The sequence below is a fragment of the Thermobia domestica genome, chromosome 3, assembly GCF_964235325.1.
Source record: "Thermobia domestica chromosome 3, izTheDome1.hap1.1, whole genome shotgun sequence".
NCBI classification, from domain to species: domain Eukaryota; kingdom Metazoa; phylum Arthropoda; class Insecta; order Zygentoma; family Lepismatidae; genus Thermobia; species Thermobia domestica.
In genome coordinates, this window is record NC_137456.1 from 138,328,802 (window position 1) to 138,400,890 (window position 72,089).

The window sequence follows — 72,089 nt, forward strand, 5'->3', positions numbered from 1 at the left end:
TTTGGTGCGTTTCGCAACAATAGACCGCCTGCTGTTTAAAAGATGTCAAAAGGAAAGGAAAAAGGGAAGACGTGTTGCCAGGCAAGGGGATTTTAACAGGAAACAGCTGCTTTCAAGATGCTTTGTGCAGAGTACTGGAACTCTGCTATTATAGAACGAACATGGCAAAAAAGACCTGGAAACCCTGACTGGCTCACAGTATGATTTATTACTCTGGCGAAAGTAAAGTTACCAAATAGCCACCTTGGTTGCGTTCGATCTAGGGGGTAACGCTTCGAAAACGCATTCTCAAATAGCCACAGAGTTAAACACAACAAACGGTTTGCTATTAAGACGGTGTCTAATTTAATTTAGTTTAGTAATATGACCGATATTAAAATCACCTATTCACAGAAATTTATACAACCTTACTTAAGAAGTTTATAATGTTAATTCCAGCGGCGCAAATATGTCTTCAACATTCGGGGGGACGGGTAAGACCGTTCCTATGATCCTTTTTTAAAGGGATGTTCAAAATATTTATAAAGTTGAAAAACAATGCTGTAGAGGATCAGGAAAGCAGAGTTGTCTTCAGCATTGGAAGGCGGGCAGATTTGAGGCTTATTCAGGGGGGGACGGACATCAATTTCATCTCACTTTTCTTTATAGCAATCGGACAAAAATCATCACATTTTTCCCAAAAACACATTTCAAATCGGATTATTGGGGGGTTAGTCCCCCAGTTTCAAGGTTGGAGGGGACATGTCCCTCTTTCCCCTGGGATTTGTGCCAGTGGTTAGTTCTAGAAAGAAAAATTGTACATACTGTATAATGATAATTCTTTATAATAAACGCAAACACCACAATGCTTTACGCTTATTTTTGATAGTAAACAATGAATCTAATAGGTGTCACCGTGCGCCTTATCATTGTCTAGCTGACGCAAATAGATATCACTACTTGCGAAATTATTGTGTACGTATAACGAAGTTTTTAAATAATTCAGTAAAACATATGATATAAATTTGGAACGGTTGTTGGACAAAATTTATAGGAAATGTTAAAAAAATAAACACCTACCAGTTTTTATAATGCACGATTTTAAACTATATATACAGAGTGCAGAAAGCAGGGAGACAAAAGTCGTCGCATGAGAACAAAAGGAACGTAACTCCACTTTCGTAGGTTTACAGACGAGAGGAAAAAGACATTATTTTCTTAGAAAGATGGAAATTGAGCTAAGTTACAACAAATGATCGACAAGCAGAACAGATGACGTTCCGTTCCATTTACACCAAGTGGGCCTCTCAAAATTATGTCCAAACATGAAGAAAACGAAAAATGCATTTTTGGAGTTACGTTCCTGTGGTTCTCATGGCGACGAAGTGACAACGGTGCGTAACTTGTAACAAGCATTCTCGTAGCAATACATATACGTTATATAATGGCTTTCATTTAGGCTTTCATGAAGTCAATTACTCCTATGTTTGATAAGCATATGCATTTTACTCAATTGTAAAACAGTTTAAAAAAATAGTGTAGGTGAAAATCAATTTTTATCGCAGAATTTAACCCCTCCCTCAACCAAAATCTGAAATAACTCAATTGATACGAGTTATAATTTTTTATGATATGAAAAAATATTATGGTATACGAGTCCTCGGTGGGTAGTAGTTTGCCACAACTTTATTTTGATGTTGCTTCCCACGGTATTTTCATTTTTGATTAACCAGATCTCATTATCGTGAAGATTGACACATACCTCACGCAACAACAAGGGGTAAAAGTGAGGGGGAACGCGGATGGAAGCCGTTACCTCGCTTTGAAAAATATCTATGGCGTCCCCCAACTTCCTAAAAAATTACAATGGGGAAAGATAGAGACGAGAGACAGCGAACGTTTTGCGTCCTCATACCTTTTCAGATCCACTTTTACCCCTGGTAACAACCAAGGGTTGATAGACACCTTTAGTTTGGATTTCTTCTGAATCAATGGCATGTGTACACGCCTTCCGTACGCAATTTCACCGCACTAAAGAACCTAAAAACATTCCTAACTTCACGATAGCTTTATTCATTGACGTACTTTTGTAACGATATCTTTGTATTTCAGCGTAATTCTAAATATCTTTTATTATACTTCTGGGCAATGTGTAATTTTAAAATATGCACTAACTATACATTGTTCGGCGTAAGCTCTAAACTGCGATAAACAAAGCCACATGAAACTAAATCTCGTTGATTTGCTGTTGTCCTACCGACGCTTGTACTTCTCCGCAAAATAGTTCATGTGATTGCTCTATTACTTTTACTATGAAGCTTCATATAAAACTGCTATATTATTATAAATGACAAAAATATAATACGGATTACCTAATAATACTGCAATCGAGTGTTGCTAATGAAACAATAGAAATATGCATTAAGCATGCGCTGTAATTATGGCGCCAACTCAACTGTGGACAGGTGTTCTGCTTTTAAAGTCTGAAAGATAGCTGGCACGAATCCCGGTTCCGTGAGTGTTGTGGTGAAACACCAACAGGGCAAACCTTTACTCACTAAGCAACAATTGTTTACGAGCGAAATTCAAATACTTTTTTTTTAATCTTTCGAGTTTCTTTTCTTTCTTTTCTGCTGCTGTTGTAAGTATCTGGACAACACTAGACAGTATTGTCAAAATGCACGTGTATAATTTGCTCCTCCCCGTGGGGAGTGGGAGTGATACATCACTAGCCAATCGTATTTGTGACAAGCGGAAGGATACAAATATTTTGTTTATCGGAGTTTAGAGCTTACGCTGAACAATGTATAGTTAGAAGAAGAAAATAAAAAAATAGAATTAAAATTGATTGTAATATTTTAATTTGATGAGGTTTTGTCTGTAAGTTGTCATGCGACGAAAAATAAATAAATGATATAATAGTTCACGAAGCGGCATATAGAGTATGTATAAATAATTAAAAGTGTATTTTATTTCAATAATTGTGTGTTACCATAAAAGCTAAGAAATCTGAACGCAACATTAATTGTTTATGAGTGAATTTAGTGATATAATATAGATAAAATATGACTGAGGACCTGTATATAACAAGTTATGCTATTTTATAATTTGGTGGTCCTCGCCGCAGGATCATCATTGTTATATAATTTGGTGGTTCCACCCAGGATCATCATTGTTATATAATTTGGTGGTCCTCGCCCCAGGATCATCATTGTTATATAATTTGGTGGTTTGTCGCCAGGACCTTAGAAGATTTGGATGAAGTTCAGTAGACAATATCCTAAGCAATAAAATTTAAGTGTACAGATTGAGTTTAAGGTTACCTAGTTTTGATAAAAGAAATATCAATACGGAGTATCCATTATTAAGGAGTGGCACCAAAATTTTCAGAACTATCAAAATGAGTCGTACTGACGTTGGAAATGCAACAGAATCAAATGGTAATTGGGAGATGGACCTAGCTGACCTAATTAAACAGCAGATTGGACAACTGATGCAAGATTTTGGTGATCAAATGAATCAGCAGATTGGATAACTGAAGCAAGATTTTGGTGATCAAATGAACCAACAGATGGAACAATTAAAGCAACATTTTGATGACAGAATGGATCAACGAGCGAACCAACTGGATCAACGAATGAACCAACTTGACAGTAAAACTGATCAACAGATGGGACAATTAAAGCAAGATCTTGTTGAACAGATGACACAACTCAATAGTAAAATTGACCAGACAACTCTGCGAATTGAACAAAGTGATCTTAAAATGGAACGAATTATACATAGATTCACTTAAATGCAAAATTCCATCGAAGTGATAGAATTTATAGTTAATGATCACAGTGTACCTGAACTTTCCACAGAAACTATGGAGAATACAGATCCTAAATTGGCATCAACAAAGAAATATGACATCATTGATTTAAATGTGTGGATGAAATTTGCTGAGTGTTCGCAAAAACATACCGCGGTATTGGTTAATTTAGATTATCCCAATTTCTCTCTTCATTTGAATGTTTTTGATTGCTTTATTGATGCTGTGTGTAACGAAGATTTTGGTATGTATCAATGTGCCAAAAGTTATGATCATTTTAATCTCTTGAACACGATTCACTGCTTGTATTCACGATATATTCAACATGATATTAATCCTGAAGATGAATTAATGATAATAGAGCCGTTTAATGATATGTACACGACCTTAGTGCATATAGCAGGAAGAAAATTGATCCCAGTATTTGTGAGATTCAGAAGGAGAACGTGTGTTCCCACCAATATTTGTAGTGATGTGTCGTTTGAGTTGGAGCTGTTGAATTGTTCATTCAACGAAAAGACCAAAATGATAGTAGTGAACAGTCCGGTGGTGCTTTTGCCGAGTGCGATGCAGTACGTTGACTTCAATCAACTAGATATGGCATTTCAAACATTTGAAAATCCATCAATAGTGCAATACAGTACTACCCTGAACCAAACTAACCTTAATCGAAACCAAATTCAATACATTCATGTGAGATTAAAGTGTGATTCCAATGTACAAGATGATGTTAAATTCACGTGTACCGGTAATGTAACCGAACCTAATTACAGAAGAAACAGAAATCGTGGTAGGACACAAAAATGTAAATATTGTGGAAAGAATAGGCACAGACACGACATCTCACCATTAGTAAAACGAATGAGAACTGAACCTAATTTTACCGGTAAGATAACCGAACTTAACCTTAGTAGTAATAGTAATAGCAATCGCGTGACTGAACCTAATCCTAGTGTAGTACGATTACGTACACCTAAAAAGCATGTAGACATTAGATCTAATTTCGTTCGAATTGGATTTCGTAGAAATCTCATCGATGGCAAAATTTCTCAAAGTAAGAAACAAAGAACTGTAGAAGTAAGTAATGTGCAAGACTACTGTATTCCGATTTGTGATTTTCAATGCAACTTGAATGAACCCATTGGTCATGTAACTAAAGTTGTGGCGTCCGAGAAAACCGTACTCGATTGATTTTTGCTCTATTTTGATGGAATTATCATTAGGATTTTGTTTGTTATTCGTACCTTATTTGAATTTTATAAAGATAATTAAATGAATCAACAGATGGAACAATTTGTACATTTGTGTTCTTGATAAGAAGTTAATTATTGTGTTATGTTTTAAATATTGTCAATATTTTAATTTTAATTTATATTTGTTGAATATATCCTATATCCGATCCTTTTACGTTCAAAGAACAACCATTGAATATCATAAATATACCTTTTTCAAAACCCTCTTCATTATGCCCAAGTAAATAATCATTAACTTGTAACAAGCATTTAATGGACCCGAAAAAGAACTTAAAATTAAATAACTTGTAAATGAAATTTCGAATGTGCCTTATCGTCCTTGAAACGTATAAATAAATGAAGACAATGATAACATTTAAAATAAATATAATAATATTGTTAAAAAAATAAATATGATATATGTATATTTATATGAATTGTAATTTTCATATATAAGAGGTGCATTCGAAAACTCGAGTGATTAATATGTATTACTTAACGGTCCAGGATTCTTTTCTTTTATTTTGTAAATTCAATGAAAGAAAGTCCTATATTTTCCTAGGCGACATATGTAACGATATCTTTGTATTTTCAGAGTAATTCTAAATATCTTTTATTATATTTCTGGGCAATGTGTAAGTTTAAAATATGCACTAACTAGTTAGAAGAAGAAGATAAAAAATAGAATCAAAATTGATTCTAATATTCTAATTTGATGAGGTTTTGTCTGTAAGTTGTCATGACGACGAAAAATAAATAAACGATTATATAGTTCACGAAGCGTCATATACAGTATGTATGAATAATTAAAAGTGTATTTTATTTCAATAATTGTGTGCCACTATAAAAGCTAAGAAATCTGAACGCAACATTAATTGTTTTTGAGTGAATTTAGTGATATAGTATAGATAAAAATATGACTGAGGACCTGTATATAACAAGTTATGCTGTTATATAATTTGGTTGTCCGCGCCGCAGGATCATCATTGTTATATAATTTGGTGGTCCTCGCCATAGGATCATCACTGTTATATGCACTGAGAAAATATTGTAGGTGGCCTACTTAAGAAGATAGGTTACATGCTTAATTCCTGTAGTTTTTGGACTTAACGTACAGCAGACGTATAACTGAAAACGCATGTTTTATAATAATTTATGTATAAGTGTTCCATCTATACGTACTTTCTGTATGAAACAATGTAGGCTGTCAAAATCTCACATACAAATGCACGTATTATATAACATATAGCCGACGAAGGTAACATAAGTATGTGCATGTTATTTACGAAAAACTGTTAGATGTCAGACATCCTGCAATGGCATGATGTAACATCTAAGGGCAGTACCTATGTAGCACACGGATGACGTATCCCCCGCCTTTATTTCTATAGTAAGCAAGAAGGCACCGTATATTTCTACAATATACCGCTGTCCGGAGAACGGATTTTTCTCTGTGTAGGTTATAATTAATTATTTTGATTGTATCACTGCCATCTAACCGTGTTTATACTAAGAATGGCTTCAAACGTTGCACAAATATTTCTCATTTCTTCACACCGAGAATCCATCTGACTGAGATACAATCCGAATCCGATGTACGTTTACATCGGAAATCAATATTTTAAATTGTTCTTCTTCAGTTTTTTTCTAGAAATGTTTAAGATGCCCAACCGCTATCACAATCAGATTTACCGAAGAATATCTTCCTTTGCCTTATCATCCTTCTGTTTAACTGCCTTAACCTCAATGTTAGATTTAGTTTAGCTCTTCGTAAGTGCCTGTAAGTATTTAAACCATACAACTCTTACATCATCATCTATGGTAACTTTAAGGTAATTAAGAACTTTAACATTGTTCAGTTCAGTATCAAAGGACTTATCTTTTGGCTGCAAAATCCATCTCCTTATATTTATATGGTCTAGAATTTCCATCCAACCATTCAAGTGACTCAATCGTTCAAACCTGGAGATATAATTTTAAAAACCCGTTCAATTCTGCTATCCCATCATAAGACAAACTGCATTGGCTTTGTATATTTTGTAAAGTTTTCATACCTTGTGGAAGTTCTTTTGGTATAGGCTTCATTGCCTCAATTCGTGTATACTCTATCCTATTTTAGAAAGCGTATGAACAGATCGTCCCCAGTAGAAATGTGCGCAGAAAAAATTATTTTGGGGCTACAAAGCTTTTCGGTGAGTCCAAATTCAACATGAGGATTATAAATTTGTAAAAATCATCCCTAAAATTAGACTACATTTACAGAAGGTCGTGATTCTGGGGGACCCGGACTCCCAGGTCTCAAACCTGTGTACGTCTCTGCCCACCAGTGTATTTTAGTAATCTATGTGAACTCGACAATAGCCAATTAGCAATACAAATTTACTTTGTATTATCAATGAATTAAACTATTTTTGTTATCAAAGGATGTTAAAATTATCGTTAAATCCTTACATTTAAATGTAATTTTATTTAATTTATTATCTGAAAAAATTATTAAAAATTTTGAAAAAAAAATACGATTTTTATCATTCCGTCATCCCAAAGGTCTGGACCTCCGATATTTGTCAAAATTTCCCTTTCTGTCTTATGAGCAGTGTTCCTTCCAAACGTGTTTTCGAGGGAGCACTAACCCCCGGAGCTGTGAGAGTGTCCCCAGAGGAGACTAAAATAATACGTCAATAATATAATAATAAATAGAATAGTGCCAGCAGTATGTCTCCCGTATACTAAGTGTGCCCCTGGAATATTTTTTTTTTGAAAGAAACACTGTTTATGAGCGGTCCTGATGATATGTCTAAATTCAACGTTGGCTACCGGTACACAAAGATATACAACCTCTATTTCATTTTAATTTGGAAACGCATTTTACGGTCTTTTAAGCACACAAATGATTACCTTGAGTGCTTGAACTCAATTGAACAGATTTAACTGTGGCTTTAACAGCTAATAGCACAATAATTCGATAAAGTGCTTGACGCCGTTTGGGCATGTTCCTCAAAGCTACTAGTCTTATAATACAATGTGCAACTTTTCAAAATCAAATGTTTTACAATTCTATATAACATTGAATAATGACAAATTGGAGGTATCAGCAGTAGTATTTAGAAATGACTTCTACAATTATTCTACAAGTTTATATTGCCACTTCACGGTATTTTACGTCTTATAGCAAAACTAATCATTTTGAGAAATCGGCCACGGTATCTATTATGTTTACAAATATGGAGTTTGTTGTTATAATATAATACGACCCATTCATCAGTCCCCTACGAGTAAAAATTATACTAAAGAATTGTTTAATATGTTTGAGGCCGGTGCTACGAATTTTCTGTAAACACTGATAGCAAATGGGAAGACTGTGGTGTTGTCACCTGTTTGTACACATTCACGAAGTGTATCTGTCAATTGCTCACCTTCTCACAATGCTGTATGTACACTCGTGTCCAAAATGATTGTCGTATATCTATAACTATTTTTTGTAAGAATATAATTTGATAATCATTTTGCAAGGTACGTTTAATACTGATACTATGCGTATAGTCGGTAAATGTATATTTGTGCTAAATTCCATAGGAAAAGAATTATAAACACGAAAATTAGAACGTGTAAAGCAAAATGTTGCTAAATGGACAAGAAAGTTTTCTTTTCGTTTTATTGTTCTTATTTACTGCTCTTTTCACATGAAATTTGCCACATACATGTCTTTGCCGATTATACACATACTAACATTATAAGAAATACCGAGCGAATTTGTTATCAAATTATATTCCTACAACAACATATTTATAGACATGCGACAATAATTTTGGACATGAGTGTACATGCGCTTAGTTATATTCCTGTAGGTCATGAAGTTCGAATTCCAAGTTAAGCTGAAAGTGTATGTCTTATGCAGTCTCGCTGCTGAAAGAGATGCTTAACTCTTTAATCAACCAACCCATTATACATTTGTGTGTTAGGCGACATGCCAGGTGAGCTTAAACGATTGGAGAGTTAATATGTATGCTTTATTTTATAATATTTACAATTCCCGTACTACCAATGTAAATGATTTTATAATTTCTAATATGTATTAAACCATATAGGAAAGTTCTGCTTAATAAAATTTAACAGTCTATATGTAATAGACAATATACTTCGAGTTCATCTTTGTACGATGAGCACAGCTGTCACTATAGTGAAAACAGAAATTAAATTTTGTACAATATCCTGAGCACCATGGCATCCGTTAACTCAAGACAAAAAGACAGATAAAGAAAATAAAATAACCTATCAAAATGTCAACATCAGTTTATTTACTGAAGAAACTTCTAAAAATACAATCATATTATATAGTATTTTGCTTTTAATATCTCTTCTTTCTTTATAAAACTGAAAGAGCCAATATTGGACTTCTCGTCAATACACAATCCTTTCCCGTGTTCCCTTTAAGCGAATGAAACTGAAGATGTTCTTATGTATTTTTTGTTTTCTCCGGAAGATGGCACTATGGAAAAACTGACATCGTAAAACAGCATACAAACAATATCGCCCCCTATTTCTAAAAGGGAAATGGTGAGAGGGGGGGAAAGAAGAGGTTGAATTTTGATACGTCTACTGTTACCAAAATAAAGCTATTGAAAGAAGGCGGCCAGGTGTTGGATAAGATTTGAAGAAAGAAAAAAAGAAAGAAAGAAAAAAAGAAAGAAAGAAAAAAAGAATTTAAACGGTAGTGCCATCTGGCTGTCACTGAATCACGTTTCATGTTTCGACCACCACCAGTTGGAGCTGATGTAGTTCTTTGGTGCTGCCGTGTCTTGTGTATGAATATGAAAGAAGCCTGAAATGTCAGTACTTCAATACTATCTGACGACATGGCTCACCTAATGTTATGACGTGAGGGCGGGCCAGATGAAACTGACGTACCTTTCTGAAATATGTACTAAGAAGCACACCAAGTGAAATCCAATAATTTCTTGCACTAGCTCTATTGAAGCAATTTGCTTAACGTATGCCCTTCATACACTCAGACAAGCAAAGAAAGAAAGGATTCATAATGCTCCAATATCAATGTGAAGAATGGCATTAACAGCACTGGTATTGTGTAGATGTCTTACGTACATGATATGTAACATTACAAGCAAAGGGCGTCCATATCAATGATTCCAAGGGAGAAGCAATTGGCAGGCACTCTATTTATAGGACTGTCATTTTAAATACTACGCTGGCAGAAGTTACTTTATAGTCGTTTTTTTTTACTCAAATAGATAAATAAAAGTTGAACATGAATTTATCACAAATAAATGTTGCTAATGAAATAACTACAATAAAATGCAATACAAAATACACAGACATAAACGTACTAGGAACAATCAGAAAGTTAGGTTATAAAGACTGCAGTGAAACGTACATGCATTATTTTGTATAATCAGTACAACGGAGAGAATCGTACAATTAAGAGAATGAACAGATAACGTAACTATTTTTCGATTTTTAACATTGTTAAAAAATTATTTTCGGTTTTCTTTGAATTAGAAGCCGAAGATTTACCTTTTCCTGTCCAAATTTCACTTTCTTGCACAGATTCATTAACTGCTTCTTTTCTCTGTGTACTTACTATGCACAAGCTATAAGTTCATTTTTACACATATTCTAGCGAAGCTGTCTTCACCTTCCTAAGTGTGCTGACAAATCTTTCCACTGTACATATTGTAGGACTAATAAACAAAAACTTAATTATGTCTGTACGGACGGACAGCAGGAAACAAATCCGTATTCGTGAGAAACGTAGCAATACCATAATCAGGCTCACATGTTTTGTCCAGTCAGTATTTATACCCAGGGATAAAAGTGGATCTGAAAAGGTAGGGGGACGCACGAAGCCACGCGGTCCCCCGTGCCTACCTTTGCCCTGATTAAGAAAAAGTAATCGGAAGAAGGGAAAGTTTGGGAATTAAAAATAATACCTCCGTTACTTCCCTCATATGTGTAGCGGACTGGTAAGTGTCTGTAAGCCTTAGTGCTCTCAACGGGTCGGGTCGGGCCGGGTTGAAGACTGACCCGACCCGACCCGTGACCCGAATTGACAGACCCGACCCGATGACCCGACCCGACTGACCCGAACCGTGATCCGATCTGATTGACCTGACCCAATAACCCGACCCGAGCTGACCCGACTGACCCAGCCCGACAACCCGACCCGAGTAGCCTGACCCGACAACCCGACCCGACCAGTAACCCGACCCGTTTGAGAGCACTATGGTCACGACACTGGGTGAACGCCAAAATGCACTCACATTGGGAATTAAACCCGGAACACGTGTACTGAAGTTTTACACGTTAACCACTAGCTAGATCAAGCGGGGGATTTCTATATGCATCTTAATGAATATTTGGCACCTTTGAGGTTAAGTTATTTCTTTTTATAACTGATACCAATGTCCGACGTGGGAGAATTTTTTTTCTTGCTTTAGTTCTGTGACGAAATTTTTCTACGAGTTCAGTGTTCTCACCTGCTCGGACGGCAGGGGGTCTTCTCGGAAGGCAGTAGCAAGAGTATCTTGGCGGAGATAAAAGGAAATCGTTTAACTACAATGATAAGGGTTGAAGAAACGGGAGAACAACTGTGATTTTTTCCAACCCTTCAACTTTCATTCCAAAATAGGTTCCTATGATTCCGGGACCCGTGCCACTTTGATTTTTCTTTCTCGGTAATTAAAACGTATTTTACAGTATATATAGTTGCACGTAAGAAGATACACTTTCAGCCCAACAAATAAAATTCAAACAATTCGCTCCCTGGGTCTTGGTCATCAATACTGCGTCTTATCCTTTGTCTTGCAGTCAAGTCTTGGTCCTGCATTTCGTAGTCTTGGTTATCTTTCATGCTATACAAGAGCCAAGAATGCTCGCCTCATCGGTACAAATGAAGACCAAGTGTGATTTTGATTATAGTCTTTCATACTATACGGAAAGCAAGAAAATACGCTCATCGCTACTTGGTGATCACCAAAACAAGGCCAAGAGCAAGATTACTATGCACTTCGTCTTGCATATCCAATCTTTATCTTGTTCTTGTATCGGTGTCCTTGGGCTTGGTGAAATAAAATGAAATATTCAGTTTAAGGTCCCTCGATTCTGCACCGAGGCTAAGGGATATGGTGACTATGAGAAATGAATGAAATGGTGGAATGAAGAAAGTGGGAGGAAACAGGAGAACCCCGAGAAAACCCACTACACGGAGATTTTCCACCACAAAGCCCACTTAGCACAAGCTGGGATCGAACCATGGACACCATCAGTGGCGGAGCCAAGGGAGGGCCAAGAGGGCCAGGCCCCCTTGCTCAAATTCTTGGCCCCCTAGTACCCCCCCACACAGATGATACTATTATAGGTCGACAAACGGTGAGTTGCCAGTGGCTACAAGTGAAACTACTTTCAAAACATCTCTCGACAACAAAATTACGAACTGCAGAATACCGTTGCGTTCCGAATAAAATAGCTCCACTCGTTTTAGTTTGTAGTACGGGAAGATCTAATTCACGGAAATCTGTGGGATGCTTGCATTGACCTCGCCACCTGGACATTCATTTTAACCTCTGTCCATTATCTAGTTATCTCCTTTGTTTTTGACAAACAACCAGAAAAATAGAAAATCAGTCGGCATTCTCATTCGCTTCAATGTTGAAAGTCATACTAAAATATGATATGCATACTTACAAATAACATGCACTGCAGTAAAACATTACACTTGTGTTGGACGATAAAGTCTTCGTACACTAAGTAATTGATTTCCATTAATTATGGTGACAGAACAGATGCATAGCATCCATTAAATAATTTGGTATTATTATTATTATTATTATTATTATTATTATTATTATTATTATTATTATTATTATTATTATTATTATTATTATTATTATTATTATTATGAGTTTATCTACCAAACAACTACTTATTGATTAATAAAAATGATTAATCAATTGTATTTAGTTACGTATGGTAGATGACTTCAGATTATATTATTTACTGACCGACAGTATCCCACGCTGTCGTATCTGTGCATAAGAGGTAAGTTCTAATCTTTTCTCTGTAGAAGTTAAGTAAAAGAACCTGTTTTACCTCGAAATGCTTAATTACAATTTTATTTACACAAAGACAATTCTAACATACAAGACAATATTAACGATGATATTTGCATATACGAGTTACTTGTCACAAAACTAATTACGCTAGAAAACTAAAACTATGCTCAGACTGTCTTTCTTAGCTAACTTTTACAAGTGGTAGCAATTGAAACTCACATGAGTATATGGTAACCTCTCACTCGAAGTCCAAGGTTAAAAAAAAGAACGTCTCTGTTGCCTCCGTTTTCACTCTCCGCCATTTAGTGAACGCATTACTATCCTGCACCTACATAAATGTGTTAATGTCTTACTCATTGTTCGTTTAAGTTATTATATTTGTCATTAGTTCTTTAAGATGATGTTATTCTTAATCTACACCAGGAGACTGTGTAACCATAACTTGGAATTTGGTCCGAATCTCTTGAAACTAAATAAGAAAAAGAAGAAAATAATAGACTTAACTACACTGATACAAGACAGTAGGCAGGATTTTCTGAAGTTTTGAAAATTAATCTTCTGAATAACATGAACCTGTAAGTAATACATTTAGGGGCTCTGCCCCTTTTCTTCGAAACTCCAGGGACAAATATTAAATTCAAAATTCGTGTGAATGTTATTGTTTTAATACTACGTTCAAAATCTATAATATGAAATTCAATTTTCTGAACTGTTCAATCCTGCAACCAAGCAAATCACGATCAAAGGTTTAGTTGTCATGCATCATTTAATACGTCTGTAGAAATACATATATTAAGGAGTGTAAGATTGCACAAATAATCAATGAAATGGTAATATCATGCGCCGTTTATTAACATGATATATAGTTATAATACAGAAGCTTTGCACTAAAATACCTGGATACCGGTTGCTAACGTCTCATGCCTGAAAGAAAGAACATTTGATTTTGTAACATAGGTAATAATAATCGCAGTACTACAATGATTATTATGAATATAAAATGATTTAAGAATATTTATGATAAAAATAAGCTATTATTATAAATGAAATATAAATGTGAGTGATGGATGAATTAGAATTAATGAATTTTACGATAATAATGTTTATTAAAAGAATTTTATGATTTTCCACTAAGGCGATTCAGTTTACCTGTGTTTATTCACGTATCACATATCAAGGCTAGAAGACAATTCATTCAACTAGATGTCCATGGTATTCTACTCATGAACCAAGATTATATTGATTACTGGTACAAGACAAACTTTTATTGTCCAGTCTTAATAATTCTACAGATGACCTAACTAAACTAAATTTAACCCATGGTTTACCCTTTCTTCATTGCTGCTCATTTGTTAACAAATCTTGTATATAATTACCTTTTCATGCTCTATATTGTCTTTGTATGATTATTGATTTATCACAATTTTGTTTAAAACAATCCTACTATCTCAGGAATTGATTTATTCGTATTGAAATAATATTGCTCAGAAAATTATTTGTTAAATTGAATATTGAAATACAACATAACTGATTATATACTCCTTGTTGCTGTTGTTTAACTTTTTCGCATCAATATATATATATATATATATATATATATATATATATATATATATATATAAAGTTAAACGCAATCTCCATCTATTACGTCACGGTAATACTCAGTTAACCGACCGGGCGTTGTGATTATGTGGTTTCCATCATGCCAGCCTATTATTCAACGGACTTGGAATGCGTTATCTGTCTTGAGGACATACCACAATGGCGACCATGGGCCTACAGTTCCACGACGCCTGCCATGTCGCGGGACTGTATCAAAAATGCAATTGTTGCGCAATAAGAAGAAAAACGTAAGCACGGGTCAGTACACCCCTGTGCCAGCCTGAATCCCCATTATATTACCAAATGTTATCAACCTTTAATTTCAAATTAAGTGCTTTAGGATTTTTTTTTGTGCAATTATAAAGTCTCATAAGTTTCTATCACCGTTGTCCCTTAGGACAGGTTATTATAACAAAGGAAAAACATATTAATGGTTCCTCTTGATTACTTTTTCAAGGCTTTTTCTTATAATTCATTTAAGGCATATCACTGTTTTTACAAACTATCATATCCATTTATTCCTTTTTTTTTAAAAAAAAATCTGTTTTCAACACATTATATTATCATGCGGTATTAAAACAAATCTGGAACTTCTGATATTTATTTACCTCCATCATTCCATCCGGAAAATTAGTGTGATCTGTACACGAGATAATGTTTTCGGGCTGCTAAAATTAAGATTACTGGTGCCATGCTATAACTTTGAGTTTCGCCTTATCTCAAGTAGATGCAGACATGTCAGAAGGTTTGATCCTTGTAGATACACTAGTTCAAACGCTGTCCAAGATGTCTGGTAAACATGACTCTCAACGAACAATATTCGAACAAATTTATCAAGAATGTTTGGAGATGTGCAAAGAAAATGGTCTCGAATTCCATAGCCGGAAACAAATAGAATATAGGGGTTCCTCGTGGAAACGAACTAGACATCCGCCATCGAAATATCACAAATTCATTTTGGATAAATCTTTTCCTTCATTGGATGCAGAAAACGAATTTTCTAAAGATAATATATCTATCAAGAGACATTTTTCTCCCTACTATTAATAGACAATCACTGATATGGAAAACCGCTTTGTATCATGTTGCAAAATCATCAGATCAATCACCACTCTACATCCAAAAAGTAAAAACTTTTTTAATTTACAACATTGTCGAGCCTATAACCCAGCATTATGGAGTGATCTGCAAACATTAAAGTGAGAACTCAAAATCCTCCCAAACACAATTAATAGAGCAACTCAAAAACATATAAAGTATAACAGCAATTTACACATATTGTTGGTACCGTGAGCATGATTGTGATTGTCTAAGAGTTCAGAAGAAACTAGTTTTAAAGCATAATTTTAGAAAATAAAGCATAAAGCATAATTTAAAATATATAGCACAATTCTTGGAAAATTCTCTTTAACTGAAAGTTTAACATACTGTGTTAATATTTTTTAAAACCAATATATACGATGCAAAATCATTGAGAACATAACAATGCAACAATGAAAAGCTTATTTTCATTTCTGTAAACTTTTCGGTGTAATCCTTTGATGTGGAGAAAAAAAAAAGGTAAAAGAAGAAATTTTTCCGCCAACAATAATAGTATGCAAGAACTCTATACTATATTGTTATGTTTACTTTTTAAACTTAAGCACTTTCTGTCCTTTTTTGGCATCTTTTACTTTCGCTTTCTGTATATATGTACCTGTAAGGCGCACACAAATGATAGAAAAAAATTATTCTAGCAAAGCACATCTCTTTGCAATGAATTAAGTAGAAAGTTCATTAAATATGAGAGAAACTAGTTGCAAAAAATATCAATAAATAGATCAAGATATTTAGAATATTTAATGTATAATAAATATTATACATTATACACGGTTAATGTAAAATAATCATTGAAATTAACAATAAAGCATAATTTAAAAAAAAGCATAATTAAACAAGAAATAAAGCATAATGGGGGTTCCTCTAACAATTAAGTTGTATGAAGACGAGAAGAAAACCAAAGCTGATTCCTTAACGAATTTTGTTGATCTTCTTTGTGTCTGCAAAACGCATTCCTAGAAACCTACAAGCTGGGTATCATCTCTGTGATTATATCAGTTTCTAGTGCTACATGTGAAAGGTCATTCTCTTCTTTGAAAAGATTAAAGACTTGTATACGCAATTCAATGACTCATGATAGGTTGAAAAACTTAGTGTTACTTTATATTGAGAAGAAAATTGCTAAATCGTTAGATCTTTAACAAGTTGTGGATACGTTTGCTGCTGCCCACACGAATAGAAAGATCCTCTTCAAGTAGAGGCATGAACCTTTAAGTTATTTTCTTTACCTGTAAAAGTGTGTTTGCTTCCACTTAAGTAAACCAGCTACACACATATTTTAAACGCCATGATTAAATAACTATTTACTTATATTAGAAATCAATTGCATTAATGAATCCTAGTTGTTTGAGGTACTAAATTCTTATATTTTCACAGTTTTCCAAAGAGTAAAATCATGAACAACAAAGATGGAAACATTCACCTTGAATACCCCCCCCCACATTATATATATATATATATATATATATATATTGGAGATGGCCCCTCAAAATACTCTTGGGCCCTTCATCCCTTCATTTCTCCCACTGAAAAAATTCTAGCTACGCTACTGGAAACCATGCACCAGAGATGAATTCTCTACCACTGAGCCACCGCGGCCCTGCTTGGGCTTGGTCGTCCATATCCAATATCTCTTTTGGCGTTGCTTAAACAACTTCTAAATCCAGACTCCATATTGGCGTAGATATTAATGTTACAGTCGATTGGTAAAATCAATCTTCCACATTTAAAAATTAAAGTACACACATTAAGTATGGTAAAAATAACCATTTACCATAAAAACACTAGCTGCAAGTGTTCAAAATAGATTTATGGTTTCTACAGGGTGCGGCACGTAAAACCGGCCCGTCGTAATATTCTGGTATATTGTGTTTTTGGCAACACTTAAATAATCTACCTTCCTACCGAGAGATGGCGTGTCGAGATCGGGTCGACTTACGTGACCTGCAGCAGTCACATGCAGCCACAGCCAGTGAAACTTGTCGAAACCAGTTGAGAAAAAGGCCTCGTTGTGTTAAGCCGGGTGAGTGTCAGTGTGTGATAATGCCGTATTCGATACCCGAGCGTTTGCCATTGTTGAAGGGTTCATTCTCACTGAATCTTTTGTGAAAGAATTTGTTTCGGGAGAAATTTCCAGGACGTTCTGTGCCAGCAAAAAGCACCATTCAGGAATTGATTGAAAAATGGCGGCGTACAGGATCGGTTCAAAATGCTCCCAGGAACAGACGACCATCTGTCTGCACACCTGAATTAAAGATGCAGGTGGAGGAGATAATGACAAGAAGTCCTCGAAAGTCAACCAGGAGATTCAGTCAACAGGTTCATGCGAGTGAGAGAAGTTGCAGATGTGTTTTAAGGGGACTGAAGTTAAAACCGTACAGGATAAGTGTTGTGCAAGAACTGAAGGAACCTGACCTGCAGAAGAGGGTGCATTTCTGTTCATGGCTGTTGAGCAATGTTGCCAGTGGTTTCTTGGATCCACTAATGCTCATCATGAGTGACGAGGCGTCGTTCCACCTGTCTGGGTACGTAAATTCCCAAAACAACCGGTATTGGTCGACAGAAAATCCACACGCAATCCACCAGGTACTCTTGCATGATGAGAAGATTAGTGTTTGGTGTGCATTTCCGCCACACGCGTTATTAGGCCCATATTCTTTGAGACGACAGTGAACAGTGACGTGTATATGGGAATCCTGGAGGAGTTTTATACACACTTGACCGAAGAGGAGCGTCAGTTATGTTACTTTCAGCAGGACGGTGCAACATGCCACACATCAGCTGCATCATTGTCCCTTGTACATGAGATGTTTACACCAGAGAGGACAATCAGCAAAGGCTTGTGGCCTCCTCGGTCACCAGACTTGTCCAGTGTGACTTTTACTTATGGGGACTGTTAAAGGGACGAGTATACGAAACAAATCCACACACAATTGAAGAACTCAAGACCAGGATCCAGGATGTTACCAATAGCATTATAACACAAGAACTGACAAGGGTATATATGAATCTCCTCAATCGTGCTCAGATGTGTGTTGAAGTGGGCGGAAGACACTTTCAGCACCTGCTGTGAAGGCTGCAGTGAAGGTGAGTAGTCATATTCAATACATTACATTTCATTTATGTGTTGTAGTTAATCATATTCAATACATTACATTTAATTTTATGTGTTCACTTTACGGGCCGGTTTTACGTGCCGCACCCTGTATAAAATCAATTGAAAATTGCAATTTTTAATTAGGCAGCTAGTGAAAAACAGCAGCTTTCGACTCCAGCCGAGTTTAAACTCAACTTAAATTCAGTTGACCAAAGTGAACTGACCCGACTGACCCCACCCGACAACCCGACCCGATCTGACCCGACTGACTAGACCCAACAACCCGACCCGAGTTGACCTGACCCGACCCGACCCGACCCGTAACCCGACCCGTTTGAGAGCACTACTCTTAGTTACCAATGTCGTTTAGGATATGATAAGGTGTTTATTGAAATCATCTCCAGAAGGTCATGGATTATTTCAGCCATGCAACTGATGAATTCACGTATTTTTGATCTGCACTCTTTGTAATGGAAATTAATAGGACTTGGGCGCCTGTTTCAAATTGGAAGTATATAGAGGAGTTTAGAGCGAATGGCCATGTATACTGTAGAAATTACGTAATAAATATGGCATCTATGAAAATAATTTGGCTTCTACAAAACTTATTTTGAATTAAAATACTGTACCTCGTATAAACTAAAGAAACAAGGAGAGTAGAAAGATCAAAGCAAACATTATAAAACATACTAGCTTTATTTTAAAATAGTATTCTTATTTTCTTGACAAAAATAAACATAAAATTGTAAATAAAGAATAATTAATCCATATTTCAGCAACATTCCATTACATACTGTACATTGAGTTTCTGAAGTTTGTCTATTTTAAGAAATCCTTCTCCATCCCTTCAAGATCTTTCCTCATTTTACCAACTCCGAAGGACATCTAAATCAGCAAAAATTCTATATATTAGATTTAGTTCAGTCCATGTATAAAAGGTCTTTTGTTTTCCATGGGTTTGATGTAATTACTACGTTCTTAATATTCCATTTCATGATCGTATTGTTTGCAGGATTTACCATTTCAAGCTCTATGTCATTACGTCTTGATTGACTTCAAATAAAACAGATTTACTCACATTTACTCTCGTAACATAGTAAGTAAATGCAAAACACAAAACCTCAAGCAAAGAAATGCATAACAGATGGCACAGAGGAATACTCCTTTAATTATTTCTTGCAAATTTCCAACGATATAATGTTTACTTTCATTAATGCAGCTTCACGAACTATTAAATATTGTCGGAGAGGTATTTCTATCTCTAATGTACAATTCTTTAACAGTTATGTTTTTGGAGACTCACTCTTAGCTAGTCACAATAAATGATCAACAACATATTATTTATTAAATTGGATAAACTTCTCCCCGAATGCAAAGATAAAATTACTGTCATTAATTGCATAATCTTTTTCCTAAATTCGCTAGATTAGATTGCCATCTATCGAACAATCTTCATAAGTTGCGTTCATCAGTTGCATAGATAACATTACCATCGATTGGAAACTTTTCCTCATAAGATGCATAGATAAAATTAACATCAATTGCATACGGTACTCTCCCTCATAAGTTGCATAGATAAAATTAGCATCAATTGCATACGGTACTCTTCGTCATAAGTTGGGTAGATAAAATTAGTATCAATTGCATACGGTACCCTCAGTCATAAGTTGCGTAGATAAAATTAGCATCAATTGCATACGGCACTGTCCGTCATAAGTTGGGTAGATAAAATTAGCATCAATTGCATACGGTACTCTCCCTCCTAAGTTGCGTAGATAAAATTAGCATCAATTGCATACTCTCCGTCAAAAGTTGCGTAGATAAAATTAGCATCAATTGCATACGGTACTGTCCCTCATAAGTTGCGTAGATAAAATTAGCATCATTTGCATACGGTACTCTCCCTCCTAAGTTGCATAGATAAAATTAGCATCAAATGCATACGGTACTCTCCCTCATAAGTTGCATAGATAAAATTAGCATCAATTGCATACGGTACTCTCCGTCATAAGCTGCATAGATAAAATTAGCATCAATTGCATACGGTACTCTCCGTCATAAGTTGCATAGATAAAATTAGCATCAATTGAATACGGTACTCTCCGTCATAAGTTGCATAGATAAAATTAGCATCAATTGCATACGGTACTCTCCGTCATAAGTTGCATAGATAAAATTAGCATCAATTGCATACGGTACTCTCCGTCATAAGTTGCATAGATAAAATTAGCATCAAATGCATACGGTACTCTCCCTCATAAGTTGCATAGATAAAATTAGCATCAATTGCATACGGTACTCTCCGTCATAAGTTGCGTAGATAAAATTAGCATCAATTGCATACGGTACTCTCCGTCATAAGTTGCATAGATAAAATTAGCATCAATTGCATACGGTACTCTCCGTCATAAGTTGCGTAGATAAAATTAGCATCAATTGCATACGATACTCTCCCTCCTAAGTTGCGTAGATAAAATTAGCATCAATTGCATACGATACTCTCCCTCCTAAGTTGCGTAGATAAAATTAGCATCAATTGCATACGGTACTCTCCCTCGTAAGTTGCGTAGATAAAATTAGCATCAATTGCATACGATACTCTCCCTCCTAAGTTGCGTAGATAAAATTAGCATCAATTGAATACGGTACTCTCCCTCATAAGTTGCATAGATAAAATTAGCATCAAATTCATACGGTACTCTCCGTCATAAGTTGCATAGATAAAATTAGCATCAATTGAATACGGTACTCTCCGTCATAAGTTGCATAGATAAAATTAGCATCAATTGCATACGGTACTCTCCGTCATAAGTTGCATAGATAAAATTAGCATCAATTGAATACGGTACTCTCCGTCATAAGTTGCATAGATAAAATTAGCATCAATTGCATACGGTACTCTCCGTCATAAGTTGCATAGATAAAATTAGCATCAATTGCATACGGTACTCTCCGTCATAAGTTGCATAGATAAAATTAGCATCAATTGCATACGGTACTCTCCGTCATAAGTTGCATAGATAAAATTAGCATCAATTGCATACGGTACTCTCCGTCATAAGTTGCATAGATAAAATTAGCATCAATTGCATACGATACTCTCCCTCCTAAGTTGCGTAGATAAAATTAGCATCAATTGCATACGGTACTCTCCGTCATAAGTTGCATAGATAAAATTAGCATCAATTGCATACGGTACTCTCCGTCATAAGTTGCATAGATAAAATTAGCATCAATTGCATACGGTACTCTCCGTCATAAGTTGCGTAGATAAAATTAGCATCAATTGCATACGATACTCTCCCTCCTAAGTTGCGTAGATAAAATTAGCATCAATTGCATACGATACTCTCCCTCCTAAGTTGCGTAGATAAAATTAGCATCAATTGCATACGGTACTCTCCCTCGTAAGTTGCGTAGATAAAATTAGCATCAATTGCATACGATACTCTCCCTCCTAAGTTGCGTAGATAAAATTAGCATCAATTGAATACGGTACTCTCCCTCATAAGTTGCATAGATAAAATTAGCATCAAATGCATACGGTACTCTCCGTCATAAGCTGCATAGATAAAATTAGCATCAATTGAATACGGTACTCTCCGTCATAGGTTGCATAGATAAAATTAGCATCAATTGCATACGGTACTCTCCGTCATAAGTTGCGTAGATAAAATTAGCATCAATTGCATACGGTACTCTCCCTCGTAAGTTGCGTAGATAAAATTAGCATCAATTGCATACGATACTCTCCCTCCTAAGTTGCGTAGATAAAATTAGCATCAATTGCATACGGCACTGTCCGTCATAAGTTGGGTAGATAAAATTAGCATCAATTGCATACGGTTCTCTCCGTCATAAGTTCCGTAGATAAAATTAGCATCAATTGCATACTCTCCCTCATAAGTTGCGTAGATAAAATTAGCATCAATTGCATACGATACTCTCCCTCCTAAGTTGCGTAGATAAAATTAGCATCAATTGCATACGGCACTGTCCGTCATAAGTTGGATAGATAAAATTAGCATCAATTGCATACGGTTCTCTCCGTCATAAGTTCCGTAGAAAAAATTAGCATCAATTGCATACCCTCCGTCATAAGTTGCGTAGATAAAATTAGCATCACTTGCATACTCTCCGTCATAAGTTGCGTAATGTAAAATTAGCATCAATTGCATACGGTACTCTCCCTCATAAGTTGCGTAGATAAAATTAGCATCAATTGCATACGGTGCTCTCCGTCATAAGTTGCGTAGATAAAATTAGCATCAATTGCATACGGTGCTCTCCGTCATAAGTTGCGTAGATAAAATTAGCATCAATTGCATACGATACTCTCCCTCATAAGTTGCGTAGATAAAATTAGATTCAATTGCATACGGTACTCTCCCTCATAAGTTGCGTAGATAAAATTAGCATCAATTGCATACGGTGCTCTCCGTCATAAGTTGCGTAGATAAAATTAGCATCAATTGCATACGGTGCTCTCCATCGTAAGTTGCGTAGATAAAATTAGCATCAATTGCATACGGTACTCTCCGTCATAAGTTGCGTAGATAAAATTAGCATCAATTGCATACGATACTCTCCGTCATAAGTTGCGTAGATAAAATTAGATTCAATTGCATACGGTACTCTCCCTCCTAAGTTGCTTAGATAAAATTAGCATCAATTGCATACTCTCCCTCCTAAGTTGCTTAGATAAAATTAGCATCAATTGCATACTCTCCGTCATAAGTTGCGTAGATAAAATTAGCATCAATTGCATACGGTACTCTCCGTCATAAGTTGCGTAGATAAAATTAGCATCAATTGCATACGGTTCTCTCCGTCATAAGTTGCGTAGATAAAATTAGCATCAATTGCATACGGCACTGTCCGTCATAAGTTGCGTAGATAAAATTAGCATCAATTGCATACGGTTCTCTCCGTCATAAGTTGCGTAGATAAAATTAGCATCAATTGCATACGGTACTCTCCCTCCTAAGTTGCGTAGATAAATTTAGCATCAATTGCATACTCTCCGTCATAAGTTGCGTAGATAAAATTAGCATCAATTGCATACGGTTCTCTTCGTCATAAGCTGCGTAGATAAAATTAGCATCAATTGCATACGGTGCTCTCCGTCATAAATTGCGTAAATAAAATTAGCATCAAGTGCATACGGTTCTCTCCGTCAGAAGTTGCGTAGATAAAATTAGCATCAATTGCATATGGTTCTCTCCGTCATAAGTTGCGTAGATAAAATTAGCATCAATTGCATACGGTATTCTCTCTCGTAAGTTGCGTAGATTAAATTAGTATCAATTGCATACGGTACTGTAACTCATAAGTTGCATAGATAAAATTAGCATTAATTGCATACGGTGCTCTTCATCATAAGTTTCGTAGATAAAATTAGCATCAATTGCAAACTCTCCCTCATAAGTTGCTTAGATAAAATTAGAAAAAATTAGGATAAATTGGATAATTTTCTTCATAAATTGTATAGAAAAAATTAGCATCAGTTGGATAATTTTCTTCATAAATTGTATAGAAAAAATCAGGATCAATTGGAAAATATTGTTCGTAACTTGTTAAGATAAGATAAGCATCAATTGGAAAATCTTGTTCATGAGTTGTGTAGATAAGATTAGTGTATATGCACTCTCTGTGGATACCATTGCTCTTCTAGTCGTGTAGACAAGGTTAAAATCTACAATTAGAGAGTTATTAATAGTTTGAATAAAATCTTCCGTTACTCATTATTACTCATTATTACATTTTTTAGTTATTGTAGTCCTAAATATCATCAATTTATAAACAATGTAGTTATACATATAAAAGCACTTTTTAAAATTTACATTTTGTGTAGCAAGTCGTCACTCAAATTTCAATTTGTATCGCAATTTGTAAATTTCGTAATTATACTGAGTAATTATGGATTCATAGAAGAAATCAAATAAACACGAAAGTATTTCATAATACCGTTCATTATAAATAGAATTACTTACGTATTTGTTGGATTTATTTTATAAATTTATTATTATTATTATTATTATTATTATTATTATTATTATTATTATTATTATTATTATTATTATTATTATTATTATTATTATTATTAACTATATTTACGCAGCAATGAAAATAATGAATTTTCGTAAATCCCAAACAGTTGGTTGGTTTATTACAGGCTTAATAAACCTGGAAATAAAACGCACTTCTGCGTTGTACTAACCGCATGCAACCCCAGTCATGCTACAGCAAATATTCAGTAGGCCCAACATTGTTTGCACTTGTTTTCTTTGCTGTCAATGCACCTTTTCTTCAAGGTACTTTTCTATTTATTGTACACTCAGAAACTAGGATAGGATTACAAGGATAGGGGAGGCAGAAATGAATACGGACGGGGCAATGACAAAGACATCAATGAACATCATAAAATTGAATATGTACTTATTATTTACAAAATCTGTAACAGCTTTACCTTCTTTTATACGCAATTTCATATATTAACACTATATTTACACTAAACAAAAACTGATTAACTGAACGTTAGAGTTGGAACACGTCCCGTTAATTAGGCTTGTTTGTTTCAGAAAACAAAATATTATAAACAAAATATTGTTTTTTTTATTACAACTAAACACTGCAATTAACTTTTGTTGTATAATGACATAATTATATGTTTATTAAAACTGATTATTATGTTTCTATCTTTATAAGAAAACACTATTTCGTTTCATATTTTCATTTTGTAGTAGGCCAACTTGTTTCTTTGTTTGTTAAAATTTAGCATATTTTTTTCAACACCGAGGCTATATAAACGCGAAGCTTACAGTTTTAAGTGGAAAAGGAAGCACCACATTGCTCTCGAATTTCAAGCAGTGTTGAATTCAGACATTTTCGCCCGGAGGGAATGTGAACTCCTCGGGGGGGGGGGGGGTTGTTTTTTTGTATTTTTGCAAGAAAGCAGCACATTTAACAATTCCATTCACATGCACGTCTTACCTAATATTGAGACTAATTGCTAATAAATATTCAATGTGAGATTATATTTTTTTAAAAAAAAAACAATCGTTTAATTTTATCTAAAACATTAAATAAAGACTGGCAAAATATTTTAGACTAAACTTTAGCTGCTATTTACAATAACTATATTTGTTATTATTTCCTATATTCAGTAGTTACTGTTTGTTACTAATGTAGAAGTTTTTAAAAGGATTTAAGTTAACTGATATATTTTTTGAGTTAATTTAAATCTTTTTAAAAACCTGATTCTAAATCAAAAAATTCTTTCTCACACTTCTGATTCTAAATCAAGCATATTAGCCTTGGTTTTTTCACTGCATACACATCAATAGTTTAGTTTACGAAATCTTGAGTAGGATTAGTGCCGTGTCATGGAAAATCAGCAATTGGGGCGAGCGTATACGACGGAACCCCCGTATATATGAGTGAGATCGACAGACCACCTGCGAGAGGTGAGAAAATTTTAAAAAGTAAACCCTGCTTTTCCTTAATTTTGAGCACTTTTTATTACTTTTTTTGTTTAATTTTATATATGTGCACATGTGTTTCATTCCTCTCTTTTTTCTTCCCTTCCCTTCTTTTCTTTTCTTTTTCCCTTCCGAATTTTGCGCCCCTTACTTCGGCCCCCGGGGCCGTCGCTCCGCTTGCCCCTCCCTCATGGCAGGGCACTGAGCAGGATCTTCATCACTTTCAATAGCAATCTTTCGCTTATATACTACTATTATATTGATAAATTCTATATAAATCTCTGACCCAGGAGGGATAACTGTTCCTCCCTGATCCCTCTAAATGAAGCCCTCTGAATCTCACCCTTTAACTGACTTATTTTTAATTAGAGAAAGGTGTATTTACTTTAATAATCGTAAAACACATTTACGTCTGTTACTTCCGATGCGAGAAATGGGGTTTAGGCGCTCTATTTCAAATAATGCAAGAACTGTACATTTTCAAGAACTGAAGTCTGAGGACATCAGTGATCATATGGAAAGATCGAAAGATCTTCCCTATCTTTCCTTTCCTATCTCAATCTGTGCTAGTGCTACCTACTAATATATAATATAGGGCAAGAGTATAGTACCTACTAAAATACAAACCTTTCTTCAACAGTTGACAATTTCACGTTCTGCCAAACTCGGTCATAGCGTTAAGAAATAAAGGTTTTATTGACTATTTGGTATTCTATCTTAGATGTTACATGTTTAATATTTATATAGACTGGGTCTGAGTCATTTATATGTATATTGAGAGATTGGATTTCATCTTCACGTGCAGGGAAAGAAAAGCAAATAATTGGGTGAAGTAATTTCTACATTCTGTGACTGAAATTCTGGGAGTTTCCCCGGGGGGGAATGTATTTTCTTCGGGGGGGGGGAGATTCCCCCCGGGCTACCCCCTGAATTCATCCCTGATTTCAAGAATTCCACTGGTATCAAACCCGAGATCACGTTCAAACACACGCGCTCTGTTCTCTAGACCAGCGGTAAGGGCTATTTTGTTGTATTGTTTTACAAATTATTAATTTCTTGTAAGCCTTTAAACTACAGTTATTTTTCTACTAATGCCTAAAAATGATTATATAAAAATACTGAGTCCAAATCACATTTATTAATAGAAAAAACTTAAAACAGAATATTATTATATATGTATAATCGAACGTAATTTTTTGTTTCATTTTTGTGTGCTTAATACAAGCTCTTTGCGAGGTACTTTGTTTCGTATTAATTAAAATTGAAGGATTTATTTTTTAAACATTGGAACAAAATTATATTACTGCAACTTTAGATTATATTAATACAAAATAGAAGTATATGTTTTATTCAACGTTTGCACTCAATTTTCTACCTTCCAAAATAAGCGAGACACTACAGTTTAATTATATTCACAACTAACGTTGTGGACTATGATACTGTTGTTTGGAAGTGCGCCTGATATCCTTGGATGATTGTTATGGTTGCAATAATAGGGTACAGTTTGATATTCTTAAAATAAGTAAAATCACTAGAAGATGTTTGGTGCGTCCAGCAAGAAATAATTTTACACAGAAATGAGTAGACTTCGCAAAGCTGAATTTAATTTGATAAATAATATTGTAAGAATTTCACTGGTGTTGAGTCAGTTTGAAAATTCTCTTCAGCGTAACTTTTTAGAAGAAGCAAAAAGAGTTTAGGGGGAGCAAAGTCCCCTCTAGTCCCTCCCTGGCTACGGGCCTGAACAGACCCATCAAAGAAAACTTTCTTGAAATAAGAGTAAAATTTTTTCAGCTTGCTACTTATTTTAGTTTCCGTGGTATAATGAAAGACGAAATGATCTATCACAACTACGATATATTTTTCAATTTGTATCGCATTTCCATATAGTAAGCTAAAATATACCTCTCACGTATATATATCTTCCTTCAAAGTTCAGTGCCCGGAATCGCCAACCTACTGTCCGGATTCACCCTTCGAAATTTGCAAATCAAAGATTTTGTTAACTTTCAGAAAATTATTTTTTAGCATGGCATTCTAAAGTTCATTCAACGAACCTTCTGATCCTGATGTAAACATTGCAGAATGGTATTAGTCCGCCAGTCATCAGATGATTGGCTATCGCAGCGCTTCTTTCGAGAAGCACATGCTTGTATCCTTCCCGCACGCGGCCATATTGTAAACTGTGATTCGCGCGTAAGATGGGTCAAAGCCACCTTCTACGCATGCGTATTCTCTTTTATTGCATTAATTCAATTTAGTTCTTAGATACAATGTTGTTTCTGTTATTTAACTGTAAGGAAACTGCATTTCTAATAATGAGCCTTAAAAGCAACAAAGACATTGAAAAACAGCTTACTTAACAATGGACTATTTTCTTCTGCCGCATGGATGTTCCAAGGCTCTTTAACCAATAAAATGAAACAATCACCACGTGTTTTTGTTTACATGAGGTATTGAACGTTCCTTGAATAAACTTTAGGAAAACTATTTCAGTTGTACATGCATACCAACATATGATTAAATAATATGACAAAGTATTAAATATTTTCGTTTAGTGGGGGAGTAGTAAAAGAAAGAAGCATCAAAATAGAAAGAGAGAGAGAGAGAGAAATCCGTTATTCGGACAGTGGTATATTGTACAAATATACGGAATTCATATGTTTACTACGCAAGTCTGTACACATCATACATTATCCATATGTTAGTCCTTTTTGCCGCTTAGATGTTACATTATCAAGCTGCAGGATGTCTGACATTTAACAGCCTTCCATATGTTACATATGTCAGCTACGTGTTATATACGTCCATCTGTATATGGGACCCTTATCAGCTATATACAGTCAAACGGAAAGTGCATATAGATGGAACACTTATGCGAATAGTATTATATCACGTACGTTTTCAGTTGTACGTTTTATATATAGTAGTACTTTAAGTCCAAAAATTACAGGATTTACGCATGTAACCTAAGTTTTTACGAACTGCACATACTTTTTTCCTCTGTGTAGACAGATAGATATAGATATCAGGGAATAACTATGTAAGACTTTTCTTTGTAAAAATACTGGAGAGATTTGAGTATTTTCGTGTCTCATCATGGTTGAAGGAAAAATCCCAACGTATATCACCTCATGGATGAGCGGGTAGAGTTCAGAGCATCTTCTTGTCTGTAGAAGGGAAAGCTGTACAAAAACGCAGATGAACTATAAGATAGTCAACAACATGGAGATATAGAAAGCAAATGGGAATACTGTCACATTTTTTCCCAGGAGGAAACTAAACGTAATTTGATAAAAAAGGTAAAATATTCCGGAGGTAAAACAGTCCTTCGTAGGAATCTCCAATAGAATCATCAAATAAAATAACTACATTTCAGCATAGGAACTTGGAACGTAAGGACGTTATGAGTTGTGAAAAAACTTGAAAATTTAAAAGTGGAATAGATTAGTGCAAAATGAACATAGTGAGTGAAATAGTTTGAGTGAAGTGCTATAGTCAGAAAAAGTTGAAATACTGCCGAGAAACTACACAATATTCTTAAAGGCGGAGAATGGTATCGCGATAGCAAGAATAAATTTCTAAATGCACAAAGGAACAGCTGGAACAGCTTGTAAGATGAATAGAGGATGAAGAAAGAGGAATAAGCTTAAATGAGGCATCTAGAAACAAACTCCGCCAAATCCTCTTACACATTTTTACGGATAAGTCACAAAAACTGTCACAAACAAACCGTTGAAAATACAGTAGAGCGTCGATTATCCGAACGTCGGTCAACCGAACGACCGCTTAACCGAACTGTGTACTCGCTCGCACCTGTTACTCTCCCACCCTACCGTCCATCATCCCCCTCACTCCCAAACCAAGTTTCCCACAGTAGTTGCCGCACTGAGCCAGCGCTGGCGGAACATTGCTTCTAATGGAGCCTTCATAAGGCGCTGCTGACCGGCCAAGCTGCCAGTCGCTGTGTTTCAACAATCAGCACACTTCTGTCGGTTTGGCACTGGCTGTAGTTGTAGCGGCAGTATCAAAGCTGTTCACAGCAACAGCTCCGCCAGCTTCGAGTTGAGACGTGCCGCTCCGCGCATGGCAAATAAACATGTACAGTTCGATTATCTGAACAAACCAGTTTTCCGAACACCCATGTCCCCCAATTACTTCGGATAATCGACGCTCTACTGTACAAACATTTTTTTACCAAACATGTTAATTGTATTGCGTCATAGTGACAAAATTTGAACACAATCCAATAACAATTTGAAATATAAGGGAAAATAATTGTTGGAAATTCGGATGAGGCGGGTTTTGATACTGAATGAAGGATTTGGCAGATTTTAATACTGACAGGATTTGATACTGACAGGATTTGACTGGTATTGAAAATCAGAACTAAATTTATGCTTTTGCTTCAAAGAAGTTTTTAAAGTAGAAGTAAGATTTAACAATAAAAAGAGGAAAACGATAATAGGATATCAATAATAAAATGTAAAGTTGAAAATATTTTATTCTGTTGTCAAAATTAGATTACACAGTCATTTGCAATATTAAGACTATTTCAGGTTTGAGAACATAATATTGTTAAATCTTAGGAAGAGTGGCTTTTTACATTCTTTTTCTAAACGACTTCAAAAGTATCATCTTCTTCTTCCTCGAGTATGTAGGAGCACACAATTTCTTTTGTTTTTGGATTCGTTTGGATAGGTTGAATTTGAAATGAGAGTTGCCTGGCTTCTTTTATACCTTTCCTGCTTCTATTTTCCAATCTTTAACTGACACTGTTACCCCTACTTTGTGCACTATACCATGCTTACGAAGAATGCCCTCATATTGCTCTGGTCTTAGAATCGTATCTTTCTGTTTCAAGTCTTTTTTTATTAACTCAAAATCGCTGAGCATTCTGGGAAGTCACATAACTGAGCCTGGCACTCTCATTAGCTGCCTTGGATGTGGCGGAGTTTGAAACCAAGCCACATTTTCAACACTATTTTACAGTAAGGTGTGGCTAATAATGTTTTCTTTGAATTCAGCATGCTTAAAACTATAGGGTAGGATATAGGTCTATAAGTCAATTTGTGTGAAAAATGGATTTGGTGGGGTTTGATTCAAGGCGCCTCAAATGTGGAATAAGATGAACAAGATTAAATCAGCTGTTTGGATATGACAGTAAGAAAGAAAAAAGGGATGTTTATAACAAGATGACACAGAAAAGGATGCTTAGCAGGTGTGTATTGCTACAGAAGGAATGATGTAGAAGAAGGGACAGGAAGGAATTTTATCAGAATCACGAAGAAAAATAATAGAAATAATAGTGAAGATGAGAAGAGAAAGGAAGATAGGAAGAAAGTCCATAGTTGTTATTGCTACTGCGGAATATGAAGTCAAGGGTATCAGTATAAGTTCTTCATGAAGGGTTATTTTTTTGTACACGGAGATATTAAGAATTGGTCATATGCTTTAGTAAATTGTCCATATCTGACTCCTCCCAAACATTTAACACTAGCTAAATGCTGTTTGATTATTGTGTCAACATTTCTGAAGTCCAGTGGCCGTCTCTACTACGACCTTACGACCTTCAAGTGGATTTTACTTCTATTAACTTAAACGGACCTATTTGAACATCCAAATTACATCAATTTTATATACCTAGTTGGATGTCCATAAGTAAACAGACCTATTTCGGCTAACGTGCATTACACATCCGTTGATAGGATATTTATATTGTGTCCATTATGGACTTACTTCAGGGACGGCGCCAGGAACGCTTGATGGGGTGGGCGGAAAGAGGCGGACCTAGTTGCTGGGTGGGCGGATAATGAAAATGAGAAGTGGGCAATGTAGACATTTTTTGACAATAATTAAATTTCAATTTTTATACTCTTTAGTTAGCTAAGGCTCAGACCGAAATATGGGAGAAACAAGGATGTGGAAAACAGCTGTGTTGGCCTTATAGAAGGTGCCATTCCAGCATTCACCTGGTGAGACTGAAGAAATGCAGGACTTAGTATGGGCCGCGGGAGTTCGTGGCAATATGCTCGACCTGCCGAATTCCGCGTGGCTACACACACTACCTCTACTTTCAGTTTGTTTTAAACGATAATAACGGTGTGTACTGTGTAGTCGATGAAGTTCAAGACAGCTTTACCTCCTCTCCCTCCAAGAATGCACGTGAATGCATAGAAATAAAAGGAGGTTCAAACAACACAGACTAACAGATAATACTCTACTTTTCGTTAATAACATAAAATACACAATAAGTAGGTAAAGTAAAACAAGGATAAAATAGGCTGCTGCAAACATTTTTATCTTTGAAGTATTTATTACAAGAAAGCAAAAGCAAATTACTCCCCCAAAATATGTTAAATCGCCTATATGCGTAATGTGTTTACATTATGCTGAGTCTACAAAAACACTTTAAACAAGTATATATATATATATATATATATATATATATATATATATATATATATATATATATATATATATATATATATATATATATATAAAAGTGCTCCAGTGGCGGGGGGCACGAACCACCAACCTTTCAATTACTAGCCGTGTGCTATTCCGACGTGGCCATGGAGGCGATGAAGAAAACGTGGCTTGTAGTGGGATAAATTGTTGAGGTCTTTTGAATTTGGCTAATCAAAGTGCTCCTTTAAGCCGCGTATATTCGACGATAAACGTTCGGGGTAAGATAAAATCTGCTCGCCATGTAGACCTAATTTTATAACAAAATGACGACTGTCTATTTACTATATTTTATAGTTCTTCCATATTCACTTTCAAATGATCGGCGACAGTTGCCATCTAATAAAATTGATGCGTTTGTTGCTTCTAGTACACAATCACTTAGAAAAAGAAGCAATAAATGCATCGAATGTGGGAGATGAATTTAGAACACCTAAATGGCACATGCCTAGTACATCTTGTGCTGTTAGAGTTTCTTCAGAAACATTATGTCGAGCAATTTAAAATACATCGCGCAGTTTGCATTTTGAAATTCTGCGTATACCTGGATTTGTTTAAATATTTCTTTCTACTGTGTGTCTGTAGCTTCAATTCATAAGCCTTTATAATTAGATGCCCACATATTTGGCAATCAAGCAGAAAACAACACCGAAGATTCTACACGTGTGTTGAGCTCCTCCGTGGCTAAGCGGTTAGCGTACGCGCCTTTGGCGTGGGAGACCCGGGTTCGATTCCCGGCTGAGCTCATGTGGTTCGGATTCCACGTTAATCAGTAGGTCCACGTCTCATATAGCCTCGCTGCTGAAAGGGACGCTAAACTAAAAATCAAATCAAATCAAATCAAATCTACACGTGTGTTAATTTAACACACAGGCTGTGTATCATTTCAACTACCGGCATTTGACACACAACTCCAAATGGAGAGTGAGTTGTTCTAACCACTTGTTTGTGTTATATTTTAAGACAATCGTGTTAACACATAGGCATGTTAAAATAACACAACGATTTTTTACAGTGCAGGCTCTCCCTGGAAAATTATAGTAATGATTGTCTCAGTATTATTGTAACCTCTTTTGTGATCTGTGTTGTACTACATATTTATTTAATACAGGAAATATTATTAGGTTACTTATCATGTTTTGCATATATATAGGGACCAGTGGCGTATTTACGATTTTGTTTCGGGAGGGGCTTTGCTAACTTTCGGGGGGGGGCTTTGCCTGGGAATGTGAAAATTCTGCAAGATATTTCATTTACTTTACTATACTAAGTAAGATTTCGGAGGGGGGGCTTAAGCCCGGAAGCCACCCCCCTAAATACTCCACTGATAGGGACCCTTTGAGAACCTACGCCAAAGGGCCCTCAATTTGGCTAGTCCGACACTGCATATATACTTTAAAAAGTACTTCGTCCACTTAATTTCTTGTTTTACTAACTGCAAAGTTGATCTCCCTTCTCCTATATTAAAGTTATGTCCACGTCATATAGTGCTTACTTACATGGTATTGTTGGTCACCTTTGGAGTGAAAATATTATCAATAGTGCAAATACAGCCTGAGTTTAGCTATTAAAGAGATAACCTGTTATTATTACCTTTAAAATCACGGTTTGGCTGCCACTTTCCAATATGGCGTCCAAACTTGTCACCGGATAATTCAGGACTTTCAGTATGTTGTTATACGCACCTTTCCCAATTTATGTACAAACTTTTAGCTTGTTAGGATTTTTTTCTGGGTTAATATGTAGGAAAACTAACCGGAAGGAGGGTCATTTTAGAAATTTTTGAAAATAAATTCTTCCGTTACTTCCCACATGTGCACTAAATTGGCAAGTGTGATGCATGGTCTGAAAGCCTAATCCCTTGTTATTCCAACGAAGTAAAATAATATCAATACCGGTAGTGAAGTAGTTATTACTTTTAAAAAACATTTGGCGGCCATTTTCCAATATGGCGTCCAAACCCGGCACCGGATATTTCAGGACTTTTAGTATGTCGTTATATATATCTTTGCAAAGATATATGCAAAATTTCAGCTTGTTATGATATTTTTCCGCGTTAATGTATATATTGACTGGACTATACAGGATTTCCCAAAGGAATTTTAACACATTTCGTTTTAAACTCACTAGATGTAAGAAAATATTTTGTTGACTAAAACTGTTTCTAAACCGCAATTAGAGAACACAGCTTCTAAAAGCTTATATTAAAAGTCTAAATGGCTTAAATGTAGCCTGAGCAGTAATCAAGTAGCAGCAAATTCAGGTACCAGAATTTGGATAGACTTACGCTATCAAGTTTCCCGCATTCATTTTGTTTGTAGATCTGCTACAACCGCTAGATCCGCTAGTTTATGCGTACACATCATCTACTACGTGGTTCTTTTGCTTCACATTCGATATAAGAAGAAAAAATTAAGAAACGACTGTTGCTTTATCATTTTGAAGCCTCATTTTGAATCTTCCACTGAGTGAAAAAATTAAGGGTTACTATAAACTGTCATTGGATCACCACGAGAACGTAGACTGGAAACAACTGGTCCTCGCAACCGCAAGGCTACCAATTTTCCCAGTAATTTGATACATCACCTTCTCGAAATAGAGAATATTCACTGTCACCTGCTCGTCCATCGTATACAGTAGCTCTCAAATGTCCACCTAAAACGACAGTCAGATGAATTGAGTCACCTGCTAGCACGTACATCATCAGCTGCTATGAACATTTCAGCCTGAAACCTTGGTATCATTTCCAATCTATTCATTCAGCTTGAGCCTTCATTTCATAACGTAAAATCATTTTACTTAAAGCTCATGTGATATTGTACTCGCTTAGATTTGCAATTAGTAAAAATACAAAACGGCATCACTCTCAAAAAAAAAAAAAAAAAGAAAAAAAGAAAAAAAAGAAAAAAGAAAAAAATCCAATCTCTACCAGCAAATCATATATAAAGTCGGTCCAGCAATGTTTGGCACTAATACAAAAGTTCAATTGTTGAAGTCTCCTAGTCAGAACACAACCTCTGCCTAAGTGAACAACATTACTGCCAGTAGTGATCCGTAGCGTTGATCCCACAATTACAGATCTAGAAATTTTGGACGAACATAAAGCTGATGGCATGCATTCTAGCCGTGCTCTTCAGATTAAAAATGCTACTAGCCCTACTTAAATGGTTCGCTGTCATCATTGAGTTGAACCATCTCACACACTATCGCCTCTTTTTGCGTTGCGAAAATTGTCTTACTTACAACTCGCATTCCACCAACAAGTGCACTTTTCCATGAGTTTGTCCTCTTTGCAAGAGGCCTCACAAATACAATAATTGCACGCTCTTAAATCAGCCTTTTAACTGTAACACCTGCAATGGAAACCATTTAACCTATTCAATGTAAGGGTAAAAACAAATCTTTGCCTGACAAACGAAAAACTGTCGTTCCACTGCGTTTTCATATCTCTTCCACAGCAACCAATGTTTCTACAAGCGCTCGAACATCATTACTTCCACCCACAAGCGCAAATCCCGGGGGATGGGGAGGACACGTCTCCTCTAATCTTGGAACTGGGAGAACTGTTACCCCCATAATCCGATTTCAAATGTGTTTTTGCGGAGAAATAAGATGATTTGTGTCCGATTGCCACAAAGGAAAGTGAAATGAAATTGGTGTCCCCCAGAATAAGCTTTAAATCTGATCACCTCTCAATATTGAAGACAACTCTGCTTCTTTGATCCTCCACAGCATTGTTTTTCAACTTCATAAATATTTTGAACAAAGTTTATGGGAACGGTATTACTTGTCCCCCCAATGTTGAAGACAGATTTGCGCCTCTGCTTCCACCTTCAACTGTGAAACATGTTTTACAATTCTTTACTTTAGTACTTCGAAATATCCTTTCATTTTAACTCAACTCTATACTCTCTCATGTCACAAATGCTGCATACGACATCATAATATCCATATGATAGCCACCTATTCATATCTATATTCAAATTTCATTTTCACTCCAATCGAAATTCTACTTAACAACATGGACAAAAAAATAAGAAAGAAATCAAACTTGTCTTTGCTAATATATATCCGTTCTCTCAAAACTAACAGAATATTACTGGAAAACATGGAGTCATTACATAATGTTGACTGTATTGCACTGAACTGAACCTTGAAAGCATCAGACTGCCTATATTTTTCTTGTTTCCAACTTCTTCGTTCTGATCTGCCTCACGATATTGGTTGTGTAGGCCAGTCAATGAAGAATCGAATAAGGAAAAAAAATGGTGGAAAGCTGGAACAAATTTTAGTTTCTTTATATAAGTGTCCATAACAACATACTAATTTTGCACCACTCTACCACCACGGATTTGGCCGCCATCTTGGAAAAATGGCGCCAAAAATTAGTTTTTCTAAATATTTCGCATGGAGATCTTTTTACAGCAAAATATGTTATTACAAAAAATAATCTACATTAAATTCTTTCCAAGAAATATCCTCTTCATTTTTCTTTAGGATGCATCGTTTAGATGTTATAGGCGTGGTAAATTACGCATTTTTCTCTCAGCATCGCTTTATAGCAGAATCTTAACGAAAATTTTCTGATTCAATTTTGTTTGAATGATTTTTCTTATATAAAGTATAAATTAATATATTTTTCATTCATTGCAGGTGGCTAAGGATAATTAATCAGGTCTATTAGATCATCTATGTTCAAGATGTCAGCTAAAAAATGTTTTATCTGTGAGAAACTTCTCGGTGATGGTGTTGCATGTATAGTAAAAGAACATTAGTAGACTGCAGTATTAAAGTGAAAAATGGAAACGACTGTCAACTTAAAGGACTGAGAAGTGTTACACTTCATGAAAAGAGTAGAAAAGTTTACACTAAAACAAGAAGTAGCCAAGCGTTGCTATTACAAAGTATTTTATTACCTACGCCGATAACCCTTAGGTCAGAAGTACTAAGATTTAATTTACAAGAAGCCTATCTGTTTTGTAGACAATGTTAATCAGATGAATTTTTTAAGGGACAGGATAAAAGACTTGTGAGTGAGCGTAAGAGTGTACATCGTGTCGAAACCATTCGAGTTAAAGATTCTATTATGGAAGCAGCCGACAGAAGAAATGACGACTGGGGCAAAGAAGTTAGTATTAGGATTGGCAATGTTCATGATTTAGTTGCTGCTGAAGCCAGATATCATTCCTCATGCATGAGAAAGTTCTACAAGATTTTTCCTGGAATGAAACGTGGTCGTCCGAAAGATAATGTTGTTTCAGATATCATGTTTATACTTTCAACTACCTTAAAGCTCACAAAGAAGAGTGCCCATTTTAATTCAGTGAAATTTATCAAGATTATAATGATACATTGCCAACTGAAAAAGGAATAAAAACTAAACTGAAAGAAAATTACCCAGACGATATTTTCATATCAACAAACAAAGAATGCAGGATGCAGAAGAACCGAAACTTGAACGAGAACTTCCTCAAAATATGGTGCACACAGTCCTAATGAAGAGAGAACATTAAGAAAATGCCTACTACCATACTTTTGATTAAGATGCACCGCAAGTCCTACTTGCGATGAGACTGAAAGATATTTTGGTGTAGCTGCTGCAATTATGACATGAGAAATTGTTATACTTTTGCCCCCTTTTTGTTCTATTCCCTGTCTTGTTTTTCAAGATAATAGTATCGAGAAGGCATTTTAAGGTTCCAGGAATGAATGAATCAACGTCATTCAAAGATTATCTGCTGATGGTTATTCATCAGTTTCATAAACCTAGGATCTGGTATCTTCAGGAATTATTTGCCCGGCTGTCATAATTGATTCTCAACTTTTTTCCGTCCATATACTTACGCTTTTGACGATCATATCATACATCCGTGAGAATTTTATGCCCTGTATCACGGAAGCAAACTATGGACTTCATGTTTTTGTTTGTTGGTATAATAATATCTTCTGAGTAATTTTCTTTCAGTTTAGCTCTTATTGTTTTTAGTTGGTAATGCATCATTATAATCTTGAAAAATTTCATTGAATGAAAATTGGCTCTCTTCCTTGTTAGCTTCCATAATAGAATATTTAACTTGAAAGGTTTCGACGCGATGTACACTCTCACGCTCACTCATAAGTTTTTTTATCCTGTCCCTTTAAAAATTCATCTGATAGGCTTCTTGTAAATTAAATCTTAGTACTTCTGACCTAAGGGTTATCGGTGTAGGTGATGAAATACGTTGTAATAGCAACACTTCTTGTTTTTGTGTAAACTTTTCTACTCTTTTCATGAAGTGTAACATTTCTCAGTCCTTTAAGTTGACAGTAATTTTCATCTTTCACTTTAATACTGCAGTCTACTAATGTTCTTTTACTATACATGCAACACCATCACCGAGAAGTTTTTCGCAGATAAAACATTTTTTAGCTGACATCTTGTATATAAATGATCTAATAGACCTGATTAATTATCCTTAGTCACCTGCAATGAATGAAAAATATATTAATTTATATTTTATATAAGAAAAATCATTCAAACAAAATTGTATCAGAAAATTTTCGTTAAGATTCTGCTATAAAGCGATGCTGAAAGAAAAATACATAATTTGCCACGCCTATAACATCTAAACGGTGCATCCCAGAGAAAAGTGAAGAGAACATTTCTTGTAGAGAATTTAATGTACATTATTTTTTGTAAGGACATGTTTTGCTCTAAAATGTTTTCCATGTGAGATATTTACAAAAATTAATTTTTGGCGCCATTTTCCAAGATGGCGGGCAAATCCGTGGTGGTAGATTGGTGCAAAATTAGTATGTTGTTACGGGCACTTATATAAAGAAAATAAGATTTGTTCCAGCTTTCCATCACTTTTTTCCTTATTCGACCCTTTTATTGACTGGCCTAGTGGAGGAGTCGCACTTGCAGTTAAACCTTCATTACCTAGTCGTCATATCATACCACCATATCCTGATCAATATTCTGAACATGTCATTTCAACGGTCTATTTTCCAGTACTTACTCTCATTCTCGTCACCATTTATGTTTGATCCTCTCAGTGTTTACCATATCGTTTCCTTACGTAACTGTATCAAAATTTTTGAATTTACATTATCTTAGCTGACATCAATTATCACTCATGCACAACAACGCAACAAAAAATGCTTGAGGACCTTTTAGAAACCACCCGCAGCATTTGCACAGCTATACCACATCACACTCGTCCTGAGACTAACTCCACTCCTGATGTAGTTCTTGTCAGTAGCAACCTTTTAACTAAATGTACTCCGGAGATAGACAATTCCGTAAACAGCAATCACTTACCTATTCTTCTCACAATTATTCCGTCTGGCACACGGCAAACAGATTCACATGTTTCCATTCCGGAATTTAATTTTGCTACTTCAGATTGGAAGAAGTAATGGCTCTACGTCTCAGAGCAACTACAATCTACAATTTCTACCATACCCTTAGATGACATTGACTCTATCTCCACTTCTTTAAGAGCTCCTTCGAAGCTAAGCAGTCAGTGTACATGCCTATGGCGATTCCTGTCGGGAGCTAATGTGGTTCGAGTTCCACATTAATAGTAGGTCCAAGTCTCATATAGTCTCGCTGCTGAAAGGAACGCTAAACTCAAATTCAACTCAACTATACTTCTTTCAGTTCTATCATTAGTCACGCTATCGATTATGCCATTCCAAAAAGTAGCTTGCACTGTAACCATCCTAGTTTACCTTCTCACACTATCGCACTTCTTCGCCGTTCTCACAATTATTTAGAAAAATACTGAAAAACACGTGATCAGCACTTCCTACTACTACATCGAGAATTCCAACGCCTGGTCATACATACACTATTGCTCGCAAACAGTTAGATTGGAGAACTTTGTGTGTTCTAATGTTCAATCATATATGACATTGAACAATACAAAATACAATTAATATAATAGAGATATCAATATAAATTTCTTATCCTAGCATACTTTCAGCAAACATCTTGAGATGGATCTTGGCCCTTGTCTCACTTCAGCCTTATGACTGTTGTAAGTCCAATTTATTACAGTACAATACAAGTATACCAAGTATTTTTTTAAATTGTGGGTCCGTAGTGGGTCAGTAGCATAAAGTCTGGTTCAACAAGAAAAAGTGGCATAAAGTCTGTTTCAACACTCACCCCTAGTGCATAGGATCCATAGTTCGATCTCAGCTACCGCCCAGTTGAACTTTGTGGTGGATAAAGTAAGGGGTTTCCCATTTCCTTATAATTCATTCGGCTCACCATTGTCATTTATCTCATTATCACCATTTTCCTTAGGCTAGGTGCATAAGTGTGGGACGTTAAAGTAAATAATAAAAAATAAATTGTGTTTACATTTAGTTTATGTGTACAATTTTCTCGTATCTCACTGTCTAACTGTTTCTGTTTTATGGAGACCAGTACTGAAACCAGAAATTATAGCAGATTTCTATCACATTCTGGTTTTAGAACAGTGGAACTCAAATCTATTCGTGAGGGACCGAATCCATTCCAGAGACAACACATCTTGTTATGTACCACCGTTTTTGTTGAATAGTAACCAACACTGAAACCGGAAATAGTTGATTTCTGCAACCTCCAGTTTGAATAGAGGGTTAATGGACGAGATGGAAACTATTCTTAGAACTCTAAATTGGTTCAAAGGAAACCGATTTTCGCTACCTTTTACTGTTTATGATTTACTACCTCCCGTTCTATCAGACTTATACCATACGTATGCATGGGGATACGGACTAAATCTCGCCGGGCCAAAACTTCGCCGCCCAAACCTTGCGGGACAAATCTCGCCGGGCCAAAACCTCGCCACCCAAAACATCGCGTTGCCAAAACCTCGTGGGCCAAAATCTCGCCTGCAGCTGAATAAAAATTCAGTGTAGTATAACAAGATCTGCTGCTTTTCTTATAAGTGAAAAGAAAGAAATGAAGGAAGAGCTTGGTGTGGTGAGAATAGGAACGCCGAATTCTACTTCGCCCCGGACGCCGAAATATCTAGCTACGTCTCTCTCTCTCTCTCTCTCTCTCTCTCTATATATATATATATATATATATATATATATCCCACTCCCCCTCCCTTTTGTTGTGCCGACAAAGTGAAATTATAAAAGACATCGTAGGCTCGAACCTCATCTATGTTGAAAATTTGATTGAGATCGGTAGGATGGCTCAAGAGGTATACTGTAACAAACATAGTCATTTAATTTTTATATATATAGATTTCCAAAGCATGCATTAGAATTTAAGTTATTAAGACATTATGAAAGCAATAAAACTATCTCATTAATATTTTTTAAAAAGTTAAGAAGCTTTGAACATGAGAAAACAATTAATTGCATATCTAGATACTACGTTAATGAGGCAGTAAAAGCAGTTTCAGAAACAGACAGAAACAGTCGGCAGTAAGCAGCAAAAGAAATGAAAATAATCTTTCAGTTTTAAAGTTCCATGATTATGGCCGTCAGTTAAAGGGACAAATGAATGAGGTTGGCAGAATTGGTGGAATGAGAATGTGGCATTAAAGGAGAGTACTTCGAGAAAAACCACTTATAAGATGTTGTCTTGCACAAACTTACTTGGACGGGGATCGAACCAGGGTCCCCACGCACTAGAGGTTAAGCACTCTGATACTGAACCATATTGAATCCCGCAAACAACAAAATAGATTACATTTAAATATATGGAATCAGAAACTCTTAAGTAATTCGCTGTTGTCTGTTTCTTTAAAAAAAGAGCACGAGAAGTGTACTTAAAGACGAGAAAAAGAAGGAACTTTAAAAAAATTGTATGTGTTTGTAAATTTTTTTTATAATGTGTTTTTTAGTCAATAAGAGGAGAACAAAGCAAGAAAGGAAGAGAACGAAGACGAAAGAAAGAAGAAAAAAATCCAGAATAAGAACTGCTTCCTCTATAACCCTATCTCCTTTTCCTGGAAAGTCCTTATCTTAGAACCAATAAAACATGCAGTGTCTCGCATCGCAAAGTGAAGTCGTTGGAAAACAGAGTTGTGACTTTCTCCACTGAGCAGTCATGAAGCTTAGATTTTTATTGAAGATACTTTAAGATGGAGTGAGCAAGGTACCGGAACAGACATTTAGTTTTAAGGAAGAATTCTATGAATTATTAGGAATATAAAAAGTATTTTATGTAAGAATGTTTATGAAATTACATAGCATTTCAACTCCTGTCCATAATGTAATGAAGAAAATTTTATTGCTAATTTAACATAATATTTCTCTCTTCAGTGAAGGAATGGTAGAAAATATATACTCGACAAATAGAAAATAAAATCCATTTCTTATAACATACAGACGTTTTGCGCTTAGGTTTTTTTTTCGGTTGGATAGTGATTTTAACTTGTTCTTCCAAAATTTATTAACTAATTTTGAATGGCAAATAAACATTGGTTCTTCTTTTATCCATCGTAAATAAAACACAACCCTAAAGCTCTCTCGTAGTTATATGTTGTACGCTGGTGGCGTGGCTTAGATTCCCAGTGTAGGAGCTCATAATGATCGAATCCCACGTTAAGATATGTGTCCACGTCCATATAGGATTTGGTGTTGAAGTGACGAAAAACTTCAAATCAATTAATAAAAAGCGTCTGTTTTCATTTACTTCAATAGTAATACTTTATTTCCTTCTGTTAAACATACGTAGGCCATCTCCAGCACTACATCTGGAAAGTATTTTTCCTAATCATCCAAGTTTCGATGTTTCTGATACATATACTCCATATAGATCTCTTAATACATTTTTTTTTTAAATATTGCTAAAGATACGTTCTCCGATGTCAGCGTCGTTTTCTCTTCAAACAGGATCTCTACTTCGTTTGTGCTGACCTTGCTCACACGTCTTTCACCACCCGAGTCCTCCCATTCGAGGACAAAACATTTCCCAAATATTTAAATTAGGCGTTCAGAGTCAACGAAGTATGGTCTCATTACCAAAGTTGTGACAAAAATAGACATAAGGTTTGTACGGTATGCTTAAGTATATAGGTAAAAAAAGGATAATATGTTTTTTTTAACGTATTAAAAGTTATTAACACTATTTAGTCATTAATCTTTTAAGCTCTGAGAAAAGCTTCAAAAATGAAATATTTACAAAGTGACCAAAAGTGCACTTGATTCCCTTGTGCATTGAACGCGCCAAATGACTTAACATCTTCAACCTTGTCATTGGCTCTTTTCAGACTTGCAAACTATGCTATTCATAAGTGTTGGAAGTCTTAATAGAGTGGCCTTGTCTGTCCATTTGTCGACATGTACACCAGAGCAAAAACGGTAAGAGATATCGAGGTGCGGAATTTTGCAATCGATTCAGAATCCAAGGATAAACTCCATCTTCTTCGTTAACTCTCTATTCAAAATGGAAGTCGTTCAAATTAGCCATTTTCGATTTCAACGTTTCTCACCATAAAACAAAAACGGTAACACATAGCGAGAAGTATTTCTCTGCAAAGATTCAAAAAAAAAAAAAAAAAAAAAAAAGATGAAATGAAATCTTCGAGTTTTATGTCCCATGTTTATGCCGGTTAGGCTAAAGGAGACGGTTATTATGAGAAATGAATGAAATGGTGGAATGAAGAAAGTGGGAGGAAACGGGAGAACTCCGAGAAAACCCACGAGCATGGGATTTGTCCACACGAAGCTAGCTGGAATCGAACCAGCCACCCCAAGCACCGGAGGTGAACGCTCTACCACTGAGCCACCGCGGCCCTGCAAACGATTGAGTGTCTCAAGGCAAGGTACCATGACTACCCCGAACAGTCTACCAAAATCGGGAGTGGTTCAAATTCACTACAACTTCCGGTCTCAGTTGTGACTTCTATAGAACAAAAACTGTAAGAGATAACATGACGCGTCTTTTGCTACTGACTCATTCATAATCGGTTCTACCTCGATAACCCTATATTTGATTCGGAAGTGGTTAAAGTTAAACATTTCCGGTTTCAAGATGTGTCTCCATAGAATTGGTACGAGAAGTGTTGGGAAAGTCATGTCTACAGCGGGCTAACAAGATAACTAATGAGCTGAAAAAAAAAACGTTATCATTGTTCAATGTAATCACCTTCCTGTTCTTCCTGTCTCCATTTTGTTCCAAGTGACTCAATGCTGTCAACACAAAAATATTTCTCCTTGGAGTCAAAGAACTGAATCACATCATCCATTACCTGCTTGTCGCTTGAAAATCGCTGGTCCCTGAGGTATTTTTTCAAATGATAAAACAGATAATAATCACTTGGGGCTAGGTCAGGACTGTAGGGAGGGTGGAAAAGTTGAGTCATTCTCTATTCTGTAATAGCGGCCTGCGCAAGATGGGATGTGTGTGCAGTTGCACTGTCATGAATAAACAAAAGTCGACGATTTGCACCTTCACTAAAATTTATTCTGAACTGCTCGGCATAAATTTTCAAGTTTTTTTCCTGTTCTTAAAATTTGTCCCTGTGATGGTATGTCCCTTTGGTGTAGCTTCAAGCAAAAGAATTCCCACCCTGTTCCAGATAACAGTTACTACAGAGGTTGTTCAGTCTACATTTGGCCAATTTCCACTTACCTAAAAATTTAGGAGAATCCATGACGGCAGGTCCGTAAGAGCTCGATGTGTTTCCCTTGGTTCCTAGCAATAGCCCGACAGCTTACTTTCCACTGTAATAGGCTTCTCTGAAGAACTGGGAGGGGAATCTTGTCCCATTTCCTTTGCACAGCTTTCCAAAGTCCTTCCACAGTTGTCATACGCCGTTTTCCCAAAGTGCGCTTCTGCAATTCAAATTTACAATAGTCCATAGGACTTGCATCTGGAGATTTAACAGGTACCTTATTGAAAGGTATCACCTGTATACCACTTGCCTCCTCTATCTCACTGTAGAATGCGAGGGACGATCGTGAGGTATGTGATGAGGCCTTGTCCATGTGAATGCGCACCAGATTGGCCTTATTTCCGTACATTGTTGGAATCTCATGCTCGTAAATCGACCGCATGATCTGCTTCTGAAAATACTGCGAATTTAGTTTGCAGTTCTTCGCCATCCTACGAATCTTCAGTTAACCTCTGTAACAGTAGCCAGTAACGACCATGAACCCTTTTGGGAAGGATTCTTTACAGACACGGACTCACCTTCTGAAGTTCTTGCGGCTTTCTCTCGGTACATGATGGCTCTCGGCTTGCCGCAGTCGGAAAGGTAAATCCATGCTTACGACGTACATCCACATTTGTTTTGCCAGATGCCGTTCGTACAGCTTCCGGGCGTTACACTTTCGTTCCTTTTGGTGGGCATCCGTGAGAAGATGGCCGCAAGCTCTCATGACTCTTTCCAGCTTGAGTTGATGGTGTAATGTCCGGCTGACAGTCCCCAAAGACACGTCAAGAAGATTAGCCATACACTTTTGTGTTGGCGGATTTTCTTGCATTGCCATTTTGCGAAGTTTCCTCAGCATGGTGGAGGTGGCCTTGGTGCATTCCTTCCTACGCAACTTCGTTGGTGATTCAAATGGTGGAGCTTCGTGGCCCTTGTACTTTTTAATAACATTTTTTATTCCACTTAAACTGATGTTGCAACCATTCTTCTTACACTGTTTTCTAATGACAGAAACACTAAAGTGGACGTCATAAAGAGCCACAACATAGCCTTCCCCAAACCGGCTTGGTTTGGGCGGCATTTTGGTCACAGAGCGGAAACCCACACACTTGGAAACAAATTTAACACAACACTCACAACAATGGTCCTGTTTTGTGCGTTATTGTCTTGCGCGCGGAAAAACAACTCCGGCTCAGGAAGCCACTGCACAACACTGTAGGACGCCACGAGCCAGGTCGGGTGAGTCCATTCTGCCCGGGAGGAGGGAAGGAACGAATTCGGCCAAACGTAGGCTGAACAACCTCTGTATAACCTTGCCAACCGATTTATTTGTCCTGAATTATTTTTAGGAGTTGGTTACCCCTGATGCTTCCACTGCATGGACTCTTGTTTAGATTCTGTCTCATACCTGTGAGGAATTGTTTCATCCCCTGTCACTACATGCTGGTAGAAGTAGTTATCTCCTTCCACAAAATCCAAATTTTCCTGACACATTTGCACACGAGTTTGCTTCTGAGAAACTTCCAAATTGTGAGGAACTCATCTGGAACAACCTTTATGAGCAGAAGGTGTTGGTGAAGAGTATGCCAAAGACTATGAATATCAATCCTTACTTCCTCCGCTATTTCTCTAATCTTTTCTCGTCGATCGGACATTACCAATATTTGTACAATTTCCACGACTTCCGGTGAAGTTGCTGTTTTCGGTCGACCACTTCTAGGGTCATTTTCTACGTTTGTTTTACCACGCTTAAATGAGTTTATCCATCGTGTTACCTGTCAATGCGACAGTGCATCGTCAGCACACACTTCCAAGTATTGATGAGTTTCACTAACACTGATGCCCTTACGAAAGAAAAAACGAATCACATTTCTCTGTTCTAAATTAGTGTTTTCTGGGTTTTGCTCAACTTGTACACTTGTGGTGGCTCTGGTGACCCGGTCACTTGACATTCTTCCTTGAAATCTTGTCCACCTTCTTAAATATGCTTGTCCTTTATGGCCAGATTCCTTTCATTCACCTAAAAAAGAAAATAGATGTAATTAGACATGATTCTCCCAACAACCTCGTACAACATATCTGCAAGTGATTTTCTGTAATTGATTCAGGGTTTCAAGTAAACATAACGTCACAGTCCGAAACAATCTCGTCAAACCTGAAGTGGTTGAAATATACTACTATTCCGGTATCAAAAGTGATTTTCAAGGAGCAAAATCAGTAAGAGATATCGAGATGCCGTTTTCTTGCAAACGATTCAGCTTGCCATGGGTTGGTTCCATCTTCCCCTATAACTTACTATTGAATCCGAAAGTAACTAAAACTAACCATTTCCACTTTCAACATTTATCGGCGTAGAGCAAAAACGGTAAGAAATATAATGATGCATTTTTTTTTCAATCGAGATTACGTTCTGTCTCCTTCCTTAACCATCTACTCAGTCCGGAATCAATTCAAATTAACGATATCCGGTTTCAACCTTTATTACCATTGAACATAGCAATAAAAGATAGCAAGTAATGGGTTTCTGATAGAAACTCTATTAAGTAGTTTCTATCTTTGATGTTATGAAATCTATTGCAACCAGTATTCATATATATTCTGCTTCAAGTTTGGGTCTTGAATGCCCATAGTTTGGAAGTTTACTGTAATTTCACACTGTGAAACGAAACTCACTTCTTTACTCTCGTTATACTTGCTTTTGTGTGTACGAGTGGGTAACGTGTTTCTTATGGAATCTATATTACCTGAAAAAGAAAAAAGGAATAAAGAGAAACACAATGTAAAACTTTAAAAACAAATTATTGGTATGAAATAATTGCAAATTCGGATCGAAGCGATCGATCTTTTCGGTTTGTCATAGATTTTTCTTAGTGCGTCAATTGTTTTCGTGAAAGAAGATGACATGTAAATAGTTGAATTTGGCATATCAGCGAAAAAGCATCATGCCTTTGAAACATTGTGTTCGCAGAACTAAGCGAAAAAGGCTTCGCCCTATTTCTTATGCTGAAAATTGTATTTTTGCCTTGTTTACAATGAGAAGTCGCACACCAAATGCTTTTCCAAAGTTAAAAGTCTATGAACATCTCGTTTTTCGTTGGTTATTCTTCACTGGTATTCCCGATTGGGACATACTGCCAATTTACGACACTCAACGCTCGCTCTCAAAACACCATGTCAAATTTGGTTCAGAATGGTTCGGGCATCTCGGAGGAGTATGCGGACAAACGAACGCCTAAGTCGAGTAAAAAGTAGGGATGACCACAAAGTTCCGGTTCCGTCAGAACCGGTTCCGCGAAGAACCGGTTTTCGGATATCCGTTTTTCAGAACCGGTTCTGGATCCGATAACCCGGTTCCAGAACCGGATCTTAGGAACCGGTTCCAGACCTGGATCTGAAAACACGGTTCTACAACCGGATCTTAGGAACCGGTTCCAGATCTGGATCTGAAAACCCGGTTCTAGATCTGGATCCGAAGAACCGGTTCCAGACCTGGATCCGAAAAACCGGTTCCGGAACCGGATATTCTAGAACCGGATCCGTTCAGACCCGAAAAATGGTTCCACCTGGAACCGGTTCTGGCCATCCCTAGTAAAAAGGAGTTTCACTCCAAAAAAAAAAAAAAAAGTCCAAAAAATCCAGGGATATATGCCAACTTCACTGTGAGTAGAGATACGAAGAATGGAAAAAGAAGAACGTTGTTGGAAATTGTCGGCTTTTAATTTAAAATCTTGGTTTTTTCTCAAATTGCATTAGCCACTTCGGCTTCACACCAGTAAGGTGTCTTATGCTAAATAAAAAAAAAAATAACGTTTTCAAGTTCAGCGGCCTGGTCTGCTGCAGCAGAACTCAAGGACACGCAAAAGTAATACAATAAATGTGTACATTGTTGTATGAGGAAATCTAGAATACTTCAAAACCGTTTTCAAACAATGTTGTATTGTTGGTATGGTAAGGGAATAAGAGAATAGTCTGTTAAACTGATAACGTTGCTTTGTCACTTAATATAGGGCGCTTTAGCAGTGTAGAGCCGAAACGGCTGGTGACTAGGTCATTTTAAAAATTGGAAAACCTCGATTATTTTAGACAGGGGTAACTGGTAGGGGGTCGCATAACGTTACGCCATATGAGGTACCTATCTTTGCAAATTGTTTTTTTTTTTCAAGTGGTGGACACCATAGATATGTTTTGGAAGTGGGAAGACGTCATCCACCCTCGTTCCCCCTCCTTTTTACCTCTGATTTTAGATCAAAAACCACATACTTTCCTCTCTTTAATTTGTTATACTACCTCTGACATACTGCACATACTACCTCTGAAACAGCTCTCTCTTTTATTTGTTAAGTATCTAAGTTTCTGATCCGTACATAGTTACCGTTCATACAAATCTCTTAAAACATTTATTTATCGGTATATAGGGATGCGCACGAGACAAGATTTGAGTCTGTGTCGTCTCGAAAATGTGCTATAAAAGCGATGTCTCGACTCAAAAAATGTATATTTCTCTATTGGAAGAGCTGTGTCTCGACTCGAATTTTGTCAGAAAAATTCTGTCTCGACTCGTCTCGTGCGCATCATTATCGTTATAGATGAGTACTTTGATGTCTATTTCTTCGTATAGAATTATTGCTTTGTATATGTTGTCAATATCTGAACGCTCTTTTTCTATAACAGAATATTATTACAAATGTCTCAAAGGATTAAATGACGTAGATGTGGTGATATGAACTATACTAGATAGTTTATTAATTACTTTCAAATGATGGAACTCTATTTATCTGAACTTTTTATAAAAATAGTTACTAATTTTTTGTACTTTATTGAGGAACATTGTCATTTAAGTCATGTCCATGTGAACTTAGATTGAGAAACAGTCTTTCTATGCTTAAGAAGAGCATAATTTCTAGTTGTGGAATAAACAGCTATCGAAATGACAAATCACACTTTGTGTGTGTGAGTTAGTGTATTGTATAAAAATTGATATTGGAAAGAGTCTTGCAAGAGTCCAAAAAATACATTTCAAATAATATGGAGATAACAGCCGTGTGGTACTGAAAATTAATGAAAAATTAGGGAAAATAGAGTAACACTAAATATTGTCCAAAGAATAATACTGATAAGAACATTTGACATTGTAGTGTCACGTTGTAATAGATACAGTGCTAAAAGGGGAAACAAGAAAGTTAGAAAATTTTCATTGATAAATTGTGCTAAAGAGGGCAGTGCGTATGCCGAAACTATGATAATATATATAAGGGCCACCTCGCATCGAAGCTTTTAAAATTACAGCAAGTGACCTCCTATCGGTATTCGTACAATTACAATTATAATATGGGAGTGGGGACAATGTGGCTGAGTAGTAAGTGAACACTTCGTGTAACTGATTCGACCACAAGCCATGTAAATTTAAGGTGGACAACATTATGTTGGTCGATTTTTCTTGAAGTTCTACCAATTTATCCTATATTCTCATTTCTCCAGTTCTTTAAGAATCATTCATTTTCATAAAATATCCGCCTGCAGGTTAGAAACCTGAAAACTACATTGTTAAATTAAAATGAAATGAAATGAAATCTTTAAGTTTTACGTCCCACAGATATGCCGGTCAGGCTAAAGGAGACGGTGACGATGAGAGATGAGTGAAATGGTGGAATGAAGAAAGTGGGAGGAAACGGGAGAACCCCGAGAAAACCCACGAGCACGATGCTTGTCCACCACAAGGTTCACTTGGCGGGGGCTGGGATCGAACCCGGGACCCCAAGCACCAGAGGTGAACGCTCTACCACTGAGCCATCGTTAAATTAAAGATGCCATTTTCATTTTCATATCGTTGCTGGGGTGCACCGATGTAATTACGTTGATGTAGGTGAGTTATGGTAAGTGATTTAACCTGTGATTTTTGGGATGACCACAGAATTAATATTTTACCTCTAACTATAATTTATAATTTTAAATATTATAATTTATATGTTGTGATAGAGTTACAAAAATTTCATTGTGCTGGTTTGATATTGGAAAACAATTTTGTATAGGTCGTCGAACAGACCCTGCATGATTTGGAAGGAATTGTAGTAAGGACGTTCAATAAGTTTTGCGTAAATAGTTAGAATATTGTTATTAGTTCCAATATGTTGATTACATTTTAGATGAATACACTTTGATCCTTTGGCTTCAATATGGCAACAAATTGTAATTTTCTATTGTTCGTGGGTTGGTTTTGAGATTTGTCAATATTGTCCCCTTAATTAATTTGTCAAGTAGTGAACGGGCCCAGGGGTGTAACTAACTGCCCGCAGACCTTGCCGTACGGGAGGGCCCACAGGCTCCGGGGACTCTTATAGACTAAGAGAAAGATGGAAAGAGGGAGCCCAAAAATTACGCATAATAATGCTTGCCCACCCAGAAGAAAATTTAAGAAACTATTTGTATATCTTTTTTTTTTTTTTTTTTTTTTTGTCTTTTCAAACAGTGACACACGTATAACTTGTAAAGAATGTAGAATTAGATACACCTTGCTCTTTTAAGAGTTTGTAAGGGCCGTATTCAAAGCATTAGCCTGCATCATTTCTTTATCCAACACTGGTATGTACCATCACCACTGTGTATTTGTATGTGCGTTTACAGTACATTTACTATATCACCGTGTTTGCAAAACAAATTCATTCCACTCAAAGAAACAGTTTTATGTGACTCTCACAAATTATGCGTTTGAAAGTAAAATGTTCTGTCATGTAAAATTACAGCTTGGAGGATAACCATAATCAAGTCAACATTTGTTTCATCGCAATCCATTTTACCATTCTTCTTTGACTTGTAGACCCAACGATGTATACGATGTTATCCTACTTCTATTCATAATGCAATTCCCTTGGCAACGGCAATGACTTTTGAGTTTACGAAATAAAGTTAAAAAAAAAAAAAACTAGGAGAAGCTGGGATAATGCGATATATGTATGTGAAAGCTAAGGCAAGCCAACGTTGAACAGCATAACCTTTTCAAAAAGCCATTCCACTCTTGAAACACTCCCATCAGAACAACTTCTAGCTGAATGGTCGTGAAATGTGTCTCATTATGTAAATTCTAACACACTTGCGGAAAAGCAGAAACGAAGAAAAGAAAATGTTCCCGTTCCCCGTCCTCTTTCCCGTGTTATTCCAATGATCAGAGGTGATGGTGCATGTGTTCGAGTGTTGCTCTGTGAGGACGATGCAGAAAGCAATAGTTCGGATGGGAGAAAGTGTTTAGGGAAGGAGACCGGGACGGCAGAAAAAACAAAGATACAAAGACAGAGGTTCAACACAAGTAATAGCTGATGAGCTGTGTGCCTTGGGAGTCTGGTTAAAACCAAGACGCAATGCCAATGCAACAACACACCACCTCGAAACATACAAACTACTAGAACAGAAGTTCAAGTGCGAGAGGCGGGCGAAGGGGAAAAAGAGAGGTCGGAAGTAGCAATTTCCAGACCGGAGAAGGAGGTTTCTTTACCAAAAAATAAAAATAAAACGAAAAGAAGAGAAAAATTTGAAACATTATCCAAAAGAAGTTAATAGCCTTGCATTGTGGTTTGGTGCAAAGAAGATAGTGCCAAGAGTTTTGGTGTTTGGTTTCAGAAACTATTTTAGTAATCTTTACAGAGAAATGAAGTTTCTCTTTAAATCTTAAATTAAACTTTTATTCTAACGAGAGAAGAAATTGACTTTAATTCAGTTACTTAAGACCAATTTGACAAGGCTTCTTTAATATATATAATCAAAAGTTCTTGCCCCTGAAATAAAATTAGTTGAACAAAAATATTATGCTCTAAAGCTTTAGAAGTGTGTCTGACAAAGTACCGAGCTAGTTGTGTTCACTGAACTTTGCAGTTAGCAAGTGCATCCGGATTGGGAAAGTGGGGAAAACTGAAGTGAGTGCCAGTGCAGTGCTCAAATCCTTCCAGATGACAGGTCTAACATTGACTGACATTGAGATGCAGTTAATGCGTTTGGTGAAAGTGTCCCCTGTTACCAACAGATTAGAAGACTGTTCGTGGGAAGAAGGTTGAACATGAAGCGCCAGTTATACGTACTATATAGAACAATACCTTGCTGACCGACTGCCATTTTCTTTTACAAGGTGTAACAGCCCTAGAACGTACCCGAAGCGCATTTCTGTAATGGGAAACTTTGTGGAAAAATAAATTTTCTTTTATATCAGACAATAATTATTGAATCTCCTTCCCATATACATACAGGATGTTCCAAAATTCAGGATCGACACATTCATTGGAAAAGTATAGCAGGCATGATTAGTTTGAGGATCTACGTGAACCACGGGGATAGAAGACACCTATCTCGATTATTACCAACCACGGTCATATTGGTATTCGCCATATTGGATTTCACTCAAATTTCTTAAATAGTAAGTTATGTGTGTAATACATGAGAGAAGACTAGAAATCACTAAAAAAAAAAAAAATAATGGTAAACTCGGTTAGGCCTAATGGTAAACTTCGATACACATATTCGATAAAAATGTTTGTATGAATACGTGATAAAGCTTTCTGGGGTAACAGACGTAGTTCTAATAATTCCATTCTCAAGTGGATCCACATCACGAATCAGCTTACTACAGTACTTTCCACACAACTGAGTGTCATCCCGTTATGGACGCTATCTTACTGAGTGACTCAATTAACAATTTTCAGACATTGGATTGGTCGGCGTGGTCCGAGAGTGTGGTCACCATGGTTACCTGTTCTTACACCCCTGGATGTTTCTATGAGAATACTTGAAGTCTCTTGGGTATTCCGATAAAACGACCTCAAAGTATGTCCATTTATACCCAAAAATAAGCGCATGAGATTCAGGATCCTCCAAGTAATAGAAAAAAAGTGCAAATGAAAATTTATTTAAGCGTGGGAACTCTTTTAAATCTTCGTATAAGCAGCAGCAACTCTTTGCTGGATTGTGTTAAAACTCTTCATGGATGTTACTCAATTGGAAGCCCGTGATTTGCTAATAATGGCACAATCTTTATTATACTGGTACTTAAAAATCAAATTATAATCCCATTATACATTAAAAGCAAACTATAGTATATTTTCACACATCAAATCACTTCTTTTCCAGCACAACCGGCTTATTAATTTATATTTAGTACGTGCGTGATTGTACAAGATCTATATATACATACATACATAAGCTTCCTCTACCAGCACTAGGAACGCCATAAATCTTGACCAATGACTTTCTTTTCCTAAATTACCCATAATTCTTTCACCTGGCAATTAAGAAGTGGAAACAGATGAGCTTCAACCCACAATTGATTATGGGTAGAGTGTTTGCTGTGCATCCTCTTCAAAACAAAGAGGATAGGATATAACTGAAACGAAGAGTTTTTTTGAAGTTGAAGGTAACCCATAAATTCTTTATTCCTTTTTACAACTACTGTGGTTTTTCGCTTGGGTGTGGTTTGTCTGCGCTTTGGTGGGTGGAGTCTAGATGGCACTGGTGTATTCCCGCGCGTGAAATCTCACGAGTATCTGCAAAACACTGAAAAGGTTGAAAAGATAAACTGCCTAGATTCATGTTTCTTATTTCGTTTCTGTTATATATACTTTTCTTTTGCGATTCTTTACATTGTTGTGCAAAAATAGCATTCGAAAAAAAAGAAGTAGATTCATTCAAAGAAACGTTATCGTAGTTTCAATTTTAGACTTTCAAAGTATGTTATGGGTAAGCAGTGGCGTATTTACGATTTTCTTTCGGGGGGGGGCTTTGCTAACTTTCGGGGAGGGCTTTGCCTGAAAATGTGAAAATTCTGCAAGATATTTCATATACTTTACTATAGTAAGTAAGATTTCGGGGGGGGCTTAAGCCCGGAAGCCCCCCCTAAATACGGCACTGTGGGTAAGTATTAGAATGATTATCTCCGTCGTTCTGTCTATCTGTATGTTGACAGGTATCGCAGAAGAAACGGTAAGAAATAGCGAAGAACCGTCTTACATATTCGATTCACGTCCACTGCTAAGGCGGACGGTGATGATGGTAATGAATGAAGTGGTGGAGTGTACAAAGAGAAATCGTGAGAGCCCTGAGTGTTTAGCAGTTTTGTCTTTAACGCTCATAACATATATTTTACACATTGGATCCGGTTTGCGAACCCTTTGGTTCACACACAAATCGGGTTACGAACAAGTGTAGTGAACAATATGTTGCTGCGGATTGTGCGGTTTACGAACAATATTTCGGGATACGAACTCACACGTATGTACCGGTACCCACAATTCCAAACGGCAAGTAGTCTTAACTCGACTTGATTTTTTGGTCCCGGGTTCGATTCCCAGTGGGGGCACTCGGTCAAATAAGAGTAAGAAGCTTTCTCATGCCAGCCATAATGAGTGAGGTTTCCCTGGGTTTTCCTCATTCACAACGGGTAAATTCCGGTGTTATACACTGGTGCTCCCAGGTCCGTTCGTTCCTTTTCCAATCCTTTCACCCTTTCCTTTCCCCGGATAATGTGATCGCCGTCATCTCTCATACATGACGGGCTAACATGGCCATAGATGCCAAAAGTCCAGAAATATAAATCCTAAAATCATAAAATCCTTGACTTGATTTTGAGTCTAGCGTTCCGTTTAGTAGCGAGAGTATGTGAGACGTAGTCCTACAGTTTAACGTGGAATCCGAACCACATGATCTCCCTCCGGAAATCGAACCCGGGACTCCTACGCCAAAGGCATTGTATGCTAACCGCTTAGTCACGATACAGCTCAGTGCTTCTGTGTGTTTGCCATAAACATTATCTGTCAGATTGCTGTGATAAGAAAAAAACTACTTATTTGCACTTTATATGTCTTTTTTTTTAAAAAAAAGTAGTACTGTTTTCTTTAATTTAGTATTTAAAGCTATAATGTTACTTTCATTAGACTTTCACACTTAAAAAGGTAAATAAAAAAGTGATACAGAACCATGTTTCTGTTGCTTAAACAGATTAATTGTATTTATACTAATTTCAACAGATAAAATCGATTCGGTTTACGAACAGCGTTGTGGATTAAGTTCGAAGCCCTGTTTTCCATTGTAATTAGGTTTGTGATGTGAACTATGTTTTAGTCTTCATTACCATGAAACAAAGCAGTAAGTTCCAACAACCAATGAAAACTTACTTAGTACGTGTGCTTTTGTTAAAATAGTTCCTTGAAAGTATAGCTACGCTGGAAAAAAAATTCTGTATTTAAATTGCCAAATATCAATGTAAAATCATTTACCATTCATTTTGTATGTTGATTTACATTTCCTTAGTTTAAATGATTTTTTTAATAATACAGTAAATATATAAGAAAATATTATATTTTTATTGATAAAAAGGTAATTTTACGCTATTTCATACTAGTAATTTTACTTTTTAGGGATAAATTGACTTACGTAAAAGATTGGCAGAATGCCACCGTTTTTTGTAAATTTATCTATGATTCTTTTTTTCTTACTGTGTACTTTTGTTTAAATATCAAGTAATCAAACATTATTACTTTACAAATGATTTTTTTTTTAAAATTCGAATGTAATTTTAGTTTGAAAGCGTTAGTAATTTATGTGGAACAGACTTCTGAATATTATTTGCGTGACCTAACACAGCAATTAGATGTTTCTTAACCCCTTCATGCATGATTTTTTTCTTTTTGGGGGAAAAAATATATGTGGTAGGTTTTGAGGCTACTAGACCATATTGACAAGCAATTTCGAAAAAAGAAGCTTTTTATTCGAAAAAAAGAAGAAAAAATTATGTGGTCTATTTTTGGACATTCATGCAATGATGGTAAAATATAACAACTTATACTAGTAGTATCAAACGCCACACGCAGTACAATTAAACTCTTGCCTTTCATTGGCACACGATCTACATCTTCACATCTTTACTAATGATATATGAAAACGAAAAAAAAAAATATGTGACTTTATTGATAGACAAATTAACTTCTAACTTCTCACACTTCACAGTTTTGGTCCATATTCGGACATTCATGCGCTGAAAGTATAATATAGTTATTTTTACTACAACTATCAAACTTTACACGAAATACAAATAACGTGTGATCTTTGAATAAAACACGATCTACATCTTCATACCGGCTTTATGTGACAGATTTATACATCCTTTGGCCTTTACATAAATGATTTTCGCACACACAACTGATGTAGGCTTCCCACTTTTACTTAGGCCTTATGAAAACGATTGAAGCAGTCTCTGGCTTTATTGTTACACAAATGAACTTCGCACTTCTCACATATCACTGCTGATCTCCCCTTGCAGCCAGGAAGTTTGCATCTTTGTCGATCTGCATATGTAGGCAAGTGTCCAACATTGTCTAAACGAATGTCGGCCCCAGGGATAAATCCACAGGGCCCACTTCGTTGCTTCTTGACTACTCCATGTTCGACCTCATTACTGGGGCGTCCTCTACTACGTCTGGGTGGCTTGTTGAGCTTGCAGAGGGCAGATGCAACTTCTATTTTGAAGTGCACTAATGGCGTGGACAAACCTGTCTTACGCCTCCACAATAGCCAAGCATTTACAATGGCCATATCAAGAAGATGTTGAAAGATTCTCATGTACCACTTTTTAGACCGAATCGTTATACGGTAGTAGCCTAACATGGAATCCAGGAGATCGACTCCTCCCATATATTCGTTGTAGACTTTCACAAGATTGGGGCATGGAATCATTTGATACTCCCTCCGGGATCTGACAAAACGTTCTGCTTCCCCAACTGGCTTACTTCCTGCAAACGATGATAGCAAACATACAACTTTGTTGTCGTACCAAGCGACCGCACATAGTTTCACACCATCAATAACTGTAACTTTCTCAACAAAAGTTCCCCTCCCTTTTTTCTTCATAGCTGCTTCAGTTGGCATATCAACGGCTCCAAGTCTATTTAACCTGACAGTTCCTAGTGCATCTATACCTTCCTTTTTGAGATACACCTGAAGCTGGATGTTGTTGAACCAATTGTCGAACAAAATTGTGTGGTTTAGGTTTCTTGGAATTGTGCGTGAAAGGCGAATAACAACATTCCCACTAACACCAACATCTGGTTCATTTGCATGTAGAATATTATCGGAAGCACCGGTAAATATTTCAAAGTCATAGCTGAAGCCAGATTTGCCACTAAGAACAAACACTTTATAACCCCACTTATGAGGTTTTGCGGGATTATATTGTTTGAGAGAGCTTCGGCCTTTGAACGGGATGATTTGCTCATCGATGCATAGTTTTTCTTCTTTAGGCACAGTTCCCAAAGTTGAGCGGAGAAATTCTATAATTGGTCTGACCTTATGCAGCTTGTCGTGACCGTTCTGTCCAGCTGGAATGAACGTGGTGTTGTCATTGAAGTGAAGAAAACGGCGTATTTCTTCCCACCGATTCACTGACATAACTTCATATATTCGCGGATGTCCAAGTAGAGCACTCCAATAATCTCTGCAAGTAGGTAACTGGATCACGGACATATTCACTAATATGCCAAGATATTGTTCAATGTCGCTTTTAGTAATATTTCCTGGCTTATTTGGTCTTATTTGTGTCGCATACAGGTTCGTTTGCTGAACTATGTGATTGATTAGCTCATCCGAGAACAGGTATTTGAAAAAGTCGAACGGGCTGTTTAGGTCTTGAATCGATGCAGGCAAAGTTACGTCACCAGTGAATTCAATTTCACGTCTACTAACCGAGAAAACGCCGTTTTTCCACACCACTTTATCTTTCTTGCAACTAGCCTTCTTATTTCTTGGACGAACCACTGACGGCTGGCTGGTTGACGGAGTCGGTTCTTGTTCTTCGTCAGAACTTACAGACGGCGTTTCCGGGATGACGGTGTTATTACGATCCGATGACATAGCTCTGAGGTTGGACAGGAACTCATCCTCGGAATCAGGAGCTAAGATCCTGCACCACTCGTCGTCGTCTGAAAGATCTGAGTCTTCACTTACTGAACCATTCTGTGGGACTGCTGTCACATATGAAGTATGTCCGTAAAATTTCGAAGGGTCCATTTTCCAGACTGAAAAGATAAAAAAAGTACGAAAAATTACTTAGCAAAGCGAAACCAACTAGGATTATAAACGTGTAATAAAGACAGCTTTACATTTGATGGGGCCTCACCAGGAGCGGATCCAGGGGGTGGTCGAGGCGATTGCTCCCCAGAAGAGAAAACTTTCTTATTTTTATATATAAATAAAACCCATCCCAGAGTTACAAGCTCTTAAAAATAGCTCTAAGTAGGAGTATTACAACCTACCGCCCCCCAGAAATCTGTCCTGGATCCGCCCCTGGGCCTTACAGTACATAAGAGTACACATTGGCGATAATTCAAGCCTCAGTAACTATTTACGAAAGTGTTTATTTGGCACTTGCCCTTTGGCCCAATTAGCTCGAACTATCGAGATTCTACTGTATACCAATAAAGGCCTAAACTTGCAAGAACTGACCCGTATTACCAAGTTTCTCATCTGATAGTTGAAAAGGAAATAATTTATACTAAATTCTTTCTTTTTTATACGTTCTACACGTAAAGTAACAAATACAAGAGCAGCAGGATAGAAGAACAATGGAGAACAGTGTTGTAGAATTCCTGCATAGATGCCTATATTTAGACCATACGTTTTTTTCTTCCATACAAAAAAGTAAAACCATTATTATGAACAGTAATACATTATTCTCGTTTTAAACATATCCAATTTTCATGACAAATTTTATTTTTGACTAATTCAAAGTATTTCTTGGGGGAAAAAAGAAAAAATATCTTACCTTTGTTCCATAAACCACGTTTTCAGTCGGTTGCTCCCGCCAAACTACACATCCTTTCTCCAAAGCGCCAGAAGGTGGCAGCACATGTGTAGCGTGAATCACTAGCGGTCTATTTATCAACCAGCATGCATGAAAGGAAAATATAATTTCAAGCTTCTAAGGAAACAGCACTTTGGCGGAATGGTCTAAAAATAGACCGCTATGCATGAAGGGGTTAATGATTGATAGAATACCTTTATATTATTCTCTCTTTTTTTTTTTAGCAAGAGAAAATGGGAAAAACGAAAAGAAGAAGAAAAGAAAGCAAAAGCCTTTTTCAATTTCCGTTCTTCATCACTCCATCATTTCACGCCTACCTCATATATTATATCCATTTCCTCTGTCCCTCCGATCCCGCCCTTTCTACGTGTTGATGCTATTATGTCGTGATAAATCAATTTATATCAACAGTAATCTCTACTGTCTCTTTGTGTAAGGATTAGGGAACTGTTAAATGAAGAATATCAAGTAAGAGCTGCATTGAAGTATATTTGTATTTTATAATACGAAAATTTATTATTATTATTATTATTATTATTATTATTATTATTATTATTATTATAGTAGTAGTAGTAGTAGTAGTTGTAGTAGTAGTAGTAGTAGTAGTAGTAGTAGTAGTAGTAGTAGTAGTAGTAGTAGAAGAAGAAGAAGAAGAAGAAGAAGAAAAAGAAGAGGATTCCTGTTGGCGTACTTTGTAAAGCGTCTACCTACTGATTGAAAATGTCGAGTTGGATTCCCAATTGGGTCACCTACGAGACCATATCAGACCGAATTTTCATGACGAGATACTAGATGAGACAGACTTCTACCAATCGAAACAGATACACCATGTAAGATGAGAGAGACACTACATTCACGATACCACTTCTACTGGAGCTCAAGTGATTGGGACGTATCTTATGCTTTAAATCCATGTTTCATATTAGCTAGATGCTAAAAAACGGACGCTACATTCCAACCAACCAATTACACACCTTTGACACGGGGCATCTTTAGAAATATGAGCAGCGAAAGTGTGACATCATATAGTATCCAATGGACATGACTGATTTTAGTCTAATACTTGAGAATTTTCGTCTCGTAACAAACCCTAATCAAGGGTAGGCATTTTTTTTTTTTATTCGTTTCACTCTCGTTCCAAGATTTACTCTCCCTCTTTAACATGGATACCTAGAGACATACGAGAGATAAAGAGAGTGATGCTGTTTACTTCAAATCCTGCACATACCGAAGTCTAGAAATGGTGTAGTCTTACTTTCATTTATTTCTTGGAAGTCCTATAGCCTGTCTTAAATGTTAGGAGCTTTTCAAATTATTTTTTACTACTACTACTACTCTACTGCTTCTACTATTACTGCGACTACTACTATTACTACTACTATTACTGCCACTACTACTACGATTAGTACTATTACTATTTATACTACTACTATTACTATTAGAGCTGCTAGTACTGTTAGACACCTACTAGTAGGAGTAGTACTAGTAGTGTTTGGCGTCGTTTCGTAAGACAATCCTTACGATGTATGACATAGGAAGGGATTAGCAAAAGAGGAGAGGCAGGCAAAAAAGACGAATGGAATAAAACGAATTTTAACAGTGTTCGTTTGGTCACGAAACCAAGAGTAGTGTATTTGCAAAATTTTCCTTTCGCCACAATTTCTTCTGTGTCAAACATAAAAAAGCTTCTTTCTTTACGTGTTCAAGGGAAACTTGAATACGATATGGGTTTTTAATACTTAATCAGTGATTTCAACAGTAAGTGAACATAATAATATTTACTACTTTAATTTCAATATCTAAGAAAACTACTAAAGTGCATATCTAAAATAGAAGAAGACATAGAAATAAAATAGCTTATAAAAGAATGTCGGATGTATAAACGGTGTACAAAACTCCATTAGTATTTATTTTATAAAAAGTAAGGGGAGCTAAGTTCATATACGGCAGTGGTATGGATTAAATCTGAAACACGTTAATTTCTATTTTTCTATTATGTTAGGAATTGGAAAACAAAAGTACTTCATCGACGCTATCGTGAAAAGAAAAATAATATTTTTCATTATTTCCCGTTGCGATCTCAATTTTATTTTTTCACTTGCTAGCTCCTAGATGTCAACTGAGATTCACAAAGAGCGCCCTCAATTTCAATCGTAATTCGCGGGGTTTGGTACTTGTTTTATATCTTTTCTGACTTCTGCCTTTTCTAGATCCATATGTATCGATACTTCACCCCATTTCACTTACTATAATTACCCGTCATTCAGGTCCATTCCCTGCATTATTTTAATGATATCATAGAGGAGTTACCCAGGGTAAAGTAAGGGAGAACGGTACTCCCATTTTCAAAAAACTTCTATGGCATCCCTCCACTTCCTAACAAATAACAGTGGACAAAGATAAGCACGGGGGACGGCGTGGCGTCATGCGTCGCCCTACATTTTCAGATGCACCTTTACATCTAGAGTTTCCAAGAAATTGGTGTTAAAAGTCACTGAAAAGATATCTATTCTCCCTATCTATCAATTATTAATTTTTGCTATTTACTACATTTCTTCATCTCGTATTTTCTTAAAGGGTTTAGTATGAGCTTAAGATAAAACACCTTTTACAAACATCTAAATTTAAGAATTTTGTAGTCTGTGGAGAGGGAAATAAAATTGGAGAGTCTGGATCTCTAGCCCTCCCCAGAGTTCATGGTCGAAATTTACCGAGTCTTACCCATTCTTGGGATGGTGCGGACTTTGACGCCCTCGTTGGAGTATGTAATATTTCGATTTGCAGGATTTTGATTCCCGATATATGTTCCATCTAATATAGAGATTGGGCAAAAACTGCTATTAAATACACAAATACACGGATCTATATACACATAAAAATGAAAATGATCCTTTGTATTTACGTTAGTTACTCTTGAACTACCCGACCGATCTCGATCAAGTTTTCAACATAGATGAGTTTCGATCCTGGGATGGTTTTTATCATTTCATTTTGACCTTACAACGTAAGAGAGAAGAGATATATAAAATAAATAAAAGTTAGTAACTCGAACAACGGGACCGATCTCGATCAAATTTGTCACATAGATGAGGCTCGAGTGTGCGATGGTTTTTATCATTTCACTTTGACGGTGCAACACAAGGGTTGGGAAAGGTGAGATATTTAAGAATTATCGAAAGTAACCGACATTAGTGTCGAATCCATAGTTTTCTGAGTCGCTGAGACGAACGGTGACACTTCCGATACAGTTTAAATTCAAATTAAGTCCCGCAACTTGGGGAATATATATATACACAAACGATCGAAAATGACCAACACTACTGTCGAATTTATAATTTTCGATGTATCTGTGACGAACAGTGACACTTCCGATACAGTTTAAAACCAAATTCAGACCCAAAATGAAACATACTTTCCCTGTGCGAAGAACGGAAATTCTGCTTATTAAATATGTCATTAAACGCAATTTGCTATAACAGAAAGTCAATTATGAGATTGCTATTTGTAAGTGGTGTGTACTTAAAAGAAGGATTTATTTTAAAAACGAAATTAACAAATTACGATGTTTCCACAATAAGAAAAACTTGCTAGTTATGTCTATGTTGTTGCTATAATTATATAGAAATTTTAAGTTATTTCTCTGCATATTTTAATTATTTTTGCTTCTATCTTTTTCTCTCAAAAGCCCCCTTTCTTTAACTTAAAGCACACTCCTCTGCATTTATCTCCATTCTTTATTTCCTTCCTTTGGCCTGGTAGCCACTACTTGCTGTGTGTCTCCATTTCTTCTTATCCTAGTATGACTCGCCGTCTGATATTATTCTTGGTGGCTAGAATCCCCGTATCCGCTGGGAATTCCTTGTGGCCAGCCAAGGTCTCAGCGCTGTGACATCGAGTGCTCCAAAAGATCTCTCTAGTGGATTCTAGTAGGGTTAAACACCGTATATCACTAGCAACCGCGTTTCTTCCTTTCTTCTTCAGAGTAACCTTAAAGTTAACCACAAAATATTCAAGGAATTCGAAAGACTTTTCCAAAGTCTTTAAATTTATTCATTGGAAAAATTAAAACAAAACAAAAAAAAAAAAAAAAAAAAAAACATTAGCTGCCGGTCTGTTCTAACGCAGGTTCTAGCCCACTTGCCCTAATCTGTTTATAGTTAAATCAAATACAGTACCTTGACACTGTTGAATTATCCTCGTAATGAAATGAAATTATGATCGAAAAATGATGACTCTGTTTTCATAAGGTGTCCAAGCTCTGTTTAGTTCTAGGTTATAGGATGACAAAATTTTACTTTGATACTATATGATGATGAATTTTAGGATATAGTATCTTTCATGTAGATGGCTGATATTTAGCAGTATTTGTTTATTAACTGCTTATGGCTTACTTGATAGAAGCCTACACATTGGAGAGTGTTCAACAAACGTGGCATCGTTTTTAATGCATTTTTTTTTAAATATTACATTTAAGATATCGTTACCAACAGTGTAATTGCAGATTTTCATTGCAGCTGTGGAAAAGACTCCATTGTACAAGTAGAGTTTTGCATTGGAATGTTATTATGCTATTCATTAAAATGTATATAGACCCTAAATATCAAATTCAGCGGGGGGGGGGGGGGGGCAGTTACACTCCAGAGCCTGAAATGACGCCCCTTGTCACTACTAATGTTGCTAAGAGTGGACAAGTAAAAGGAAAAAACAATGTAAACATTGGGACGATCCGATATTGGGACGAAATTACGTAAATATGTCAGGTTTGTTCGTCCACAAGGAGTGTTCGCGTTGCCGATAAATGTTTTCTCAAGGGAGTATTCGTCCCAATATCGGATGTCCTGTATGACGCAGCATTTACAACCAGTTCATTCCTATTGTTTCTTATTTACCAAAGAAACAAATGGAACAGTGAGTCGATACTGCAGGATGTTCAGGCTGTGAAAATCATTAAATTGATTATCTGAAAGCAGCTAAAACATTCAAGTTTCCTCTCTCTGTATTTGAAAATTATTTGAAACATCCGACAAAAACTGCTGAAGACCTCGTGTCAGTTTCTTTAGAATGAGAAACAACACTAGGCACAAAGCTGGAAATTCAATTAATACAGTATTGTAAAAAAATATGGATAGACGCTTCTACAGACTCCGGCGAAGAATTTTGATTCCTATTTTAGCATATCAACTAACAGCAAAAACAATTTCAATCACAATTTTGCAGCACGTACAGGAATGGCTGGTTAGCTTAAGAAGTTCCTTCGTCGCCATCCGTCGTTAGCTGTTCGTGCTCCTACTGCAGTTAAGGTTGCGCGAGAAGATTTCATACCTGATAAAGTGAACACATTCTTTGACATGCTGAAACCGGAGTTAAGCGCAGTAAAATCTGATCCACATAAAATTTATAATGTTGACAAAACAGGGGTCACGGTTGTACAAGGAACACAAGTGAAAGTCATCATCATGAAAGTGAAGAAAAGACATTGGAGAACTCACGTCAATAGCAGAAGGTCCCGTGCTTTTGTTGGCTCTTACTAATATTAAGGCAGGACTTCTTGACAGAACTCCCTGTGACATGGTTGCAGTTCCACACCCATCAGGGTGGATTCAATCCCATATTTTCAATGTATGGCTGTAATACTTCATTCAATTCGTTGAAGTGACATTTGAAGACCCACTAGTCTAAATCCTTGATGGATGAAGAAAAACTCCAAATGCAAACTATCTTATGAAGTGTCTGAGTCTGAAGAGTCAGTCGAAAGTGTCCCAATTGATGACAAAAATTGTACAGATGACTGTGACTGCATTTACTGTGTCTAGGCCTTCAGCAACGACGGCAAGGGTGAAAAATGGATTTGCATTATGTATCTCTTGTGGACACTTGAATTACGTGCCAGAAGAGATGATTGGCAAACAAATATTGGTGAAAGACTTGTATACAATAAACACTCTGTCCTTTCCTGAAGAGGAATAATAATTATGTGAACTTCTACAACAAATCTTTTTCCATTACTTATACATTTCCTTAAGATCGATATTCGGCATACCCCTCATTAGATATTCGCACTTTTTTCCCAGTGGCTAAATTTGCACTTTTTAAATATATTCTTCAATAACACGAATTTGATGCATTTGAGATTATCTGTATCTGTATCAGATACGAGATAAAGGACTAATCTGTTATATTGCCAACTATTAACAATTTCTCTGCACTTTTAATAGATTCTCTACAATAATTACAAAAGATATATGATATTTAGCTGATTCCCCATATAACAACCTAAGTAAAATACAAATTAGGCTGTGATTGCAAGAAACATATATCTGCACCGAAACATAGCACCCAAAGAGTGACATGTATCATAACAACTGTGCGTAAGTCCTAGGTATATTAGTCACCTACTGTCTCAATATTGAATTTTTGTTGAAACTAATTTCCTCAATAGCCTCAATGTTGTTTAAAAATTAAACATCTTAAATTTTTACATAAAGGCTGTTTTCTTTTATGGTGTAAACAAGTTTAATTTCCACCTACCTACTGAAAGCACCTTGGTACCAAAAAAATAGTTATAGGAATACTGCCCCAAAGAATTACGTAATCGATGCAGAAACGAAATAAAATATTTTGCCATTTCGTCTTGCAACTCACTCACCATTCATTTTATTTAAAGAAGGTTACTTCTCCCATGGGGTAAAGTTTATTTGATAAGGTAAGCTCAAACATATGTTTCACATTTGTACAGTTATAATAGTCAAAGCCAAGAACAGTGGTTATTTCAAATTTGCTTCAAGAAAACTTTCAATATACAATAATGTGGTATTGCGACAATATTGGTAATGCATGTTGAGCACGATCGGAGATATTATCGTGGGAAAAGTCATATATCAGAAGAGTAATTCTTCCCCTCGCTATCTCTTGGAATCATCACTGGATATAGTGGTTTATATGTCAGTCTGGATCAAACGGTTGATCACTGCATAATATGTTGTTGGTAATCAATGTTTCGTTTTCAGAAAAAAACAGTTTAAAGTCATAGAATTTTACCTAATCAATTGTCAATTTTTAGTCATTCATGAATCTGTTTAATAGCAAGCGTCGTCAAAGGCGCCGATCCTGGGGGGGCCTGGGTTCCCCAATGCTCATGTGGCACCCCATGTATTTTTATATGTATTTTATTGTTACATGCATTTTTATGAATACACAATATTTTGCATGCTCTTAATTCAATTTGTCTTAAAAATGCTCATATGTGCCTTCTTAAACCCTTGTCTGCAACCAAACACACATCTGAATGCCTCCTTTCAAAGCTACAGAGAACTCGGTTCCCCTAGGAATCGTTTCCACATTGAAATTATCAGGCATTGATATTGTTTAAAAATACATGTTAACTCTTGTTTTAGCTTTGTATGAGAAAAAATGGAAATATGAAACCGTAGTCCACCGCGGTTAGCTAGTCTTAACAAAAAAGAAGTTCATCAGACCACAAAATAAGTTGCATCCACCCCATATGTATATATTAGATAAGTATAGTTAGATAGATAAACATATTTGTGTGTGTGTGTTTGTTTAATGCACTCGTTGAAATGATATAGGTTTCATTTGAGTTAATAAGTAAGACATCACAAATGAATGGTTCTCAAAGTTTTGCTATTTGAAATCTTTCTTTGGAATATAGAAGTAAAGACAAATAAAAGTTGTTAACGTAAAAATTGCTCTTTTACCATTTTGTTAAATTGAAATATTCATAAAACTACCACATATAAATTATAATGTGTAATATGCAAATAGACAGAAAGGGATTTCTTTTTTTATTATTAATAATAAAATTCAACGTAGTTTAAAGTTTATTTCAGACAGAAATAGACAATGACTTTATGAAATTTGACATTTTTCTGGATGAGTAAATTTGTGAACACAAAAGAAGAAAGGAAAGAAAGAAAAAATAATTAATACAGCGTGAAAGATTGTTCACTGACGCTGTACAAGATATTTCAGTAGGAAAAAGAAATAGACACAGAGACAGGCAGTGTAGAAGAAAAAAGAAAATGTACTTCATTTATATTCAGTATTTTGTCACACTTTGTATTCTAGTGATAGATCTATTCATTCTATTAAGTGGGATATTTTTATTATTTTGGCTTCACGAAGTGAAAATCTCTTATACAACATGATATACCACAAACCTTTGTTATCAGGGGACACTATGGATCAGTGGTGCGAGGGTTCCCTGGTTCGAACTCAGTCATATTAGTTTGTGTGTCCGTGGTTTTTCTCACTGATAAACACACTTAGGAGTGGGGAAAATGGCAATCTATGTTAAGGGCTGCAAAATTAATTTTCCGAATCGTTCATGATAGAAATATATTATGTATGGCTTTAGTAAATCCAACTTTAGTTTATGTGTAACCATGACTTTACACAGATATTCACGCTGTGCAAACTGCGTGAAAATGATCCACTGAAAGGAACTTGAACTTTTACAATATAATACAATTATATTCTTAAGATGGATCACTAGGTGTTCTCGGTGCTATGGTAAACGCTGCTTGAATAGTGCGGCGTTGCCAGATAGTGTCGAGTGATTACTGGTGCCAGATAATAAAGGAAGTAATCATAAATTTTGCTTGGATATTTACTGGAGAAATTAGTTTTCGACCCTTACTGCAATTCACAGCTAAGTTTCGCTTCTTGAACTGCAACGATAGAATCCAGGAATGAAGCGTACAAATTTGGCAACAACGCATTATGGCGTTCTGCTCATGTTTCTTCTCAAAATCTATTTCCTTAAATGTAAATTAATACTTAAATAAAATGTGAAACATAACACGAAAAACGATCAAACAATATATCTATTTTGTAATAAGATCGTTACTTTAAAATACTTTAAACATTCAAATAAAAATTTCATAAAACCGAGCACTTCTAGTAAGATGTAACAGCAAGTGCCATCTTGTGTGCTCATTGTAAAACGAATCAAATATTTTCTTTTATTTCTTACCTTTTTTGATATCAGAAGACACAACCAAATGAATAAGTGTCTTGTGTTGTAGCTGAAACATAACTTTATCTTATAGTACAATATTTATAATATGTAATGTTTAATTGATCAGTAGTTAAGGTAACGAGCTAAAATATGTACTGACTTCCGGGTGGTGATTCACCTTAAGAAACATGACAAGAAAGAGAATTTTTTTAAAAAAGAATAATCTTTGAGTAACTTCACTGGCTCCTTGCCAAAATTTCACCTGAATGAAGTATACAATGATTGTGTCCTATTGGATGATGAAAGCAAGTTAATGATTTGGAAGACTTGGGATGAGAGTGTAAGGAGAGAGAGAGAATCCTACGGATATTGCGTTCATTACCATAAACTAATTTCGGCCATGAGTACTGTTTATTTTTGATATGTCCCTACGAAGAAAATGTCTTAATAAGGAGTGGGAAATTTATTTACGACGGCAAGTCAATTAGTAACAGCAATCAATTTCTATTATTTATTACCACAATAGTACGATGATTTTATTCATATCATTTTCAACATAGTAATATTGGTTTCCAATGCACCGGGTCTACAGTTGCACAAGCTTTACGATACTCTCTACAGAAAATGTTTTTGATTGCACAGCAAGCTACGAATGCACAGTCTCCTTCCGACGGGGCGAGATCGGGAGAGTATGCAGGATGTTTCAACACCTTGAATCGCAGCGTCTGAAGAGTTTAAGTGATATGGGTGGCGGTAGTGGACGTGTATTATCACGCAATACAAGACAACAATTTGCTTCTGTGTTTATTGCGAATTGCAGGCTTCAACTTGCTTAACAGAATATCACTGCACCTTTTATAGTTTGTTGTTGTCTTTTTCTCTAGGTAATGTTCCAGGGTTGGCCCTTGTGAGTCACGAAACATTGTTAGCGTTACTTTACTCTGGAGAAGGTTGATTCTTGAATTTCTTCTTGACAGAGGATCCGGAGTACTTCCATTCCATTCTCTGGCGGTTTCATCTGGTTCAAAGTGATGAAGCCACGTTTCATCTCCAGCGATGAATCGCCTGAGAAACGCTTCACCTTCATTAACAAACGGTCCAGTAGGTGCTGACAGATTCTCACATGTGCTCCATTTCGACTTTTTTTTTGAACAAATCTAGTACAGTCTTTGTGAAAGTTGAGCCCGATATGAATGATGTCATATGCAGAACCATGGCTAATCGACGTATGGGTTGCTACTTCATCAACAGTCACTCGTCTGTTCTTCAGAATCAAGGCACGGAGTTGTTCAATAATGTCATCAGTTATTGCTGTGGCTGGACGCTCTGCTCTTTCCTCATCTTTCACGCTCGTTCGACCACTTTTGAACTGTTCAAACCTATGGTAACTGTAGGAACGCCATCCCCGTATTGGAATCCAAGTCTTGTATTAAATTCCGCTCCGGGCACACCTTTAGACCACAAGAAACGCCGTTCTTCTTTGGGGCACACAGAGAGTAACGCGGCCATTTTTACTTCGTAATAGCACAAAGCTGACTGATAACACTGCTGCAATATGTAGCATGTTGTAAGATTATAAAAAAAAAAATCATTTAAAACTAGCGCCACTTCTGATGAGTGGCTAAAATAGGAACTACTATTTCTGGAGGTAGTTAACTGACCACCTTCTGGTCATTGGAAATTGAATGCAACGACGAGAGCACATGCTCCTATTATTAGTCGTAAATGGTGCAATATCATGGAAAGTTCCGAGACTATGTTATATTACGTTTTGTAATTTAGTGAATTCTGATATTTCGATATAGTCTGGATAAGTATTTATGATATTTTCTTGAAAGTGACTAACATATTCAAATGGAGTTGAATAGGTGCCAAAATTGAATACTTATATGGGCTATTTTTGTGTTAAAAAAATTATCTAGGAATGAAGTTTGCAATTTCTATGGCTGTTTGACAGACTAAGTGATTATATCAGTGATTGTGAAGCTTTTATTTAATATTTCCAAAAGTGTTACCAGAAATAACTTTTATTCTGTGGCAAAAGATATTACTACGAGTGATTCAAGGGAACATTTAACAGTATTTGGCGTAATTCATCGATGGATTATATAACAAGAATTTACTGTATGGGTTACTACATTTATTTATAGTCTAGTATGATTTTGAATATAATCATTCTACGTGTTTGTGTGCTAATGTATTTTATATTTATATTAAAGTGATATTTGTGCAAAATACATTAAAAGTTTGAAATCACTATCGTCACCACGCTTTTTGTATTTCTGACGCACTCACCCAAATTCCATTATAATGACAGTTTTTTTTTTTTTAAATAATTTGTGTGGGTTTAATACCCTGCACCAACGGCGTCTAAAAATTACAAGACGTCGGCACAAATAACAATGCAACCTACCTACAGACAAAGTCAACGGAGGTAACTAGCGTTTGGTCAGCACACAATGCAGTAGAACCAACCTAGAAAGAAATAGAACAATATTGCTGTTACTTATTGACTTATCCTCGTATTTAAAAGTATTTATTTTACATTAGCTGAAATATCTACTTTTGGTGCGGGGAGAGTAAGTCTATGAAAAATATAAAACTTTTCTTTCCTTAGGATACGTATTTCAATGAAAGTCTAATAATAAAAATGAATGAGATACTCTTTTTTATATATAAATCTTGGACAACCCTTACTCTGAAAGATTACACACTAATAAAGTGACATAAAAGACGCAACTTGAGATGGGTAGTAAACAGTGGTGTACGCATAAATTCGTTAACGTGGGTTTCAAGCTCCAAAGTTCTTATATGAGGTGTTTGTAATCATCTCAATATGGCAAACGTTTATTTCT

General features: G+C 36.1%; 1 protein-coding gene across 1 annotated transcript; it reads left to right on the forward strand.

Moving 5' to 3' along the window:
- Positions 1-3,847: 3,847 nt before the first annotated feature.
- Positions 3,848-37,521, forward strand: LOC145681960 (kynurenine--oxoglutarate transaminase 3-like). Its single transcript, XM_081753562.1, has 2 exons — positions 3,848-4,365; positions 37,491-37,521. The coding sequence occupies exons 1-2, from the start codon at positions 3,848-3,850 to the stop codon at positions 37,519-37,521; spliced, it is 549 nt and encodes a 182-aa protein (XP_081609688.1).
- The last annotated feature ends 34,568 nt before the right edge of the window (positions 37,522-72,089 follow it).

Excerpts from the sequence above, each read along its gene's own strand:
- LOC145681960 (XM_081753562.1), top strand. The coding sequence starts at position 3,848 with ATGGAGAATACAGATCCTAAATTGGCATCAACAAAGAAATATGACATC. Across the intron at positions 4,366-37,490 it reads CTTTTGCCGAGTGCGATGCA|GTGGCTAAGGATAATTAATC; the intron begins GTACGTTGACTT and ends CATTCATTGCAG.